This window comes from Empidonax traillii, unplaced genomic scaffold, assembly GCF_003031625.1.
Source record: "Empidonax traillii isolate 1590-97213 ecotype Southwest subspecies unplaced genomic scaffold, ASM303162v1 scaffold58:size1836614, whole genome shotgun sequence".
Lineage (NCBI taxonomy): Eukaryota > Metazoa > Chordata > Aves > Passeriformes > Tyrannidae > Empidonax > Empidonax traillii.
The window spans coordinates 1,237,237-1,289,769 of record NW_020955251.1 but is presented as its reverse complement, the minus strand read 5'-3'; the positions used below and the strand labels follow the sequence as shown (position 1 = coordinate 1,289,769).

The window sequence follows — 52,533 nt, the reverse complement described above, 5'->3', positions numbered from 1 at the left end:
CCCTGCTCCCGACCCCGGTATCCCTCACCCTGCCCCAGGGGCCTCGTAATTCCAACCTCAGCCTCCACATCCCGAGTTCCCTGCAACAAATATGGGGCCTCTGTGCACCCATGCCCAGGGTCTCCCCACACCCAGCCCTGGGGTGCCCCGTTGGTGCTGGTGGGGTTGCAGTGCCTCGAGCCCCAGCGCAGGCAGGGCCAGCAACGCTTTCATCTAAACCCCTGCTTGTAGTTTCATTATTCTGTCGGTTCTCTCCCCCAGACATATTAGGTAACAAGCCTCTTAAAATTTTCATTGCTGTACTTGAGAAGTGGTAAGTATGAACATGGACCTTTGGTAGGCATTTTACTTAAAAAAGCAACATGGTTAAGGCATGGATGTCATTAACTGGCAATTTCATACGCATTAAGTGCTAAAACAAAAGAACCAAAATAGGATCCATATGTTCCAGGTAAACCTGCTAAAAGTCTTTCAAATGGGAAACCATAAATATATAATCTCCCTCAAACTCTCCGTGAAACTGCTGGGAATGAAATACTCCACTAGCAGAAAGACTATTGATTATTTCTGAAGTCTGAACTGTTATGCTCATCCAAAACTAAGGGATTAATGTTCTATTTCTCAGCTATTTCTCTAGTTCTCAGTAAGACCCCATCCCACACTTCTTCATCCTCCTCTTACACCCCTTCCCTTTGTGCCTTCGGGGCTGGACACAGCAGGACCACGGTGGGAGGGCTGCATTCTGCATCTCTGCTGCTCCCTGAGTGTGCCGGCGGCTGCATCACTCCCGTGGATCCTTCCCGGCTCTGATTCCTCTGCCGGGGAGCTACACTAAGGCTTGGTTCCACCAGAATTGCCACAGGATGGCGAAACTTGGTGCAGGTTCCCTTCTTTCTTTTCCAGCTTTCCCCCTGTGTGCTGTGGGTGCTGGGATAACCATGCCATGCTTCGTTCTTTTTAATTCCTGAGCCACGCCTCGCTCCTGTGACGTGCAGGGAGCTTCTTGGTCAGGTGTTTGAATTCCTTGAACAGCAGTACAGGACAAATAGTGGAAGGACCTCACTCTCCCTCAGGTGTTGTGTAGTGCCCAAATTACAGTCTTTCTGTCCCCAGAATGGTGGTTCAGGTCTGGCCAGAGTTAAATACCCCCCGCACATTACTCTGGGAATCACTCAACAACTGTGATACAGATTTTTCATTTTTCACTAATACTACTCATGCAACCAGAATGACATCAATAGTGGATTGGGGTTGCCCCACATTAGAAGAGGAGGCTTTGTGTTTTTTGGGACTTTTTGCACAATTTTTCTTGCCTTGAGGGTTGCGTAATGTCTCCTCCAAACAGTCCTCTGCAAGCGCAGTGGACCCAGAAGGTATTTACTGTCTTCTTCTCCCTACTCTGAGGACTGAAATATTTTAATTTAACTGAAGTCCTGGGTCAAAATGGAAGCACCTGCATGGAAATGGGATCACCTACAACATGTAGGAGGTCAGAGTGGTCTTTCTCTGATCACAAGCTACTATAAAAATTTGGCTTTCGGCTTCCTTTAGGAAAAGAAACAGGTTTTTGCTGAGTTAGTCTAACTGAGTCTGGTCTCTAAAATAAGCAGATGAGAATAATAATACCCTTTCCCTCTAGTAAAATCCAGCAGAGCCAGTGGCTTGCAATGAATTGTGTAGCTGCAAGGATTAGTTCCATTTTAATGCTTGCAGAAAGGACATTTGCAGGCAGACCACAATTTCCTCTAATTAATCCATTATTTTAAATTATTATTCACAGGACTTCTGTTAATGTTCTTGGCCAGTGGTAGCTTTGGGCAGGTGGTACTCATGTCTGAGGAAGGAGCACAGATAGACAATGCAGAAGCCTCTAATTCAGCTGCCTCCTCTCTTCCCGCTCAGAGGAGATGGGGACGAAGAATTCCTGTTCCCATCCAGCTCTGCTTGGCTGTGGGTACCATTTCCATAAATAATGATTTAAAAAAAAAGAAAAAAGCAGCATGGATTTTAACGTGGGGCAGGGGAGCAATCTGAATTTAGAACAACATCTCAAGGCATTGGGCAGAGTGTCCATCTCTCGGTATCCCTGGATGCCCTTTCTGGAAAGTACGTGGAAGCCAAGCACAAGCTGCCTCCAGCGCTAATTTCTGCAGTGTAATAGCAGCTGGCAAAGCACAGGGGTCTGCATAGACGATCTAATGATTCTTTCTGGACTTCAACATGATGAATCTATAAAGCATGTATTGCTGTAGCAGCTAGGTGCAATTTTAGAAATGTTAATGAGTAATTACATAAAGGTTGTCCACAGTCATCGATGTTAATCACCGTTCTTTTGCCAGGGATAATTAAGATGACACTTCAGCAGCGTCAGCCAGTGGTTCCCGCTGTCTCTGCTGTCTCCTTCTCCCCTCCCAGCTCCTGCTGTGGCTCTCACCCTCCTTCAGGGATCTCTTGACTCCCTTTATTCCTCCCACGCCCTTAGCCCCCAGCTTTTCCTAACTGGCCTAACTGACCACAGCCTGAAGATTTTTAAGGTGTTTATGAACATTTCACGTGGTCTTGTGAGGGTGCTGGGAGAAGCAGATTTGGGGGATGTGAGGCAGTGACCTGCTGCCTCTACACCCCTGCTCAGAGCATCACAGCACTCAGCTCCGTTCTGCAGGTAACCTGCTTAGACAACTTGTGTAAGTTATTTCACCTTTCTTCAGACTCCACCTCATGAAATAGCTGGTCTTCTCACTTTTTTTTGCCATGTTGTGCTTCTCAGAAACCCGATGAATGGATCATGGCTAGTATAAACGATCATGGAGGAGATGGAAAAACAGCTGTGTGATTTGTTGTAATAAAACTTATAAATTTTATCCACATTTTCACTCTTCAGCCCATGATCAGATGCCTTTTGGTGTAATGCAGGTTTCAGGTCATGGAAAGCCCATGACGGAGGTTTTAGCAGAGGAGAGATACCCCACCTGTGCCACTGTGGGCAGGTTGGGGGGTGAGTTCACTCAGGCCTCTCCTGCAGAATTCCCAGGTAAATGAGTGGAACTGCCTGTGTGTTGGCTCCCTGTTGGCACACTCACTGTAGACAGTGAGTGTGTGACGTTTTCACCCACAGGGACCACAGACAGTCACACGGACAATGGGAAGGCCAACTCAAGGTATCTGAAGTTTGATCACCCTCAGGGAGCAGGAGCTCTTGGCAGCTTGTACCACAAAAAGGTCTGCTGTGTTGTCTCTGAAGCCGCCCTGAAGGGACACCACTCTTGTAGTAACCCAGAACCTCATGGGTGCCCTTTGCTTTGGGGATGGAAGAAATCGTTTTTGTCAGCTAAGGATGGCAAAATATCTGAGGCCCCCTCTCCTTTATTCCTCCAAATCTTCATCTTTATGAATGATAAATACATACATAGGTTAGATTAAGGGTCAATTTTAATAATAGAGGAAAGTGGGATAATGTTGAAAGGCTTAAATGTGCTCTTCTGCAAAACCTGTTGATTCTGTGCCCCTGACAACTCCACATCAGCCCTGGGTATTCCTGGCTCTTCCCTGGAGGAGCCCATTTCAGGGAAAGTGTTACTCGGCATCGCCGTGAGGGTGTCAAAAACCTGGCCAGGAATAAAGACCTGCTTCCCCAGTCCTTAGCAGTGTGAAGGCTCCTTATTCTCACAAACCTGGTGTGAGGATTCACAGGAATAGGGCAGCCCAGAAGTCTGTGTGGGTCCAGTGTCTCTCTGATTCTCATATTGATTTCATACCACAGGTAGGAAACCTGAACTGATTCAAAACCCACAGCAGCTTCTGAGATGACTTAGTGCCTGCTGCTCAAGCCCTGAAGTGCTGGTGAAGAGCTCCCTAGAGCCTCCCTCAGCACCTTTTATCATCACAGGAACTGTTCAAGAGTCTCAAATGCCATCCCTATCTTTCTGCAGTGCTTCCTCAGCCCTGCCACACAGTACCTGCATAGTCCCCAGTGTAATAAAACTCTTCAAGAGACCAACAGATTTAGTTTTAAACCACTTTGGCAGGGAAATTTGGAAAGTAAACACCATTTAGCCAACATTTTAAGGGTGAACTGAACTACAGAATAAGGAAAAAAAATCCATTCAGAATCCAAGGCTTCTCATGAGGAGGAAAGGTGATTTTGTGAATAAGGTGCAGGCCAAGGAGATACAATCAAGGTGACTTATTTTTCCCCAAGGTGACACCAAACATAGCTTATTGTCTCTATACTAGAAAAACATTGTTCCACCCTGGCTGTAACCAACAGCTGCTCCGCAGTGGCTTCACTGCCTCCAACAACATTCCCTGCTATTTCACACTGGAGCTGTGTGGGCCTGTGCACCCAAGAGAGATTTGAGGGTACTCTTCCTGTCTGAATGGTAAAAGGTCCATAATGGAGTTTTTAATGAAAAATGTGTCACAGTGGGAAACCTCTCTTATGAAAATGAAACAATCATCTCATTGTTACTGACAAAAGATTTTAAAGGAGCTATTAAAAAACGGTCTCTATTTTAATTTTACTCAGGACCTCTCATTGTAGTAACATTAGTTAGGCATTTTTAATTCACTTTGAAGTGAATTCCACTCCCTTCACATGAGGTAGGCTGGTTTTGGTGTGTGAACTGCTTTGTCCTAGGACACAAGTTTTAAGGAATTTTTGGTGCCAGCTGGCTCTCCCTAAGCTTATCCTTGATAGATGCTCATTCATTTCCTTAAAGTGTTATTAGGGAAACCACATGGTATCCGATCTGGAATTGTGCATGCATTTAAATTAGCCGAAGGCTAACTGTAATTAGTTTTAAAGCAAGACTGCAGGTCACACCAGAATTTGGGGATAGCACAGCTGCTTTATATGGACAGCTGTGACGACCATCCCTGCGGGCCTCCTGGTAAACTAAGCTTTACTGCAGGGTGAAGAAAGTTACTCCAGGAGATAAAATCCCAAAAAGTGGCATATGGTAAAAGAGTCATATCTCTACCTACAACTCCTGAAATCAGTCCAACCCAGAAAGTCTTGGGTAAAACATACCCTCAGCTTTTTAAAAGCGACCCTATGGATCAAATTGTCTCCTGAAAACAAAATTGCTTCATCTACTGCAGGAAAAAAAAAAATCACATACTGACTCTCACACACACACACAGCCAGGCACTAAGCTGCAATTACACTCAGTGCAACAAAAATTTGAGTATTGGAGTTACCACTGGCATATTTACTAAGCTGAAATCACTGTCGCGCACAATTGGCACCGCGCTGCTCGCGGGCCGTAACTTCTCACGTCCAGAGTTCACCCGCAGAACAATGGGAATCAAACGATCCCAGATGTGCTCCGAGCACAGTATTGGGTTGCACACCTTCCCCAGCGCCAGGCGGGGCAGACCCGCTGCGTCTGCACCTTCCCAGCACGACTGACATCAACCCGTCATCCCCGGCGAGCAGGACAATGGAAAAACGACAGGCTGAGAGAGCCCTGCAAATACTTGGCCCATTCAGGTGCGGTGTTAAAACCCTGCCAGAAGGACTTGCCTATGATTTATCAGAGTAACACTCCGGCCAAAGCTAAAAACCAGACTTCGCTGCCCCGTCAGTTTTGATACAGAAAACAGAGAGAGTTTAAAACATCGCTGTCCAGCTTCAGAGAAAACACAAATCCAAGCTGCTGTAACGAGCGGATCGTGCTGCTGAAAGGGGGAATTCAAATGTGCTGCTATATAGCTCAAAAATCCAACATCCGGCTTTTAGTTCAAGGCATCTAAAGCAAATGACGCCGTGTTTTCCACTGCCTTGCGAGGAGCAAGGATTACTGTTGCAACCATAGCTTTGGTTTTCCAGCACAGTGTATTTTTACCGATCCAAAGCCCTTTTCCTCTCAGTAAGTAGCAACTACCCTAAGCCTCGTGTACGGAAGAATTTTGGACAGTTTAAGCGGCACCTCTGTTCCTGGAACCACGAGGGAACATTTCTCACAGGGGTTTGGTGTTGGCTGACAGCTCAATACGCTAGAGGAAGAAATCTCAATACGCTAGAGGAAGAAATCTCAATTTTGTGTACATGTGTTATTGAGCACTTATTCCATGGCAGACAAAACAAAACGTGTCCCAGCCGGGTGTAACTTCCCCAGCAGCCTCTGCTGGCAGGCAGTGCTGAGTGTGCAGTCCTGCAGGAAGGGGCCTGCCAGCATTTTCAGCCTTGCTGCTGTTCCAGAGAGACCTTATAGCACTGACAGCCCTGCTGTAAGGAGGAGACATCCAGCAGGGCCAGCTTGGCCAGGACAAGTTTTTTCTCCAGGGTTAAAAGTATTTATAAAAAAAAAATCTTTATATTTTATGTATATAAAAATACATTCAGACATACATGTATACATGTACAACAACGCATAAAATGTATGCTAATATAAAATAATCTCAGCTTTCCTTTTCACGTGTGCTTTATATCCTTTATGTCCTTAGGATGCATTGATGACAGAAGCAACAGCTTGCACAAGTACATCAATCAGCAGCAGACTCTGCCAGGCCTTCCAGCTCTGTCAAGCAGTGGCAGTCTGGCCAGTAGGACCATGGAAAAAAAATGTTAAATACAGCAAGATCCAGGACTCAGGAATTCACATTTATCTTGGAACTGTCAAATTTCCATTGGACAGCTGTTCCCTCATTGAAGCACAGGGGGAGGGCAGGACTTATGCAGAATCACCCACAAAACCAGTCCCTGCACAATGGCTATGGCTGGCAGTCTATTTTGGCTGCTTTCCTTGAAAAGTAAATTTTTTTTTAAATTATGTTTTTACATAAATATGACAAATCTAAAAGCCACAGGCAGGTAAAAACTGTTTTCTTCAGAAAGAAAGGAATTGCTCCGATAACATTAAGTTTGAAAAAAACATACTAGCCTTTGGGCTAAATAATAAGTAATTCAAGTCTCAGTGTAAAAAAAAAGAAAAGCAATTGCAATTTTCAACTGTAAGGTTAAATCCATCCCCTCTAATTGCACAGCAACACCTGCATCCACTGCCTCAGGCAGCTGCAGCAAGTGAATAGACTCAGACCCATAAAACTCCTGGCAATCCTGCCACTGCAGCAGAGCATGGTCAGCTCTGATCACCCAGCACAGCACTCAGAGCAGGGACAGGCAGCTTGGCAGCCTTGATTTAAGGAAGATGATTTGAGATTTATCTCGAGGAGCACAGTCACCTCAACCTCCCTGCTAAGAGCAACGTGTTTCCATTTAGGTGTTTTTAAACCACAACCATGTTGACACGCTGAGTTTACCTAAACTCCTACAGAAAAGGTAATTAATTAGGAGGTTGCTGCAGTCTAGGGGGAGCAATTTTTACTCACCAAGTTCCATGTGTTCCACAGCAGCCAGTTTCTAGAGACTGGCACAGATTTTGTCCTGAGTCCATACTTCAAAACTTAAATACAAGGTTTGGTGTGGTTGGTTGTAAGGCAGCTGTTTACTCACATTGCCTGAAGTTGTGACTTACGTAGCCATCAAAATAGTGTCGATTCTGCTGCTGCCCACGTTTCTGTTAATTGGTATGAATTTCAGAAGTATCATAACTTTTTTAATTCTTCTGCCTGATGCATTTATGATGCAACTGAGGGGAAATGGACAGTTTTGTACTCTTCAAAGCTGCCAATGGTATGAAACAGGAAGGAAAAAAGCATCTTGCTTTGTTCCTTTGATAGTAACTCTCTTCTATGTCAGTTGTTACCTTGCTAGTGCAACCTGTGGTTCTGAAAGTGGGTCTTTCTGCTCCCAGGACACCTTGCTCCCTACAGAGGAAAGGTGAGAAAAAACAGCTCCCTGGCTCCTGCGGTAAGCACTACTCCACCTGAAAACATTACTCACACACCTGAGCAAGCACAGGATTCTACATTCAGCAATTGGATTAAAAAATAATTTTTCCCAACAGGGACAGATCAATTGTTATCAAATGCAATTAGGAGGTACCACAGGTGGCCTATTGAACACCAGAGGCCAGCCTGGCTACAGAAACAGGGCCAACAGCTCCAACATAAGTAGATCATGTAGATGCACATTGCAGACAATAAAGTACTTTCCTCTCTCCACCCAAATTTAAGGTCATTCCCTTCCTGCCAGGCCAGCTAGAGTAAAGCTAATACAAAAAGCAAAGCATTTAGGAAAATGGCAGTTTAATGTGTAGTGGTAAGGTGACAAAAGAAACAAACCATTAACAGCGTGTTACAGAGAGAAATGTACACCATTTATTTTAAAATCTGATTGGAACACGTAAGCAAATTCTTAATGAAGGTGTTCTCTTATTAAATACTCATACTGATGATATTCTTTCTCTTTTCTACAAGTGATTAGGCAATTCCAATTCTAAAGCTGTGAAAAACAGGCTAAAAAAACCAGCAATAAAACTATGCTGTGATCTCTAAACCCAACATAATTGGGCAAAGTCAGATCTTCAAGTCGCTTTACTACAGCTTTGAATCCAACTGAAGATCTTTTTCCTGACCCATGGTCAGGGAAATAATTCACAGAATTAGCAAGTAACTTCTAACACTTTAGGACAAAAGTTGATTTCTTCCCAAACCGACTCACCAGTACTTGTGCCATCTAGTGGCTCCTTTCCTCAGGTAAGTGCCATGATTCATTATTAAAAGACTTTAGATAAGGCTGCTTCTTTATTATTTATGGTGCCATTATTTTACAATTTCAAAAGGTTAGAATATGCAATGCAGAACACTGCTGCTAACTGAGAGTATCATAGAAGAGAAATTCATCCTCTTCTCCAGATACCAACTACCAACACGAAGCACTTGTACCCAAAAGGGACAGGACAAAAATATATTTTCTCTTTCTTCAAAAAAGGCCTTGTATCCCCTTCAATTAAACCTCTCACTAGTGTGTAGAGCAAGTAACTATTTACATAAAAAAAATGAATCCTTTAGAGTAAAATGGCCCTCCTCATTCTCAGTTATTTGGGTCTGAAGTATTTTTCTGTATGTTTTAACAGAAAAACAGAACTATAGCCTCAATTTGGGTTCTTTTGCCTCCAAAGCCTTGGTTGCTAGTTCAACTCTTTCTTTTAACAAGCTAGCTTCTTCAGCACTCTTTTGGGCCTGTGCGTGTTTCAATAAGAAGTGGGTAAGGAAGAGTTTCAAGCTCTCTCGTAGCATTCCCAGTTTGGGGTTGTCAGATACCCTGTAAAGATACAGATCAAAAGTATTATTTACTCTTCTATTGTTTTAGAAGTTTCTTAATTTTCTTTATCTTCTTCAAATAGAGACATAGAAAAACCCCAACCTATAAAAGGAGCTTTATTGAGGAGGCTTTCAAATTAGCAAGTCTGGTTTGGCAAACAGCCCGAACACTCAACATGCAACTGGCCCTCAACAATAAAATGGAATGTTGTAGCCTTAGACTTGCTTTATGTAAACAATTACATTACAGCAAAAAATGAGGCACTGTGTGTGTTGAGGCACAGTGAAGCTTGAGGCACAAGCTTCCTTGTGTTAAAACATTACCACCTAATTTCTTCTCACTTCATGTGACATTGCAAGTCTTGCCCACTTAAGTCCTAAGCATTTTCAAGGATGGAGATTTTCCAGCCTCTCCAAGCAACCCATATCAAAAATAAGATTTTTCAGACAGCGTTGATAAAAACCTCCATAAAGAAATCTCCCAAACCTCTCCCTCATTAGCACTACTTAATTTTTCCTTTTTAAGATACCTCCTAGCAATGACTGCTGGCAGAGTGAATCCCACTGCACACAGATGGTACAGCAATAAGGGAAACTGGTAGTTACAGAGCTCTGCTCATGAAAATCCTGTGACCAACACAATACACTGAATACCTGAAAGCTTTAGTTTGTGTAACACCTCTTATGCTGCATCTCTGTCAGAGCCTGTGCCAACACACAAGTGATGTGCCTCCCACACCCACCCAGGAGAGCTGACTTTTTAAGAGATGGAGGACTGGTGTGTGGAAAAGGCACCGTGTAATTCCAAACAAAATAAGCAAACTTCTTATCTTCCTAATTACTCCACAGCAAGGGTTCTCTGGAGATCTCTCTGATCACTTACCTCATAAAAATGTCAGTAAGTTCTTCAGCATCTGCTTTGATTAACAGTGTGCTTAATACTTGTCGCAAGAAACGGACTTTGGGTTTGTCTAGTTCACTGAATTCAATTACCTGGTAGGCAAAGGGAGAGAATTCGATGAATTCACGTATTTCAAACAGCTTGTCTTCTCTTCTAAATGCACAGCTTCTAACACACCAACTGGCCTCTGTATATACTGAGTCCTGAGTTTGGCACAGAAGAATTAACTGAGAATGCTGCCTCCAAAAGCCAATCGATAAGGAAAGCAGAAAACCTTCTAAGGAATACAAGTCTACTGGTACCAGAACACCAGATGTAATCTAACAACTAGTTAAATACTTCGTAAGTACCTATGACAATCCATTTAATTGCCTGTTTAATACATTTAAACTATTCTTCTAACAAAATTCTATGGACTTCCCATTCTGAAATCCAAATGCTCAGTAGATTTCCTTTCTTGTCTAATAAAAATCAACATCAGCTAAAGATCATAGCACAAAATCCACTGCTAAAGCCTGTTAACGAAGGGGCCTCGGTTTCAACTCGGGATACTCTAAAGAAAATAATCTTAAAACTGTAGATTTGCTGTATGCCTGGGTCACCACAGGTTCTCCTTTCCCCAAATGACAGCATTACAAATTTTGTCTTAGCATGATCAGCTGAAGTACCATCTAGGTAAGAGAGAAAACACATCTTCCATGGAACTAGGAAATGGAAGGAAAACACAGAAGGATTTGGAAAGAGACACACCAACCTTGAGAACTGAAAGTGGCAGTGACTTTGTCCTTATTAAGTGAGCCAACAGTGAAACCAAGTTGGAGATGGCAGCAGCTGACAGGTTTTCTAAGTCTCTGATTTTATCCCAAATACTGAACTGAAATGTCACCTAGGGGTCAAAGGTAAAAAAAAAAAAGAAAAAAAAAATCCTACAAATCAAGCAGCTGTTTAAATGAGTAACAACATAACAAACCTTTTGACCTTCTTTATGAGCCTTCTGTTAATTAACAGAAATGCTTGATCAGACTGTTCCAAGTCTTTTAAAATGCATGAAACAGAAGAAAGCAAACCTTCTGCAGTAGTCATTTTATTCCCTACTCATATCTGACCATGAGTATGCCTTCCTGAATGCACAGCTAGACCTGCAGAATTTTTCCCTGGGATCAAGATCCTAACAGGCATGCACCCATCCTCAGGTATTTAATAACAGTCTTCCTAACCACAGTTATGACACTAAACCAAAGAAGGAACAGATTTTTCTTTACCTGAAATCGTCTTTCGTATCCACAAAACTTGTTAGCCAAAAATGCATAGAAGGGGTTAAATGTCTTCTCCTGTAAGCAGCAGTGCAAGACAACATGAACTATTTCTCTCTCCTGCTGATCTTTCAGTCCAAGCCTAAAATTTAGCATGAGAATGAGAATCATTTAGTAAGGAAAAAAATTACTGATGCAAAGAGCTACACTCAACATCTGAGAGCAATACTTTAAAAAAACCCCTTCAAACATCACATTATTTTTTCTTGTTACAGAGTTCTTAGGAAGCCTTTAAAATACTGAATGGACTCAAAAATTTAGGACTCTGGGCTAAACCAATATCCTGGTATGGCAATGTGGAAATGCTACAATATTAGGGGTGTTAAGGGAGTGCCTGCAAGAGCAAGGTCTCAATAGACAGAAGTGGAATGATGCAAATGTAATCACTCTTGGGAGTTTGGGGGAAGGAAAGATAGCCCATTCCCTGTTTGTAGCTCTCCATGAACTAAAACAGTTGTGCCTCTGAGCACAGCAGCAGGACTGCAGCAAATGCTGCTGCACAGATACCTCTACAAAGGTTAAACAGTGAAACAAGAACTGTAGCCCTGTTGCTGTTATCTCACACTTGTACCCATGGCCATGGGAGGAAAAACAGCCTTTGGATTCACTGTAAGCCCATCTGCAGAAGCACGTCCAGGGCGCTTCACTTCCGTGGTACTTAGTAGGGATAAGAAAACATTCTAAGATGTTCTTCCTACTTAGCTGGTGACATGAATTTTTTTAATCTGTATGTCAGTTCCATTATACTTGAAATCCATTTCTGTTTGATAGCAGCCTAAGAGGATGCAGTCAGTGATTTCAAAGCACCTTCAAAAAAAGCCTGAAGAAAATAGTATCTATGAGTACTTATGTTGGCTGCCTCTGTATGAAGGCCAAGCACTGAACAACCTTCCAGTCTAAAGGAGGGCTGAGACACTTTGGCAGGGAATGGTAACTAACTTGCAATGCACCTGGCCTGTGAATAATGTGATTTAACTTCCAGGGCTGCCAAATGCTTGGCAGCATTAAACCCAATTAAAATGAAAAATACTTCGTATTATAATCTGAAAAATATCAAACAAAATTCTTCTCCTTGCTTCAAGCTCAAGTTTCACATGGCATTAGTACAACTCAAGCACACTTTCTAACCAGGCTTGACTCCGCTGGAACTTGCCCTGCTGTCTGTAGAGTATTTTGTCATTGCTTGATGCTACTATCCCTCGTTTGTATACACCTCCAGACATCTGCATTACATCACAGACACACCAGATTAACAGATCAAAATACTGCTGGCTTAGCCAAAACTCCACAGAATTTAAGGTTTTACAATAGGAAAATCTGGGATGATTTCTAGGCTGATTGCTAATGAGCAGTGAAAACTTAGAAGTCTCCTTCTCCAAAAGAGACCAGCACTGTGAGTGCTGTGCCTGTGATATGACTCACCTGCTCCCTCATCAGCCAAGTTCCATCTGATTTTAATACAGAGCAACTAAAAGTTTTTTTTACAAATATACAGGTTTTCAGCCACTGGACATGCATGACTTGTGAAGTTACACTGGTAACTAATCTGGTAAACTCTCTTTTTCCTTCTTTATCATCACTTCTATCATAACTTGCTTATTTAGGAAATACTCATGTTGCCAGATAGTTGTAACACGTAACAACACTTGGTATTCAATTTTCTTCTTACCTTCACTTCTTCATAGAACTAGCAGTACTGTATCTTTTCAGACCTAGCATTCCTAAGTATTCAAATTTTATGAGTTTGGACTATCTTTCACTGCTGAGCTTTACCATAAACCTGTACAGATTTCAGAAACCCAGTAATATCTGATAAAGAATGTGCAATCGCCTCACCAATTAAATCATTCATGACTTACTGTATTCCCATGGACCTGTATGTTTTGATTGCTTTAAGGATTTCTCATAATTAATTGGATAACTGCCTCTGAAGTAGGTTATTTATTGCCAGCAGAGGCCTGCCTCTAAGTAGGTTAGTTGTAAACAGCTGAAGCCCAAACTATCATTGCCTTCAGATCAAAATTAGCAACTCTCAAACCCACCTTTTCAAAGGCAGCTCAAATTATTTTAGTAAATATAATCACTTTCCTAGATACTTGCTATCCTGAATTACACATGCCACTCCTACAGGATATGTGAGCCTCTTAAAAAGTGCTAATATTTTCTGAGATGCAAAGTTTCTCACATTTTTTATCTCTACAAAATGACTTTTAAAACTGCCTCTCCACCAAATTGAAGCAGCATTCACTTCCTCTCCTGAGTGAAACTGTGGATTGTGAAGGAGGTGTGGCCTTTCAAGCCGATGAAGTGGATCGAATCTCTGTCTTCTCTTTTGTCTCCAGTGATTTCCCAACCCACCTCTGCAATCACAAGCTGAGCCACTTCAGGGAACTGTTCTGGCTTCAAACTAATTACTTTCACTTACAGTAAGGAGGAGAAGGACTACCAAAACTATAGCAGCCTGGATTTTAAATAGTTTAAATTATCCTTTAGCCACACCTCAACTCTGCCAGCAGACCTAGCAGGAGGTCAGTCAACAAGAACAGTTAAAGTACTTCTTTACATGCTCTTCCTCAGAAGACTGACATCAAACATATGAATGTAAATTCCCATACACCCTGGAACACATGTTCACATTGAAATTAATTCCTTCACTGACAGCTCTGTGTACTTTCCATTATACTCTGCCAGATGTGGGCAGATTAGAGAATCCCCCTCTCTGAGTTTGCTGTACAAAATCCATACCACCACACACCAGGCAAACTGCAGAGGGTTTTTCTGCCAAACCTGTATGTATTCAGATTTGTGTACTAGTTTAAATAGTACAGATGAGAGTCAAACCCAATTTGCAAATTGAGCTACTGGTTCTTGGCAAGAGCTGCAGCAGCAGCAGCTAATTTCTTTTAATTGAACAGGCCATATTAAGATATTGGAATGACTCCATCACAGTCTTAAATCCAAGCTGTGTTTTGCAGAAGTGGCATTTAATCAAATATTAGTTGACTTTATTACAAAGTCTGTTTTGGTTTGGTAAGCAAATTAAATAATTGCATGCTATGCTGGTAAAACAATTCCCTTGAATTACAAGGCTATGACAGAAAAGTTCAGACCTGATCTCTCCCTTCCCACTTACTTAATCTTCTAATATTATTATACTTAATATTCTTATATTCTTTATTCTAATTCTGAAAAACACAAAGAATAGGTTAGTTTGAGCTTCTCCCTGATCACATCTTGTTCTAAAGGACTGTTTGCCAAGTGGTAAGGAAACTGGTCTCAATGTGAAATGTGACCCTGGAGCAAAGCCAAAGCTAATAAATTCTGCAAGAGAGAAAGTGGAGGTGCTAGAACACTACCAGGTCATGCAAGTATGGGCAGAGACCTACCAGATGGCTTAACAAGGTGGCAAGAAGTCAGGGAAGTGGCAGTAGTACAGAAACCACAGAAATGCAGCTCCAAGACCAAGAGATATTCTGCAGGGTCTTTTTGGTCTGTCTCTGTAAGGGAAAAAGCCTGCAACAGCCTTCCATCCACTGGACTGGGACACAGCTCCAGTGCAAAAAGATACAGGCTCCTTAAGCCAAAAGATGCTGTAAATCACAGTTATAGCCATGAGTCACAAGAACAGGGGCTACACCTCTCCTCTGACTGCCAGTCAGTTCTGCCTGCCCACATTAGTCCTTACACTGGGGTTTCCTTACACCCTTCTCCTGCCATTTTACCCTACATGGATCCCTAGCTATTCACTTCTTTTAACTGTATTATCAACTAAATGCTCTCAAGCCCATTTAATGCTATTTTTCCAACCCATTTAATGCTATTTTTAGTTCTGGGCTGTCTTCTGTGCTGGTCTGTACTTACTTGAGCAGCTTTTCAAAGGCATCCATGAAGTCTTCACTTGTCATCAAGACACAAAAAATACTTCTCCTGATATCAGTGTTCATTCTCTGCTTCCGAGCAAGCTCCATTATCTTTGAGCTCACCTGAAAATAAAGTTATACGCTATTTTAGCTATGAATTATGCTTGATTTAAGACAGCTATTTCTGTGCAGCCTTGAATAATACCACTAATGAAGCTCTCCAGTAAACTATGAATCAGCAACCCAAAGGTCCTGAGCTTTTGTCCAGTGGCACAGGCATCATCAGGAGCTTTTTCAAATATGGAAATACATTTTAATCTATTTTAATTGTGCCGATCATTTTTTAAGATGTGCTGCTCTGATATAAGTCACCATGACCATCTTACTGCATTACATTTAGAATCAGCTTGGATACATGCCACAGACAGACAACACTACTAGCAAATCCACTTCTAAACTAAGTCTCTTCTTTCACTTTTGCAATTCCACAGGACAAGAAACAGCAAGCTACACCAAAATATTTGTAGTAACAGCTTTTGTGAAGTGCATCGGTACATTTTAAAAAACATAACAGCAGAATTTACAGTCTTACAATTGTCCGCGAACATTTCTTTGGTGGGCTCTGAAATGAACTTATTCACCTGTGGGAAGAATCTTCAAAAGATCACAAACACTTGAGACTGGATTTACCTTTCCTAAATGCAGTTTTTGCTGAGTCTTGCTGTTTGTGTCACTGATCATTGGTGCTCCACTCCAGGATGAGCCTACGATCCACCACCGCCCAACCTGATCGGCACTGAGCAGAGATTCCAGGGAGACACGGAGCTCGGTGTCTTTTCCTGAACCACTGCTGCGAACCTTGAACAACAAAATACAAACAAAAACCAACACAAAAGCTTTTATTTGAAACTTTTTTTTTTTTTAAGAAAACAACCAATATTTTAATGACTTAAAATTACTTTTAAATAAATACTTTTAACAGGTAAGTTAATCTACATAAAGGTCTTCCCACGTTTCCTGCCCAACCTTTGTTTCAGTCAGCAGCCTGAAAAGGATTTACAAGCTTCCCATGTGCTGCAACTTTTAAAATTCAAAACGTTGTAGAAATCTACATTTAGAAGCTCTTGAAATTTTTTTGTTTTAAAAAAGAGATAATAAATTAAAAGGTAGCCATCTTCCAATCACAAAATTTTACTAGAATTCATACAATGCTGATACTGAATATGATTTGCAGCATCTTACAATCTGGTCACAGTTTTCCTTTGGAACACTTGGGATTAAATAAAATGACACAACAAACTGCCTTTAGTTCTGCACAGTTCAAATAACAAAAACGTTAAGCTCTGCCAACAAAATAAGAACCTTCAGTAAAAGAGTCTAGAAGTGTATCAGGAGGACTGCGAAAATTTAAGAGAGGAAATTCTACAAACTAGGTTACCTAGATTGTTTTTCTCTGGCCTATTATCCTAATATGCACATCCAACACTTATAAATTACTTTCATCCTTTTTTACTTTGTTGTTCTAGACAAACTGCCCTCTGTCACAAAAAAACAAACCAAAACAAACCAAAAAACCAAAAACCAAGAACATCCAGGTTTTCTGAAGCGTCAGACTTCCAAAATAATTCTGGTGAAGTGTGCATCCAAAACCAGAATTTGTCATATTGACTCTTCTTCTACACAATCACTGAACATTTCACAATCTTTTTCATAAACCTTTTACAGAACTTTGAGGCAAAGTCTCTGGCTAAGTATTTATGCCCTTTCTCAAACTGTTCTGCAGAAGGCTGGACCAGGAGATAGCAGCTAATGATATAAGAAGTGATTTTTGTCCACCAGTTTCAGACTGTTAAATGAATTAAGAATACTACAGTCCATCAAGCCAACATACAATACAGATAATTACTCCTGGATTAAGGATAACTGGGCTACATAGGCCAAGAAAGTTCTCACCAGTGTTCTTTGCAACTTGCGGAGTCTTTCAACTGGCTCTGGATCGTAACCAGGGATCTTCCGCATGTCGTTATTCCTCAGTGCCAACATGGTCTCCAGCATAAAACGAATCTATCGGGAAAAGAAATGTTTCTGTGGATTATGGGATGTGGGTTTAATAAATACAGTAGAATGTAGAAGAAAACATTTCTGTAAATTAAATAAGGTATCCAGGTACTTATTAAAGTCTATTGAGAAGATAAAATCCTTAAAAACACACACATACCCTAGTCTGATCCTGGAATTTCTTCTCTGCTGTGCTTGCTTTCCTCTGGGCTTCGGCAATCAGTTCCTTCAAAGCCAATGCGTCATCTTTTCTTAAGGAAAAGCCCACGTTTTTCAGAAGAAACAAAATCAGCTCAATCTCTTTTTCAGTGAAAGTGCTAACAAGCTTTTTCAGAATATCAAAGATCAGCAGGCAATGAACCACATGGAAGTTATAGAGATGAGCAATCAAGGCGAGCAGATTTTCACATTCTTTCCCTTCAGCATCACTTTTACAGAGTTCATCAAATTTCTTCACCACAGCTTCCAAAAAGTGAGCACCGACCTAGCAACAATTCCATTAAGGGAGAAAAAAAAAAGTCCAGCAGTTAACTGTAAGTAGATTTTACAGACATCTGTAAAACATTCATTTTTGAGTCACTGCCACTGTTAATTTAAAAAAAATATTGTTGCTCCTTTCAACCATTATGGATGTTCCACATTTGCATGCACAAACATCTAAGTGGTGTGATGCTTTCATAAAAGTTTACATTATTTACACTCATATATGAAATCCAGGTGTCTTTTAAAGCCTGCACAAGAAAAACATGTTATAAGCTTATGGTACACATACATCAGCATTTGTTTACATAATTTTCATGGACACATATAAGCAACTTTACAGCTGTCGGACTAGCATGCTGCTACTGCTAGTCATTCATCTAATAAAAGCTGTATGTCAAAGCCCAAATGCATCACTGAGCTCAGCATTCCCGAACAAAATCCTTAACAGGATAAAAAAAATATTATAGTGAAACAAACCCTAAAATACCAAGTTTTCACAGCTGAGGTTGATTTTAAACTGGGGATAATTCTTAGCCATTTGTCAGTGATACAGTTTAGAAAAGAAATTTTGCAATCTCTGTATTTCTGAAGAGAGTGCGGATGCTCAAGACCGGAATTAGAAAGCATTCCAAAATATTGCTGCTAAACAAGACTCTGCCCATTACTATGGTGCTAAAATGTGCTGAGTTTTTTAATGAAAACCAGAAGTCCCAGCAGCAGCACTGACTTGCATTACAATTCTTGACTAGCTTAGGTTTTTAACTATTCAATGACTACACAGATGTATAAACACAGCTACTGGAATCTCAACTTCTGCACTGCTCAACTAATCTTCAAACTAGCTGTATTATCACACTTTCATGTGATGCATACTCTACATTTATTTTACAGAAAAAACAATGGGGTTTTATAGTAAACTCAAAGGTGTTGTGTAACCAAGTCAGTGGTAGAGAATAGACTGGATATCATCTACCTATTTCTGACACCTATTAGTATATCTGTATCTACACCTCATTACCAGGTGTTTTGCAAAGTTTCAACTTCTGAAAAGATTTTGATTCTGTTCTTAATACATCTTTGTAGTATTATATTGTATTTCCAGTCAGAACTGCCATTCAAGCAGAAGAGTGACAAAATAAAAGTTTAGTATCAAGGCTGCACGGAGAAAGCTGCTGCAATTGCATCCATCTATTTATTTAATACTTAATTTATTTGATATTTAATACAGTTTCAGAGCCATATGACACTATATGACAAACTGAAGAACTTGCATCCATACACCTTTTGCATTGAGATGTAGGGAAAAAAAGCATAATTTGATGGAAACGTGGTGCTGAAACCCCTCAGTTCCCTGACAGATATTTCATTGAAATTAGCTAAAGTCTTTGACATCAGTAGCTTCAGCATCTCCCTAACAGTAAGCAAAGGAGATTTTATCTCAATCATTCATCAGGCTTAAAAACATAGAAGAAAATCTCCCCCAAAATTACCATGTTTTTTGAAGTTCTTTATGTTCTGGAGTCATTATTATACCAACTTAATTCCACTGATGATTTGGGATAGAAAAGAATTTTCTTCCACCAACGTAAAAGTGCTTCTGTAACTGTAACACTTTTATTATCTGGATACACATAATTCAAAATCAATACCCTCACATACCCAAGAGAACAGAAATGGATTAGTGTAATTAAAGGGGGGGAGAACTTAAAAATTTTTGGTTCCTGGATGCAGAAAAATTTTGATGAAAAAATGGTGTTTTTAAAGCTGACCAGTGGTAACTCATGGAGGAAATAAAATCAGATAAAGCAACAGATTTGGACCCTTTCACTTGTGGACAACTTGCAAATAAGCTACAATTACTGATGAAACTCAACTAAAGATGCTTTTTAGTGACACACAACGAAAAACTGCATGGTAATAAAACACCAAGAAAACACTCTACAATATGTATTATTAAACAAAATTAATCCCAGACACAAGAATTACCTCAATTCCTACATTGTGATGAAGAATGCTAACCAAAAGGACATGCTCCATCACCAACCTCATGGGCATGGCAACCGCAGTGACACAGGCGTTCATCAGAATTTCTGTCAGAGTGTCGTTCATGTCCTTTCTGCTGTTGGCCATGTAGAGCTCTTCCATCTGTCCACTAATGGAGGACAAGTTTGGTTCACTCAACCTATGGAGAAACAAAATCCAGTGTTCACTTTCTCTTCTCTTTACACAGTTCCACAGTTTTGAGTTTACCCAACAAACAATGATTCTTTTTAGAGAAACTAGAGTGGCTTACAAAAAGATTGAAGATGGAAAAGATGACTGGAAGGGACCTTTTGTTTCTTTCTGTGCTCCCTAAACTAAAAAAGCAATACATTTAATTCTGGTGAAGCTTTTTAAAAAATATTTACATGTAAAAACACACTAGCAGCAGTATTTATAAAGCACTATTGATGTGCTTATTGTCCCACTGCACAGATTTATTAGGAAAACAGACTGTGCTTAGCAGTTGCAGCTGTAGCACATCACATCTTTGAAGAAATTAAATATGCAAATAATTCCTACTTTAATATATAAGGTATATCAAATTTCAAATGACTGAACAAACTTTAGCCTCCATTTTGCAGATAACAGATAAAAAAAGTCATTAGATTTCTTATTTTAAAAATACTCTAAAATTAAAATGAACGTTAATTATTTTTTCTGTTCTAAAGCACTTTAAGTTAGGAAGTGTTGCTCCATCTCAGTCACAGTGCTGGAGAAATTTAATAATTTAAAAAAAGAAAACAGTGGCTTTTTTTGGAGGAAGTTAAAGCTCACACTGAGAGGTTTTTATAAGCACACTCCAACTGACAGTGAATTATACCTACCACTTGCAGGTGACTGCTGTGTGGAATTCTGCCCAATCTTAAATTTATTTTCTAGATTTTTCCACGTCTATAATGACTAACTTTGAAGAATTTATATCAACACAGATAATTATTCTTAACAATAGCAGACATGATTGCCAACTTAAAATCAGCTTGTGGAGAGAAAAGTCACATCTTTGTCACTTGGCTTTGACTGATGAGCACTGTCACACTGAACCAGAAAGATTAATAACTTTCCTTATTACATTACCTATTAATGAGGCCATTCACCATTTTCTTCAGTCTTCCCAATTCTTCTCTTTTCTTGTCATCTAGTGTCTCCCGAGCTCTCCTTGCTTGAGGGGGAACATACTTTGTAGCACTGTGTTTATGACTCTTACCAGGAAAAGAGGAAAATAAGATACCAGATGAGACCAGTATCTTAAGTACTTGAACACCAACATACAGTTCTATTTAAGATTAATACAGCAAACTTAAAGATACATCTTACTATCTAATAACCAATGCCCAAGGAACAAAATGCAGAAAAGAAGCAGGCAAGAAGTTACCCTTTATGACCAACTTGACAGTGGCAAAGCCCCTCTTCCCTATACATGAAATTCTCTTTAAGTTATGGTTACTAAAACCTGACATCCTAGGTCTTGGTTTTACCCAGGTTTTATCAGTGACAGTTTAGGTTAGTGACATGAGGGCTGTGTGACCTACTCTCCTTCACTCATGCTACAAGAAGTAACACAGGCAGGGCCTCTGAGATCATTTAGAAGTAAATCTTTGGTCTGTAACACATGCTAATTTTAACACAAGCTGTCTCTGCCCACAGCAGCAGTGCTTAAGCATATCCTCACCCTCTAAAGCCAGGGTAGTTCCAGATCCCACGAGCCTTAGGTATTACCTGCCACCATCCTGACTTGGGGTGGTGTCTATCAGCTCTCCGTGTCTATCAGCTGTCCCTAGGTCCTGGCAGACCTCTCAAGTCAACACTGTTGTTGGGCCAGACGCGGTTTTGAACCAGGACAACACTTCACGTGGCCCACGACTTGACAGCAAACACCTGCGTTTTACAGAGCCCACATAACTCTGTTCTGTATTCTGGTCACCGAGCGTGCTTTGAGCAGCAGGTTTGTGTTATCAGAGGCGAACATCCCACCTCTCCTACCTCATCCTCCTCTTCTTCCTCATCCTCCTCTTCTTCCTCATCCTCCTCTTCTTCCTCATCCGGGGGCTCGCTGGCCTCTGGCTCCTCGCCGTCCTCAGGGGATGAGGGCGAGGTCTCGTTCTCCCACTGTCCTTCCTCGTCATCTCCCTCGGAGGGGTCTGAGTCGTCTTCCTGATCCTCCTCCTCATCATCCTCCTCCAGCTCCCGCGGCCTTGGCTTGGTTTCCTTCTCCTTCTCCTTCCCCTCCTCCTCCTCCTCGTCGCTGCTCTCGCAGAGCCGGCTGAGCCCGGCCCGGGTGCCCAGGGCTCCCAGCACGTATCCCAGCCCGTCCCGCAGGAAACTCTGCGGCACTCGCTCCGCCGCGGGCCCCTCCTGCTTCCTGCGCCGCTTCCCGAGCCCCAGCTGCCGCTCCAGCCGACGGATTTCCTTCTCCTCCTCCTCGTTGGCCTCCAGCAGGGCCCGCTTCCGCGCCGAGGCGGCGGCGGCGGCAGAGGGGGCCGAAAGGGCTGCCGATGTCGGTGCCGACACCGGGCCCGGCCGCTGCTTCCCTGCGGCGGGCGAGGCCGGGGCTGCGGGGCGGGCCGGCTTGGCTGGAGCATGTTTAGCCGGACCGGGCTTGGCCGAAGCAGGTTTAGCAGCAGCCGGCTTGGCAGGAGCGGGCTTGCCCGGGTCGGCGGGAGCCTCCACCAGCTCCCCGCGCTGGAGTCGTCGCCGTCGGCTCCGCTTGAGCCTGCGCTTCTCCTTCCTGGCCTCCCGGCGGCTTTTGCGGCTCTGCCTCTCCGAGTCCCTCAGCAGGGGCAGCGGCGGCTGGTCGCCGGCCGCCTGCACGAAGTCGTGCACCGCCTGCCGCAGCCGGTCCAGCTTGCCGCCGCGGCGGGTGCGGGCAGCCCCCGGCCGCCTCATCCCCTTCGCGCCGCCCGGGGCCACGCCGCGCCTGGGCGCCGCCATCTTGGGGCAGGGCCGCCCCGCCTCTTCCGCCGCGCCGCCATGGCGGGCACAGCGCCCCCTGCTGGGCCGCGCCTCAGGCGGCCCCAGCTCTGAGGGGGCGGGACCCTGGAGACCCCACACCAGCAGAGAGCCCCCTTTTTGTGCGTGTATATTTGTATTTAAGAATCCCAGAGTCAGTTAGGTTGGAAAAGACTTTCGAGATCATCGAGTCCAACATATAACCAAACATGACCACGTCAACTATACTGTGACACTGAGTGCCATGTCCAGTCTTTCCTCAAACGCCTCCAGGGACGGTGATTTCACCACCATCCTGGGCAGCCCGTTCCAATGTCTAATCTCCCTTTCTGTGAAGAAATTCTTCCTAATGTTTAACCTGAGACTGTGTCCTCATATCCTGTTACTGGTTGCCTGGGGGAAGAGCCCGACCCTCACCTGGCTACACCCTCCTGACAGGCAGTTGTTGGAGAGCGATGAAGTCACTCCAAGCCTCCTTTCCTCCAGGCTAAACACCCACACTCCCTCAGCTGCTCCTCACAGGACTTGTGCTCCAGACCCTTCCCCAGCTCCATTGCCCTTCCCTGGACATGCTCCAGAAAGAAAACGTAAGGCTTCTCTATCTTCTTACACCAGGGAGAGGAACCATTTGTCTCTCACAGGGCTGGCTGCGGTCACAAGGCCCCCACTGGCCACGAAGCTCTTGCTGACGCTGCTCGAGGTGCTGAGACACACTGGAATCTGGGCCTCTCCTCCACCTGCCCAGACCCACATTTTAAACCCCTTCCAGCCCTGCCATGCTCAGGTGTCTCTTCCTGAGCACGCCAGAGACAATGTCTGTGTCCTGTCTCTGTGGAAGTGCTGGCTGCTCTTGGGACGTTTCCATCCACAGCAGGGTGCAGGACAAGCATCCCTGCCACAGGGATGTGTCCTCCCCGCTCTGCACAGACAGCGACAACTTGTCTGTCATCTATGTGATCAGGAGGAATTAAATGTCCCACGGCAGTTTGCTGCTGTCAGCAGGAAAACCAATTGGTTGGTCTTATTTTTAGTCTCTTTGCTGCGCTCCAGGGTTATGCAGCCTGCTGGGTGTGTTCTGGTTCCAGTCCTGTCTGGCAGATGCCCGGAGTTTCCCGAAACAATGAATTTCCCCCAGTTTCATCAAAAAATGGGCATAAGAAAGAATTTCTTGGCTGAACAAAGTGCCTCCAGATGAGCTTAGACCACAGCAGACACCAGAAAAACATAACTGAAAGCCAGCACACATGACCCACTTTCAGAAAAAGGTTTGGTCTTGAATCTCCTGTAGGGACCAAATCCATAGGAAGTCAGGCTTCATTTTGTTTGTTGTCGTTGCACTCCTGACCTCTCTTGGACAATGAAGTACTGCACGGGACTTACATTTTACCTGAAAATTTAATATGGCTTTATTACTCTGAAGATTAGTTTTGCCTTTCTATGCATTTTTCCATATTCTCTGATTACATCATATGTCCTAGATGACCCATGTCTCAGAAATCTAGCTTTCTCAAGGGTGATGCATAATGAATCTTTCACCCTCAGTGACAAGATACGTTGCATTGATTTGTCAAGGCATTCCCTTTGCTCCATTTTAAACTATATATTATGCTGTAATTTATTGCTGGGCCACTCTTTATTCATGCACAGATGGCTCACATGCATTTTGCATCCTATTTATAGATTTATTGATAACAGTAATCCAGCAGCATGCCAGAATGCAAGACAAATACAGCTGAATATAATATGAGAAAATACTAGGGGCTTTTAAAACTTCGAGATTTGCATCTTCTTTCTGTCCCATCATATAATTTGTCATTCAGGGCAACAGAGCTTTCCATTAATAGGAAATTTCATGTATCTTCAAAGAGAGAAAATGCCAATATTTGCCTTCTTCGGTGCTTCATGTCACAAAGCAAAATATGAAAACCATGTATTTTGCTGAGCCCTATAATTTGAGTGAAAATGGGCATGTTACTTTTGCAAAAAAATACACAAGTAGAATTATTATTACTTGCTAATAGACTAATCTGCATTCAAATCTAATGGTGCCATATAAAAAAATTACAACAAGTATTTCAGAGACTATACTATAATATCATAGTTTATTATTTCATGTTTACCAATTTGGCTTCAAGTACCTGGTAAATATAGTCTTCTTAGGATCTAAAATGTGAATAAATTAAAAACTCCTGCCAATGACTCTTCCAACTTTCCTGTGTTGTCTAAATATCAGAAAAGGGAGGAAATACAGTTTCCATTTTACAGATTTCACATTTAGGTCTCTGCATCATATGGGCATCACTTACCAAATAGGAATTCTGAATCAAGGGAACCTTTTGTAATTGTTCTTTGTTTTGACAGTGATCCTGCAGCAAAGAGCAAGCCACAAGGGCAGGTTTCACATTTACAATGAAATTGAGCATAATGGCACAATTCACTGGAAATGAGAGTTCGTATAGAATTGTCGCTTCCTGCTGAGATAATCTTTGTTAACAGATTTCCTTTCCTATTAAATTATATTCATGGATTATTATTTCTCACCCCTCAGCAGAATGAACAGAATACAATTTCTTTAGCTGTCTGTCTGCTATTGTCTCCTGGTCACCTCCCACATGCCATGAAAATGTGATTTAGTGACTACATAATACGTATAGGTAGATTCTGGCTCTTCTGTAATTTGCAGCTATCGAGAATATTTATCACCACAGGAAATATCAAAGCAGCACCAGAAAGACTTTTAGACTGAGCTCATAAAGGCTGTTCTTTGTTCCTATCAGTGGAGAAAATAGCCTGATTCATGTAAGAATATGGCTTTAAATCCAAAGACTTTTTTGACTCTGCAGACTAAAAATTTCATGCCAGAATGAATTTATTCCAAACGGTGAGAGCCTCAGAACAGTGCAAGTTGCTTGAAGACTCTGCTGTGAGTCTCTAGCACAGCATGTACTTGAGGTGCTGCTTCCCTCCATGTCATACTGCCACCATGGGGATCAGCAGAACTGAAATTTGGTCTGCTGGGAAAGATAGTCTGTGGAAGGATACTTTTTCTCCGGAAAACATTTTCCAGAGTCTCAAGGTAGGATAAAGTTGTTGGCTCTCAGATGTGCTTCGGTCCTATTTCAGAAGATATTGGTAGATGGGGAAAGTGATTTCCTTGCTGTTTTAAAGATACATCCCTGTTGATCAGAATCCTGGTGGAGTTTTTTTGTTTTGGGGTGGTTTGTTTCTGCCCCCACCCCCCCACCTCCCTTTCCCCAGGGTCTGTGTGCTAAGCAACTGCTGAAGTCTTGGTCTTTAAACAGCTCAAGCCACACATGATGAAAACTAACTATACAAAGATTCTAGAAAAATATCTGTTCTGGGACTTTCTCCCACAGTTTCCACCATCTTTGTACCTGACCTTGGGCTGCTCATTTATTTTCTCCATACTGCTTTTGTAACAACAAAATGAGTTATCTTCCATCATTCTGAGACTCAGTTATATCCTCCTGTATCTCCAGGTTTGTCTGCTGAAAAGTTGCCACCCACAGCACCTCCCCTTGAGGGTCTTATTACTGCCCCTTTTCTGGGGCTGCCCCAATAGATTTGCTGACCAAAAGCTGCTGAGTTTTTAATGTAATTGTTCTCTTTTAGTCCCCAAAATCAATGTTCTTTCAGTCCATGCTCACTGCTGACACTCATTACGAGAGATCTACGTTTGTTTAAACTAATTTAGGCTGTTTGATTGAGAAAAATTAGGAAGTAACCATATGAATATCTCAAAAGGGTATGTTTGTAGCTCCCCCCGCTCCATTCCAAAAAAAAGAAGTAGCTGAAAGTGGAAACCTCAGATGGCAAAACTCGAGTAGGGAGAAGATGTGTTCACCGATTTTAATCATTAATATCTTTTAGTTCATTGGAAGGAAGGAGTGGGTACTAAAGGTTATTATTTAGATAAATGATCCAAAAGACAAGCATAAAAAAGACAGATATGCTGAGTGAAAGCAGAAACCCATTTCCCCAATCCATTAGCATTTTTAGTTTTAAACTATAAGGAGATTATCTAATACGTGACACAAGGATGACTGAAAAAATGGAATCACATTGCTTTATTGTTATTAAAAGGAAGAGGCAGGTTGCAACTAAAATGAGCTGTTAAATTATTGTTTTGTGCACATCACAGTTTAAAAAAAAAACACAATTGTAAATCAGAATAGCCCCATTGATCAAAGTCTCATGTTACAGCACTTCGCATTTCCTACATGAAATTTATATAATCAAAGCTTCTGTGCCAAGAAATGTCTCTGGGAGACTTAACTGTGTGCTAAGCACTGACCTTATCTAAGGAACACTTGTATTGTATTGCCATTTATAAGGCAGTTTTCATCAAAAAAGCTGTAAACACGTACCAAGGGACATTTCCTTTTCTCTCTGTTCTTTCTCCTTTGTTCTTAGTTGCTTTGCTTTAATATACCAGTTGTAATCCTATTCCCTGAAGATCATTTGTTATTATCTGTTTCTCTGATTCTGACAAGGCAACTTTTGAAAAAAGAATACTTGGATGTAGGAGTGACACTCGAGAGTAAATACTTGTGAATGGTTGAATTCAACAAAATGCTTAAAATAAACAGCTACTGTTACCTTGCTAGAATCATCTTTTACCTGCCCATTTATCTACAAAAGTGAAAACACTGGCAAGAGTAAGTGCTGTGCCACTGACACAGGAGCAGTTGCAGCAGTAGTAGGGTGCAGCGTTACTGTTCATCCCACTGCTAACACTGTCTTTTTTACACAGAATTTAAGGTGATTGTTCTCAGGGACAATTTCCAGCAGGTTTTTCAGTTCAGTGAGGTGCTCTTACCTGCTAACAAAGTCTTACTGCTTAAAAAAAAGTAAAAGTTTTTCCTGACGGCTTTGTTAAACATACAAAATATGATTAATATGTGTCTGAGTCAAAGAGAATGAAGTATTTGTAGGTCTTTCCAGGATGACAGCAAGCTTTGGATCTGGTAACTTGTACTGAAACTATGATATCAGTTTGTACTTATTGCCATTCTACATCTTAATCTCACTTCCTCTAATGCATTATATTGTTCCATGTAATACAGTATTAATTTCAGACACAGTTCCTGTCTAGGAACTCTACTTACCTGACCACAAGCGGAGTGCAGCAGTGGAGTGTGCCTGCCCCATTCTAGTTACAGACCATTCTCTCAGATACTTTTAAATAGCCGCTCTGATTTAAGCCTGACAGACAAGACAGAGTTCTTCTTCCTTAGTTTGGGCACATTTATGGCAGAGCCAGTCACCTTGCTCTCTGTTTGTAGCCAAATGGAGAGAAATAATGATTTACAGGGGAAAAAAACCCCTCATCTGGGACATCAGAATGCCTTAGACTCCCTAACTCAGTGGTTAAACAGCAGCCTTGCGTGACTGACTTAGCTGCAGGCGATTGCCCTGGGGATACCTGGTTAGTCGACTCATGTGCAAAGGATAAGACAGCAAAACAAAACCATGCATACGTGACTTTAAGTAACCCCATGTTTACACAGCTTCTGCCTGGCGCATATCTGACACCAGATCCCACCCTAATCTACTCCTACGCCTGCTGACATCCCTTCTAAGCAACTGCCATCTTTCCAACCTGCAGTTTCGCAGCTACTTTAGGTCAGTCTCACCCTGCCATGCATTTGTCCAGTAATGCGTTTTCTCATCCTTCATCATATTGGCATCAGGATTCATGGTACAGTCCACTAAATCCAAGATTTTATCAGAATAAACCTGAGGAGTTTTTTAATTGGACTGGGTTAATTTTGTGATTCAGCTTCACAAAGAGTGGGAAAGGGAAAAGAATTGCTCCTTTCAGTAGCAGTACAGGCTAAGATCACCCTAAATCAGTTAAGAAACCACACCATTAGCAGATTACAGAAATTACTGTGTCAAGGTAGCCTGCTGGAAGGACAATTATTTTGCATGCTGCTTTAAAGTAGAATTCATTATTCAACGACTACAGCTGGTCCTTCTGTTGCCCAATGTGTAAGCACTTGCACCTGTGCCCAATATGAAATAGGTTTTGAAACACAGGTGAAAACAGGAACAATTACCAAAACCCTTTTAGTGTAATTACATTGTTTGTAATTAAACAATTTGTCTTTTTTGCTGTCCTGAATCATTTCCTAAAAAAAAAAAAAAAGCATGCTAAAAAGTAAGTTGACATTAAAAACAAAGCTCTACACAACTGTGTGTGCCTGCCTAGGGAGCTGGTTGGTTTTGTACAGCTTGAATTTTCCTTTTCTCTGAAAATTTCTTCCTTGCTTGCTGGTGGCAATGGTAAAGTGTCTATTTATAGAACAACCCACATTTGTCTGGATGCTTTCCCCGAGTGGCAGTGTTAAGCTTACTGCATCCCATTCCTGTACATAATCACAGGAAAACACACACTTAAATTGAGCTACATGGAAGTGTCATTTAGATTTTTATGATTACAGAAATCAGCTGAGGAGACAGTTTTATTCTTCATCTTATAATTGTTGTAAATTCTTAACTGCAGGTGCCATATTTTCCTTAACTGTTTAAATAAATCCTCACAATGTGGGGCCTAATGGGGGACTCCTGCAGCACCAAAATGAAAAGGAAATAACAAGTAGAATAAACAACTGTGCCCTTGCTTCTAAGCCATGTCAAGATATTGGTTTAAATTCCAGGCTCTTTAATTAGTCCTGCATGTGAGTGGTTCCACTTCTAAGACCTGTTACCCATGTCAATGTGTTACTGCCTTGGTGAGCTCTGCAGATGAAAGAGGAAGCTTGAAAGGAAGAAAATCATACTGGCAATTTGACCATATCTATATATATATATTTCTTTTCCTGGTAGAGAAGGTAATTAATGTGTAGTAATACATGGCAATAGTGATGATGATACCAGTCTACAGATGAGCTGCCGATTTGCAGGACTCATTTCCTTCTCCGGCATTCACAGAAGTAAACCAGTGCAGGCTATGTGATCCTAATGCTGCATTTTTTTTTGGTAAATTGATCGTGGCTTCTTTCTGTTTCAGTATTGAAAGAAACTTGATCTACACAGGACCAAAGATCAGATGTAATTGAGTTTCATCCCTGCTGTAGTAGCATCCTCTTTGTAGCCTTGGGCAAGTCACCCATTATTTTTTTAAAGCTTCAATTTTTGTTATGCAAAATAATTACAAAGATGTTGTGGCAGTTAACCTGAGCCACATTAGTGGTGGGAGAACTGCTTAAATGTTCTTGATAAAGGATGGTGAAGAGGAAGTTGTGCCAGGCAAGAAATGTTACTAGAGATATATCTGAGTAACAAAATTCAGATCCTGAACCTATCTTGCGTGTTTCCTTAAAGATGAAAGAGTGTTGGGTGGATGTTGGCAAAAGAGCACCAGGATATGGGGTTCAATATAACACTGACTATTTTTTAATTCACAGGAGTAAGCAGTTGGCCTGTTATGTTAGAGATTTGGAATTTCACAGTCTTTCATAACTTTCACATGCCCAATTTCAATTGTTTTTTCCCATCAGCAGAAAGGTCATTCTCATTAGGAGACAAATAACGCAAATTGGATGCATTCAATTTGCATATTTGAATATGGAAATGACAACACTTCTCATTTTTCTTCCCAAGGACTGACCTCTGAGTCAAACAAAATTTATTCTACCCTAAGCTGAAAGTGAACTTCTATACAGTAAAGATGGCTGAGTGTCACAGGGCATCTGACATATTTTATCTAATTGGGATTCCGGATATTTGATGGCAGACAGAATACCTGTGGCTGGATTTCACAAGAATGAAAAATTAGAAGTCAGCCTAGATTCCAGTTTTTGTATAGAAACAGAGGTGATTAAGTGAAATTATTAGACTTGTTCAAGGCCAACATCAAAAACTGTTTTAAAGACTCGTGGTTAAGATTGATGTTACCAGCAACTCCTTGATGCAGACTGGGAATGTAGCCATGGAACAATCCCAACCTCCAGCAATAAGGAAGCAGATTCAAGGTCACTTGCAAGCTGAGATGCTTTATATAGTACATCTCAATTCTTGCTTACATTCTGGACTGACCAGAGGTTCTTATAGTACCAAGGATTGTCCTTTTATTAGGTAATCACTATGAGTGATTATCAGATGAGGAAAACCTTGCCATCATTATCAGTGATGGACAATACACCATTATTCTGCAATAGAATTTAAAAATATCACCACACTTTATTCTTTAGTAACTAGGTGGAATAAGGGTGTGATCCAGTATTACTCTCCAGTTCCTTCAAAAATAATTACGTGCTAAAAATTGCAATACATCAAAAATTTAATTACACTAAAAGTGCTTACTAATGTTTTGTTATTACTCTGTTTAATCTTGGCATCTGCATGCCATCCATTAATTTACTTCAGTAAAAACTATAGGTCACATTGTGAAGTTCTTATTATATTTCTATGTAGTCAAAACTCCCATTTTTTTTCCAGAGTGTAGCGTAAGTGAAGACATTGATTTGGAGTACATGACTTTGTGCAAGCAATAACACATTTAACAGGGGAAGATAACGAAGATAATGCTTCAGTTTATGTATGTTTCAGATTTGTCTGTAATAATGTTTTCAGTTTGTAACACTTTAATTTATTTTGTTCTTCTGTTTAATTCAAGCAGCATTTAAATATTTCCTCCATTTTAAAATAAACAGTTTGTTTGGGGCACAAACTCTAATGTTCCTTTTAAGAAAATAAAATATAAACTGCATAATAAAAGGATAAACTGAAGAGGCCCTCCAATTGTAATTAAACTATATTTTTCTTTCTTTCATATACTACACACACAAACTCATATGAAAGAATAATATAAGCTGCTACCTCTTTGTAGAGGCAACAATACTATTTGCAGAAGACTTAATAGACAGTGATTTTGTAAAAAAAAAAAAAAAAAAAAAAAAAAAAAAAAAAAAAAAAAAAAAAAAAAAAAAAAAAAAGAAAAAAGAGAGAAAAGGTAATACCCATAATTCGTTTAAAATTAATTCAGGGTACAAATCAGTATATATTCTGTCTCTTATAAAGAAATTCTATAGAGGACACTATGTAATGTCTTCTGTACAAGCTTATTTTAGTACTATGTCAGGGTAACTATATTTTAAGTATAGATAAAAGTAAGCACACACATATAAATAGGTATATAAATACACAAACACACACTATGGATAAATATTCATATGATATACAAATTCATTTAATGATTTGAAAATGTACACTTTAAAATCTATTGTATGAGTGAACCCCTAAACAAATTCTGCAAAAAAAGTGCAATAAACTTGTCCTGCTAACATTGTGCATAGGTATTTCTTATTCCATAACACAGGGCAGGAAGAACTATCTGAAAATTATGGTCTATAGTTATTTCCTGACTCATGAAACCTTTATGAGGATTGTGTGTGCGCAGAGCAAAAGGACAATATAGTTTCTCACATTTTCTGTTACTCTCAGTTCTGCAAATGGCATTGGCCAAGCAGAAGAACAAATTTGTGATCACTTTGTGTGTATTATGTAGCTCACAAGGTTTTCTCTCTGTAATAGTGATGGCTGGAACAGCTCCCTCTGCTCAGTTATGCTACTCCTTCTGCTATTTGAACAGAGAATGAACTGACTCAGAGAATTCATTCTGATTCAATTTCTCATTTTTGCCAGGTTATTTTCCCCAGGTCTGTCTGCTCTTGCACTGCTGTGTCAGTACTGCTGAGGGGTAGCTGGAACAAATGGAACAAGAACAGAGCTGGACAGGATCAGTGCTACAGCCTGAGAGGTGCTTGCTCGAGTTCTTTCACGAAGTGCTCAGGTGAAATCCTCACCTAGGTTTTTCAGAGGCTCTGTGGAGATTATTAGCCTGCAGCAATACAAAAATCAATTCGATGTAGGGAACTTGGAGTTGCCCGCTATCTGCTGCAGGATTACTTCGCAAGTGCCAAACTATGTGATAAATTTTAGAATTTAAAAGACAAAACAGCTTTTGGTTCAGATATTCTGTAAGGTGCTTTAGGCCACAGAGAAGGAATCTGAGGCTTCCTTCAGAGCTGTTTGAGGAAAGGTAATGTTCCCTCACACCTGGTGTGACTCAGAGAAAATACGAAGTCTAGAAGGATGTAGCAGCAGATCCTGCTGTGGAGTGATGGAGCTGAATATGGGAGCCAGTGGTGGGGATGCAAGACAGAGGAAGGGAAGAAGTATGGCTGGCATTTCAACCATAAAAGATTGTATTTCACTAGGATGCTGCCAGTGTTTTGCTGTGGGGTGAAGAGAATTTGGGTAGAGGATGAGCTCAGGGCAGTGCTATCCCTGCCACTACAGCAGAAAATCCAGGTGTCTGCCATAGCCTATAGTGTTACTTAGGACAAGGGCAATTCTCAATAATGAATTCCCTCACAGGTTTGCTAGCAGCCTGAACGCATTCCAAACTGAATGTGACTTTGGTAACAGTTGAGTAGGGAGAAGACCTGTCTGAGAAAGGCTGGTTGTTTTCTTACTTCGTTGATAATATCCAGGTGTTACTACACAGTGAGACAACGAATTGGTCTGAAATTATATCCTCATTATGCTAATTCTGAGGGCATGTGAATATAAATGGAGCAAAGCACGCTGTGGGCTAGGATTTAAAGATGATGATGGTATCAGGTCAGTGTGAGCCCAGGGTAATGGCTCTTGGATACCCCTAGGGATGAGAGGACACAGTGTGGTGCAGGGAGGTGAGCTGTCAGACTGCAGGAATAATGTTCAGCGCACACGTGGCTACATAAATAGCCAAACTCTGTCATATGCTGTTCAGCACTACTGGTACTTCAAAGAGAACTACATCCTGTGCAATACTTCAGCAGTGACTACAAACTGCAGTTATTTCCTATGGTTTGTTGTTTTTACTATTCGGGATGAAGTGTCACCCTTGTATCCAGGTTTTCTCATGTGCTTTATAATAACTTTTCATCTACTCCTTCAGTGTATGTTTAGTATTGGCAAATTAACAACAGTGCAAAAGATATTTTTTCTGTAAAAGCAAATAAATTTTGAGGTATCAACATACAGGATGTAAAACAGGATTAATATATCCTATGAAACCTTGTTAACTTTGTACTGTCTATACAGTTTAAACAAGTGATTACTCACAGAATAAGATGATTTAGAAACAAAAAAAATCTGTCTCAAAGAGGTGACATCTTTATAACCACAGCAGTACTGAAAATAGAAAAACTAGATTCTGTTAGGTTATCAGTAAAGCAATTTGTAGGGCATGTGCTTAATAGAAGAATGAATGAAGGAATGGTGTACCTGCTTTCACATTGGAGAAATTCCTTGTCTCTGTGCTTCTCTAAAAACTCTGCAGCCTTCTATCCTCCTGTGAGGAGCCAGGATACTGTGGTGATCTAAGCTCATAGTCAGCTCCGAACTCATCACGTAATGGTCTGCAGGAACCTTATGCCTTTTTTTTCTTTAGAAGGTGAGACCACCGTTCTGGAAAGGCCTGATTACAGCAGCCATATCAACATAGAATATGCGAAAAATAGGGGGAAATTGTCTAGAGGTAATAAGGCTGCCAGACACCCATAGCAAGGCTGAAGGTATGATTATCTCCTTCAGCCGGGGAGAAGCACTCCTCTGACCTGTGGTAGTTATTACAGGTTGAGCCATGCATGACCACACCTTTGATGAGAAATGGGGTCAGTGATCGTTACCAAACACTCATGGAAATGAAAGTATGCCTATTGACACTTTCAACCTTATGTGGATAAGGCTGGGAATTGTCCCACTCCTCTCCTATCAGCCACTAGCAGCTTGTAGGAGAGCAGGGTGCACCTGGTGAGGAAAAGAGGACACCTTATGTTCAACAAGTTCAAGATGCAACTTGAAAACCTGTAATGTGGGCAGACTTTTCTCTCTGAACTCCTCTGCTGAAAGACCAGGAGATCTGTGCCTTTTCTATATGTAGGATTCAACTGACAGTGAGAGGGCTTGGGAGGACTTAATTCAGGCCATGGATGAGATTTACTGAGGGAACGGCAAACAGACAAGCCAGGGAATAGAGGCATTGTCATGAAGATTTTTTAGCCATGCTTGCACACCTCTGTCTGGAAAATAGGAAAACCTGAGACAGAGTAAGATGGTGGCACTGTGTATACACTGGCATATGCTAAACCCACATCAGGGGGGAATTGACAGGGCCTGCTTTTATAGTTGGCTTATCCTAGGTTCAGGTGCCTCCATGAATTCTCAAGTCTAGGAAGAGCCTCAAATATCAGGCTTTTAAGAGACTTTCAGGTATCAATGCTATTTGGCAAGACTGTCTTCTTTCAGGCAAAAAATGGGGCAGAGAGTGTAGCTGAAACATTTCTAACATAGCTGGTGGCACCCCCAGCTTTCTGAAATCAGGGAAAGCAGATATGACATCATAGCAGCTGATTCATGCCCACCTCCCCTACTCTTAAACTGTATACTGGGCTTTTTTTTTTTTTTTTTTTTTTTTTTTTTTTTTTTTTTTTTTTTTTTTTTTTTTATGGAAATGTAGACTGGCACGTCCCTCATTTACAATCACAGTACCTATAGAGATGTACACACAGGAAGCTCCAGGATAACTTTGGAACCCTGGTGGATGCTAAACTTTAGCCAGAGGCAGATCACAACCCTGAAGGCTTCTGCAACTACCCCATGCCCAGAGCAATTCCTGTTCCCCAGCGCGTTCAGTGGGGACCAGACAGGGTGAGGAGATTTTTAGTTGGATGTGGCTAATCTCTTGTCACCTGCCCAGAGGTCAGTAAGTAGATGTGGCATAGGTGCAGGGTCCCAGTGGAGCTGGTCAGGGACCTATTGGGACATTCAGGGCCCTGACAGCCTGCTCCAGTGAACAGGCAAAGTACAGTGTCTGCTTGTACTTAGTCTGAATGTACTTTGGGATGTGCCAGGTGTCCCAAAGCATACAGGAGGATAAAACTACATCTTTCAATGTCTGATAAGTGTCTGCCTTGTTTGAGCTGGCTTCAGGAAAAAGGACTGACTTTTATGAGATAGTTTCTCTTGTAGTTTTTTCAGTCTCCTTTTTAAGTGTGGCCTGGCTTCAAGACGCAGTCCTTGGCCACAACCTCTCTATGCAAGTCAGGATTGATAGAAATGAAGAAAGTGGATGACAGAGAAGTGTGTAGACATTAGTCTCTAGACAAACCTTGGATCTGGAGGTTTTGTAGGACAGCTTTTTCTGTATGTTGTGTAGATTGACCTTTCCTCTTGCCCAGGTCAAGGGCTACAACTCAATAAAAAGGGAAAAAACCCCAAACAGGCACAGTGTGATAGGGACTGTCAAAGAGTGCCTTACAGAAGGGAATGAGGTAGTCAGGGGAAGTTCAGACTGGATGTTAGGAAAAGGGTCTTCACTGAGAGGGTGGTTGGTCACTGGAACGGGGTCCCCAGGGCAGTGGGGATGGCACCAAGCCTGTCAGAGTTCAGGGAGCATCTGGACACTGCTCTTAGTCATACGGTTTATTTTCAAGTATTCCTGCAGGGAGCAGGGAGTTGGACGTGATGATCCTTATTCTGTGATTCTGTGAGACACATCATATGCAAAATATGGTCCAATATCACACACGTGTCTTGTAGCATAGACATGGATTGAGTATTCATTATGGAGTATCTCTGCAATTGCAATCACTGGCAGAGTGGGTATAATTTGAGTTTAATGTATGGTGTACAGGACCTAAAATTGGGAAGAAAATATTTTAAAGAGTTGGATGACTCACACCCTATTCCTTGTTCTACCCTCCCACCTTTGAGTTAGTATGAAATCTCTGGAGTCCTCCATTCAAATACTTAAATATACCCAAATATTTAAAGTCAGTAGAGATGACTTTTGCTTTTATATGAGGGCTAGAGGACTATACATCATCCCAAGGACTGAGAAGCCTGCCATTTTTTTTTTTTTGTGTTACTTAGAGATGTAATTACTGTAATGTAATATCTACTTGAGAAAGGAAATTAAACTCTCAAGAACAAATTAGCTAATTTCGCATTACGGGCATGATTTTTGTTAAAAGGCCTGCTAGACCTGAGTCCAGTTTCCGAAAATAAGTATTGTCTTATGTTATAAAATAATCTGTTCTCATGGCGTCAGCGTTTTCTGATAGACCAGTGGTGAAATGGATGTGTGCCATGTTCCGTGGATCAAATACAAGTCACTGGAGCTCTGTGAGGAGTGTAAACTTTGATGGGATAACTGCATAAAATTCTCCTAGTCAGGAGATCAGACCTGACAGCTATAGTGGCCGTTTTTGGCCTACCAGCCTTTGGTGGCTTTTACAATGGCAATAGTCTTATCTGGTAACGAGAAACTTCAGGATGGCAGTGGGCAGGTGCTATTTTATGTCTGACTGTTGCAGGAAAGAATACCTGCTGAAATTTATTTGCCATGTCCTTGAACAACATTGAATTCTCCAGATTAGGTGGTGCCTGTGGTGCAAACCTATTCATTTTGCTAATGAGACAGAGGAGGAAGATAAAGATTTAAAAAATGCTTGGCATCATATTTTATTAGTCACCCAATATAATTATTGACAGGGATCGAGGATATTAAGATCCAGAAAAAGACTACTTATTATCTTAACACTCTTGAGATGCATTAAACACATTTGAATTTAATTAGAAAGGAGTATCCATGATTTAGGAATAAATCTTGCACCTATTAATTTTAGAAATTAAGATGATTAATTTCCTTTAAAATTTCTAGCATTTTGGATAAAAGTCCTTCATAAAAGGTGCATGGCTTACTTTCAAAGACTAAATTTATGCAATGTGATTTTGTCACCTGGACTGAAAAATGGTTGTAGTTTAATAATGGATAGATTTTTGAAACGCCTTCCATGTGGTATTTAACAGTACAGTCATAGTAGTCATGATGAGTCAGGTACTGAATTTAAGAGAGGAAAAAAAAATTGTATAACAACTACCAAAAATGGGACTTTTTGTTGGGTAAGGATTTCATATTGCAACTTATCTTCTCCAAAACCTGTAAAATTCCATTCCTCGAAACTACATAACTAAAAAAAGTAGCTTGAGGATAGTTCAGACTGAGCACAGATGGTCCAGCAGATTAATGACTTAATTTTATTTTAAAGGACAATGAGTACAGCCATGTTAAGTAGTCGGGAACTGATAATATGGGTGGATATTTGCAGCTTCATCATTTATAATACAGCTAATGCATGGTCACATCTTTTACAATCAATAGGAGATTGGCAGAGTAGGATGTCTAATGAAAGATGTTGGCCCGCCCACAAATCAAAGGAGAATATTCCAAAAGGACAGAGAAACAGTGGAAGGTAAAGGATCAGCAATGTTTGCAGAGAAAGCACAGACACAGTGATGGGTGAGATTGTGTAGCCTGTGTGGTGTGTTGTGTAGATGTGACAGTGTCAAATACTCAACAAACCGAAGTGGAGCAGGGCCTGGAGTCATTTAAAATGGTACCATGTGGGCACTTCAAGAGTGGTAACTAAACTGAGACTGAAGAGAAAGCACAGGAGTGAAGAAAGCATCTGTTCTGGAAGAACAGGAACATCACTTGTGACACCTTGGTTTCAGAGGCATCTGCTGGTTTTATTATTCAGCTAGTGGTAAAACAACATTAAAGCTTCTAATGATTATTTGCTAACACAAATAATATTGACTTCATGCTCAGATAACTCTTTTGGATCCCATTATGATGTTACCATGGAACCAACTTGTGATATTGGCAAGCTCATGTTCCATAAGGGCAAACATAACACTTGCAACCAGTAAAATAATTATGATATGTGCTTAGTACATGAGGAAGTTTCCAAAGATGAGAAAAAAATATAAGAAAAACTGATTTTGCTTAAGAAACCCAAATCAGAGATAGCAATTACATTTTTTTAAAGGATGTATTTATTCTGGTCAGCAAACCACTGCTAATGCTACTGGCAGATGACACAAAAACATTGGCAAATACCAGAAATAAGAGTGGTAAATTACAAAGATGAGCTAATCATATAGAGCAATCTGAAATGTTTGTGAAGCAGAAAACAAAGGAATCTTGAATTAAGTCAAATTTCTATGGATGCACTGGGAACAAGGGGTTGAGGTCCTATCTACAGAACCAGGGCTGTATCTGGAGAAAAGTGATTCAGAATAGAAATTGCAGGTTGGTGCTGGTTGATGTGAATGAAATTCAGAAGTAGCCACTCTTTTCTATGTCAAGGAAATGATTGCTGTAGCATTTGGAATAAAATGTCCCTAAAACTGGCTTTACCCTGTGTAAGCAAATAAGTGGACATGGCAATCAAAACCACAAGGAAGCCTTTTACCTACAGCCAGACCCCTGATAGCAGAAGGACACAAGTAGACACAAGTGTCTTCAACTGCACTTTCCATTTGCTTCTGGGAAGTAACCATGTTTTTCATCTCTGAATCTGTGTTCTGTTTTCCCTTATAATAATTAAAATGGTCTGTAAAAAAAAAATATAGAGAGCATAAAATAAGGGGGTGATTGTACTCTGTTCATAGAATTGCTGAAGCTGACCCTGAAGTAGTTCTTTTGTCTGCTTTTTAATAAGTGTATTAAAAGTTTGGAGAGCATTCAGGCATGAAAGAAAAAGAATTGAGTTCATGGGTGAGAAAAATCTTTAAAGAGTAAATTTACTAAGAGTAGGTCTTTTTAACTGACTGTAAAGGAGATTTTGAGGTGAATTGTGATTAGCAGGAATTAAATATTGAACACACCATAAAGAGAAGTAGTGAGTTTTCACTCTTTTCATCTATCCATTCTAGCTGAACACCTTTCAGGGGCTGATTGAATCTAACACTAATTTCTGGGCTCGAAACAGACACAGACTGGTGAAAGGGAGGCTTTTGTGTTTATGTGTTTGAATTGCTTTTTTTTGTTGGTTTGGTTTTTGAGTCCTCAACTCTGTAACAATATTGACCCTGGCGGTAGTTTAGGAGTTTTACCAATAATATCTACTTGAAGAATCAGCCAAATCAGCCATGGCTTCACAGATGGAGCAGATGTCCTGAATATTCCCTTTTATCTCATTCCTAATGTGGGGGATTTTGTTGTTGCTGTTGTTTTGATTTGAGTGCTTTGAGCGCTCACAGTAGGGCATGAAAGACACTTAAAGGTGAATGGAAGCAAAATGAGCCTTCAGTCACTTCATGCTACCTAGACGGGGAACTGAAACTGTTCTAGCTGCATGACCTGACTCATGCTTCCTTTCCTTGGCAACACTGAACTCCTGCAGAGTTTATGCCTCTGCCTGTAATAAACTCTGCAGGTTTTCTTTCTCTAGGCTCCTACCAGTGAAGCAAACTTAAGCACTAGAAGGGGGCTTATTCATCACTGAATCCTATTTTATTTCAAATGTTAATTTCAAAAGCTTGTTCAATTACTTTGATTGTGCTTTTTTCTTCTCTACTGGGGGAGTTTATAGTCGTCAATATATTTATGACTATGTATATAAAATCCAGCACATACCTATGTGAGGCTATACTGAACTCATTTATATACATTTTTTTGTGCCAACATTGTAATTTTGAATTTAAATTTATTTCCCTTGGCTGTTTCAAAAAAAGTGCAAAGTACATATATTATGCCATAATACATTTAGCTGGGGAGTTATTGTTGCTGAGTTGACAGAATGAAGATACAGACTGGAAGTATTTAGAACAAAAAACCCCAAACATACTATTTTGTTCTAGAAAAAGCAAAGAAATAGAAAGAAGAAGTCATGAATAGAAATGAAATGTCAGTTAGCAATATTTCAAGTTGAATCCAAGACTGATTGAGCTGGATTTCTCAAGCTATTCTGCAATTCTTGCTATGCTTTAGCTCACCAAATATAAGACACTGAAATAATCACCCAATAAATAACCCTAATTTATAATAAATAATTATGATTTATCATTAATTGTAATAAATAATTATGATAGCATAACATTTCTTTTATATCATGATCAAGTTCTTTTAACTTTTGCATCTTTCTTTTTGTCTTTCATGACTGGCTTTTGAGTATGTAAACTGCTGGGTATCATCTGTGGTATGTGTTTACCCTAAGTTCTCTTTAAAACAATTCTTGGCAACATACTAAGTTGGGCTTTGGGCTTCAATCTGGCCAGTTCTTAGCCAATATTTTGAATAGAAGCATGTAAGTATCATAATAACTGAGAGAATAACTTCCTATTTTCTATTTAGTCCAAGCTGCACTTGGCTCAATGATGGCTTGAAAAGAAGGCATCACCTATTCAATTGCTGTGAGATGGATTTAGGTTTTAAGGTGTGCTGCCAAATTCACATTTACAGCTAAAGAGAGTGATTTAAAATCCATTGGCAATTTCTTGTAAGGGAACCTTACTAGTGAAACAGTTCCAACCTTAGAAACTTCCATTTTGAGACAATTCAATTGAATTTTATTAGCTTGAATATCCCAACTTATTTTTTTTAGAGAGTCTCAGAGGTAACACTGCACATAAAACACTCCTTGGGGAATCAGGGTACCAGACACTTACTGGGTAATCCTGAAGCTGAAAAATGTATTTAAAACTGGCTGAAAAGGAATAAACTAGCAAAATCTTTGGGGTTACTGAGGTCCTGGGAATGGCTGAGGAGTCCCTCCAGTACTGTCTTGTTTTGTCTGAAATATTGATGAAAAACATCTAGAGATCTTTTAAACACTCTCTGGTGCAAGGTACTTGATTTGTAAGGTTTCCTTCTGCTAAGCTTCAAAATACTACTCTCATCAGAAATCAATGGATGCATCAGTCAACCTCCCCACTGGTTTGCAAGCGCTGCTTACTCTGGACTGAACTTCCTTTGATATAAATGGATTTTGCTGCGGTGGCTACCATGACCTTCCTTTGTGATGCAGACACCTCAGAACTGAGCAATAACTTATGCCCAAGAAAGGGCTGAAGCTATTTCCGCCCCTTCCCTGCCTTTTCTGTGAATACAAATGTGTATCATGTTTCTGATGATTCATCTCTTAGAAATGGAAGAACTTGCCAGTCCACAGAATAAGACAAATTATGTTCCGTGTCTCCTCCTCAGGTTTATTTCAAATTCAGTAGATTAAAAGGAAAATGTACAGCCCAAGTGGAAGTGGAGGGTTCAGTTCTTCCAAATCTTAGTTTTAATTTCTGTAACAGCTACAAAATATAGCTAATTTTTTTACAGTCTTCCTGTGTTTAATATCTTTGCAGATAAAGTTAAAAATGAATGAAATTCTTGGTGCCTAGATACAACTCTCAGAGCTCCTTAATGAAATAAACTTAGTTTCAGATTCCATGAGCTGTTCCAGGGCAGTGAGTGAATTGTTTCCCAGGTAGCTCAGGGGCTGAATCTCACCTCAGGCCTAGATTCCTAACCAACAAGCAGTGGGCATTGGTATGTGCTGGCAGAGGCTCCCTAAGAGCCTACAGAGTCCTTGCCTTGAGTTCTTTCCCTGACTCCTAACTATGGCTTTTATTGCCTCTTCTTCCCTAGGCTGCTTTGCTCTTCCATCTCTTTTTGTGGGTCATCCTTGTGCATGGATCAACTTGCTTGCTTGCCTGTGGCCTGAACCTCAGGCACGCTACTCCTTTGTTCTGGTATTAGTTTGTATGATTTAACCTATTGATAGCTGGCCAAATATCTGGTTGTTCTCATTTTCCCTATTTAGTTGGACCTTCTGGTCTCCCCAGTTCTTAGATCTGTTTTGTTCTGGCTACAGCACTTCTGTCTTTATCATAAATCCACTGAAGGCCTAACACCAGATTCCTTACACGGTGATTATAATGCCATTGTAATTTATTATGTGTATCTTTTATACAAGATGATGAAAGCTGGGAACCTCTCTATACCAATATTTCTATAGGCAGCTCTGAGAGAATTTGGTTTCCCTGGCGTTGATTCTTGCATACCAGCGTGATGGTTATGACTTGGCTCCTTGCTAAATGCCCAAAGCCCAGTAGCAGCCTCCCCACCCTTCCCCCTTCCTTCTTCCCCCAGGGCAAAGGAAAAAAAACTATGCAAATTGAAGAATTTGAAAATTAAGTTAGTTATATAAAAAATATATTTTATGTATATTACAGTTAAGATGCTATGTACACAGCACAGGGAATCCAAACACCCCCCGAAGAGATAGGGAAAGGGGGAAAAGGGACAAAAGGAAACAAAAAGGGACACCGAATACATACGCACAATCAAACCTGAAAATTAGTAAAATAACTAGTAAAACAAATCTCACCACGTCCCTTAGAAAGCAGGATTGGGAGACACTGCCAGCACTCTCCAAGCCTCCACGTGGCAGGTCAGTGGATGCTGCAGGCCTCAACCTTAGATAAGTGAGACCAACGCAGGGACCCATTGTTCCCGAACTTCGCCGGAAGAGAAGAAGAGCAAAGGCCTCTCCTCCCTTCTTATTTATACCAGGATTTACGTAAAAATCGTATGGAATACTGGGAACACTGCCCCTTTCTTAGTTACAACCTGATCACCAAGGAAGGCTTGGATTAAAACCACCACAACCAGACAGCTGTCTGCTCTTGCCAGCTGTGTTTGTTGTTAAAGATATTGCATCTACTTATAAACCTTGCCTGCAGTTACACTGTTCACTCTGGACCAGCTCCTGAGCAGACAATAGCACTAGCTGCTCTCACAAGCTCAGGCCTCATGTCAAATTCCTCTTGGCAGCTACGGATGGTTTCCCAGCTTTCAACATTTGAAGAAGAAAAGGAGATTGAAGATAAGTGGGAATAGATGAATAAACCCCCCAGATGAGTAACAATATTGTCTATCAGATGGGATCCTTTGCTGTGCTGGGAATAGGTGTAAAATAGGACAGCTTTTCCCAAGAAGCAGCTCAAAGACTGTGGTCCCTGTTCCTTCATCTCTGCTTTTGATTGTCTTCTCCTGTTGCTGTAACCTCGATGAATACCTAAAGTTTCCCTCCTTAAGCAGTGGGCTTCAGGAGGAGAGAGAGTGGGGGTATTTCTGGCCTCACACCCACAGTGTGATTCTGCCTGCAAATATCTTGTCTGTATCTTCATAAATATCAAAGGAACAAGGGTGCAACTGTGGCCAGACTGAAGCTCTAGGAAGTTCTGCATCCATTCAGAACTACAAGAAATACTTCTGCTAACTCCAAAATTTCCTAAATACCTCATCATCTGTTTTAACCAAGAAGATAGGCCAGAGCATGAGGAGTGAATATAAACAGAATTATAATTGACATTGACATCATGGATAACGTATATCAATAGATGTAACAGGCAGATAATGATAATCTTTATTTTTGAAACTTCTATAGAATAATGTTATGTATTTGGATAGAGGGAAGTGTTCTAATTGCTAAACCGCAATCTATATTTTGTAGTGTGTCCTAGATTAATAGTCTTTTGTGTGTATTTAGACAATTGAGCTGCTTGCAAACTCAGAAGCAAAGATTGTCGACGTGAGTAGAGGGAACAGGGAAAACAGGGAGATTGTGCCTTTGCACCACAGCACTCGAGCAAACAACACCACAGCAGAGATCACCCAAAGGCAAAAAGCCGGTCTGGGGAAATGGAAATGGGACACTTTGTTGTAACTCTTGTCCCGTCTCCCATCTCCCTTGTTCCCTGCTCCCAGGACACTCAGGGACTCCTCCTGTTCCTGCCCTGCACAGCCACAAGCAGGTGACCTGTTTCGATAGGATGAGAGGACATAGTCTTAAAGTCTGCGCCAGCAGGAATTTCTTCTCAAAAAGGGTGATTAGACATTTGAAAGGGCTGCCCTGGGAGGTGACGGAGTCACCGTTCCCAGAGGTGTTTAAAGACAGACTGGACGTGGCACTCAGTGCCATGGTCTGGTTGACATGGTGACATGTTCGGTCACAGGTTGGACCCGATGATCTCAGAGGTCTTTTCCAGCCCAACTGACTCCATGATTCCGTGGAACTCGCCCTTGTCGATAACACCAGGAACAACCCCCCCAAAAAAACCCGCTCCCCAAAAAAACCCGCTTCCCAAACCCCACTCCTTCGCGTCCCGGCTCGCTCTGGCCCCGCCCTCCAAGGCTCCGCCCCCGCCTTCCCTTGGCCCCGCCTCCGAGCGTTCACCCAATTCCCTTCAGGCTAAACCACGCCCCTTGCCACATGACCACGCCCCCACCCCTTAATCCCGCCCCCTCGGGGCCGGGGGCGGGGCTGCGGCGCGCGCGGGGTCGCTGCGCCGTGACGCAGCAGGAGGAGCTGAGGCGGCACTGCCCGCCCTTCCTCCTCCTCCTCCTCCTCCTCCTCCTCCTCCTCCTCCTCCTCCTCCGTGCCCGCCCGACCGGGACGCACCGGCGCAGCCGGAGCCGCTCCGCCGCCGCCGGGGCCCGGGGGAATAGCCGGGCTGCCGCTGGCCATGGTGGCCCGCCCGCCGCCGGCGGGGCAGGAGCAGGCGCGGCGGCGGCGGCCGCCATTGCGCGCGGGGGCCGCGGGACTATGAAGGATGGAAGCGGACGAGGTGACGATCCGGGAGCAGAACTTCCACAGCCAAGTGCGGGAGTACACGGTAGGACCCTGCGCCGGGCTCCCTGGCTGGGCGATCCCTGCCCGCCTGCCTCCTCCCCGCCCTGTCACTGCGGGACCCCCCGTGCCCACCGCCCCCCAGCCCTGAGCCCGGGCAGCCGGGGGGGTGTCCCGCTCTCCCCCGCTGTCCTTGCCTGCCCCAGTGCCCGGAGGGACGTGGGGGCCCGTCCCGGGTGGGCAGCGCTGTGCATGCTCCTCCCTCCGGGCCGGCTGGAGGATATCAGGGCTGACCGACCCCCTGGAGGGTTTTCCTCTCCCCAAGCTTTCAGCGAAAAGGGAGAATGCTGTGTATCCATGCAGGGCATCGGTGTGCTCCTTCGGAGTGCTCTCGGAACAGATACCAGTGCAGCAACCCCGTGAACAGTGTTCAGCCTCGGGAAAAGAAGACAGAGGGGAGCTCATTAATCTGTATAAATATCTAAAGGGGGTTGCCAAGGGGATGGATCAGGCTCTGCTTGGTATTGCCGAGCAATACGACGAGAGACAACAGGAAGTTCCACCTGAACATGAGGAAGAACTTCTTTACTGTGCGGTGACCGTGCACTGGGACACATTGCCCAGTGGAGATATTCAAGCAACTGTCTGGATGCAATCCTGTGCTATGTGCTCTAGGATGACCCTGCTTGAGCAGGGAGGGTTGGACCAGATGACTTACTGTGATCCCTTCCAACCTGACCCATTCTGTGAACACCTCAGCCCTCAGGTGCAGCCTTGTTCCCATCAGGTGCACGTGGGATTTTGTATTACCACTTGTGATGCTGGGATCCTCCTGCCTCGTTGAGCTGTTTACAGTGCCTGTGTGTAATGTTCACGTTCTCCCTGACCCCTCATGCCCAGTGCTCTCCCAGTGGAGCCATACGGAGCAGGCAGGTGCAGCCCTGCATCCTGCATGCAGACGGAGAGAGCAGTTGTGGTTTCCTCTCTGACTGCCTCGTAATTGTTTTCAGGGCTATTCAAAAGCTGGTGGAGGTGTTTTGATGGGGTTCTCGTCTCTCCTGCTTCAATTCCAGGAAGGAAATACATGCTGCTCGCAGCAGACATGCAGCGTTGTCTCCTGTGCACATGCCGGATCACGTTCTCTTTGTGGTCACTGTTGTCTAAGAAAGAAGGCATTTCTTGAATTAAAATATGATTTCATAATTTACCTTTAAGTATTTTTCAGCTATTGGGAGACTCTAAAATCCCACTGTTAACTGATTTATGTAGGCCTACAGCTCAGTCATTTGGTAACAGAGACTTGCTTGGATCCCCGGAGTGTTAATTCCTTCTCTGTATTTTACGAATCGATGTTAAGACCTTCTTTTTTCTGGTGAAGTGTTCTCTTTCTGGGATGTTTTTTTCTGAAGAGTTCAAAACAAGCCCGTATGAGGAGAACTGTTTCTTTAGGAGATTTTTTGGACTTTATCCTTTTTGGGAGGGGATGTAGCGTATGTCCTGGAAGCTCTGACGAATGTAGGGGCATGAAAAGTAAAATACTGTCTTGTAAAGAAGGCTTTAAGCATTATATTAATCAGCTCTGTGGTATGAAAACATGGATGTATGCACAAATCACTTGTCTTTTCCCTTGTGTCTGTTTTTCCATTTGTATTTGTGTGCTAATTATCTCCTACTTATTTCCAGCACAGTCTTGTTCTGATAAATCTTATGCTATGTATGGTGCTTTTCTATCTGGTAGGATGCACAGATTTTGAGTCTGAAGGAACTGTGTGCAGCCTCTCTGGGTACTGTTACAAGTAGTGAAGATCTATTAAACTTGTAAAGAACTATCTCATCTATACTGCAACTGCTTTTCTAAAGTTTCTTCAGCCCATTTACAGCAGTTGGTAACTCTTCCCAGTGATGTAAGAAATCATATAAGATGTCAGTAACTTGTATTTTAGAGGTGCAGTGTTGTTTTGTTTGGACTGTGGAGGCGGAATATTCTTTCTCTTGGAACTTTACTTTGATCTTAACATGGATCACAAACCACCTTTGTTATTGTTTAATCAGTGGGAATAATAATAATAATAACCATTTTGCCTTTAAGTCATGCATTGCTACAGTTGTGATCTAGTCTTTAATTTATGTTGGAAGACCACAGGATTTTAGGAGTGCATAAAGTGCTGCCACCCCTAGCTGAGTGTGCAGCCTCATAGCTGCAGGAGCACGTTACAGGTATGAGTGCATACTCATGTTCCTTACACGCACAATTATGTTAACATCCTCTCCTACCCATTCCTGTCCTTGCTGCTCATGAAGTTACGTGGTTAAGATAATTTCTTAAAATAAGCAAATAGCTGTTGTGTGGGTAGGGGGAATAATCCTTAGCCCCTCAGCTGGAGGAGGGAACAGACTCCACTCTGACATATGCAGAAAACCTTGATTCCAGCTGCAGGTGGGCTGGGGGCAGTGCAGCAGTTAATAGAAGGATTTTATGTTACAAGGGGTAGTAGCTTTAAATTGGAACATGGTAAGTTTAGAATAGTTGTTAGGCAGAAATACTGTATTGTCAGGGTGGTGAGACTCTGAAACAGGTTGCCCTGAGAAATTTTGGATGCCCCATCCCTGGAAGTGTTCAAGGCCGGGTTGGATGGGCTTTGAGCAACCTGGTCTAGTGGAAGGTGTCCTTGCCCATGGCAGGGCATTGGAACTAGTTGACCTTTAAGGTTCCTTCCAACCCAAACTGTTCTATGATTCTATGTTTGTTGTTTAATGTTACAGTGGAGGAAACCTGTATATGCCTGTAAGGAGCAAGACAAATTTATGTAATCTGGTAGTAGTGTCTTTGGAGAGCTAGCTGTGTGGCACAGTCTTTCCTTGAAGCTAAAATGATACATTCATGAGAGAAGAGAAATCAAAGTAAGCTGATGTAGTTGAAAAGAAATCCTTTTCCCTTTTCTCTTAAAAATTTTCTTTGAACGCATACAGGATTTTTAGATTGTGCTTTCTGATGGAGTCCTAAGGGCACACTAAACTTAGCTTCACTGTACTGCCTCATTTCTGTTTCATCTATTCTCTGAACTGGCAAGCTACAAAGTTTTCCATAAAGTTGTGTAACGTAAAAAAATTCAAGGCTTGTTATCCTTCTGCTGGTGGTGCCTGTCTCTTTCTGCAGGTGCCAACTTCTGCTAATTCCACCTTCAAAAGACAAATATTTCTGACACATGTTTATAGATGGAGCAAGGGTAGGGAAAGATTTTTTAAAAAAATAAATCCTTCATCTGCTTTTGAGGTGACTCAGTGGTTTAAAGCTTAATTTAACTCAGGCCCGTTTGCTCTTGACCTCATTTGGAGTGTCTGTATGGTACCTGTTTTTTTCAGGAGGGGGCCTGTTTGCACTAAAATCATCTGCCCTGTATTTTGTTGCTTCATGAGGATGATCTTTACTATGAGAAGGTGGTAAACTCCCTACTCTAGTTTCAGCTTAACTCTTCTGTGTGAATCTTCTATATAAATCTGCTATGTAGAGAATTTGTTGCTCCAAACAGTTGTTGAAAATACCCAGACTCTCAGACTTGTATGAACTCTAAAATTCAGATGCAGTGAAGTGTAGATTGTGACCAAGTGTAAGAGACGTGGCACAAACACAAGTTTGCTCAAAGTCAGTGAGAGCCTTGACTTAACAAAGCCAGAGCCATACTCAGTTCTGGCTAAAGCAGGCATCTTTCTGAAAAGCAACTGTAGTTGATGGCAAAATATGGAAGAGGGTTTATGTTCTGTACTTGATCAGCATTTGTGTGAAAGAGTTGTAAGGGCCAGACAATGTTCTGTGCTGGTCTGATGTGATCTGTTACTTTGTACACTTCATTTGCCCTTCCTGGTCCTTTAGATTAATTTTATAATTTGCTGAGATCTTGCACATCCGTGGAAGGTATTTGGGCTTTTAGGGACTTGTTTTTCCCTTGTGTCTTGTTATCATGTCTGTTTATAAAGTGTTCCATTTTCTGCTGGTGTTGTTGTGAACTGTTTATTTCAAATGTAAATTGAGTAAGTGCAATGGTTCAGTCTCTTTCTGGTCCCCTGGGTTTCCTTTTTAGAATATTCTTACATTTCTTTTTTTCCAGGTTGAGTCCTCTATTCTGCAGCATGAATTTGGATTTTTAAAATTTAGCTCTACTTTTTTAATTGTTATTTTTCCACTTACAAAGTGTAGAAAGTTTGTAAAAATATACATGTACACTTAGTTACGAGATTTCCTTGGCAAAGTACATACATTTGTACTTGCATTTGTAGTGTGGGAAAAACTATGGAAGGACGCAATTTTGTGACTACGGAATTATTACTTAGAAAGCTGAAGAATATGTATAGTATATTTGGAAAGCAGTTTGTTGTATTAAATATATCATGAAAAAAATCAGTCCTGTAGAGTAAGTTTGAATACAGAAGTGCTGTTATAACTCTAAGTGCTTCATGCCTGTTCAGGCAGATGTTGAAAGTGGTATAATATGTAGTTTTGTATTAAACGTGAGATGCTTCATTTGAAGGGCTAAATGTTTTCAGGCTTCAGATACTAAATATTCTGAGAAACTTAGTTTCTCTATTTCTTAATGCAATTTCCTCTGCTAGAAGGCCTTTTTTTTTTTTTTTTTTTTGCCATACAACTTCTAAATATTTATTATCTTTTTAAGGTGACAAGATTGTTGTTTTATGTGCGCAAATCTGAATCTAAAAATAATTTCTAGCAGTTTAGAAAGGCCTTTTTAGGTAGGTGCAACTGTCTCATGTCTTTCAGTTTGTATGTTTGTTTGTTTGCAATTTCACACTAATACCATTGGCTTTGTTTTGTTCACTGATTTCTTTACCTACTTTTTCTCCTCTTGTCCTGTTTTGGTGTAGATGGTGTCCAGGATTCTTCTATGAACTAGTGCAGTGTGGTTACTGCTGGCATTTGTCCCTTATCAGGCTGTAAAATGAGAAAGCACTGTAGTCCTGTTGGGAGTATGCTCTTGTTCCTGACCGGTTCTGCCTCCTTAAAAAATTGTGATCTTCATAGACCCTTTTTCATGCCAGAAGTGATGGTATTCTGAAAGTGGGCCAGGAAGAAAATGCTGATTAGAAGGGTGGGTGATTTTTAAGAACAAACTTACTACAGATACTGCAGTTTTTTTTAATCCAAGCACTGAAAACTTAAAGACTAGTTTATACCTTGAATGACTTCTTGTATTCAAAAATAAAGTTTTCCTAGGTTTCTCAGTATTGCTTCCTTTTATTTTTTCTCAAATATTTTGGTAAAGATTTGTAACTGAATAAAGGATTATTTGTGGTAGTGGCATGAGATATAAAGCTGAAAGATTGGTGTGCATTGAACATAATTAAGTACATAAAATGTTGGCATAATTCTGTCATCTTAAAAATATACCTTTGCTTGTAAACATGGGTGCTGTCCTGAACTTTAAGAAGTGATGAGTCATCTTCTGGCTGCTGGTCCTGAAGATCAGCACTGTGGATCCATCTGGAATCAATAGGCATCTCCAAATACTTGGCATAGACAAGTGGAGAGGGATACTTATTCCCAAAACAGAAACAGCTTTTGGAGAGTCCACTGTTTCTATTTACATAAAATAAGCGTGAAAGGCTGAGTATACAAAGTTGCAATTAGTTATGGTTCAAAATAATTCCCTTTGAGTTCCTGGTGTATTTCTTTGGGGTAGCAGTGGACCAGAAGGGCGACACAGTTCATGGAAGGTACAGACATCTGTTTAAGAAAAATTTATGTTAAGGTGTAATTAGATTTGAGAAAATCTAGTGAAAAGTGAAAGAACTGGCAGCAAACAAAACCAGCTGTTCATTGTAGGACCACAAACAAGCATATCCATCTTGGGTTTTGTTTGGGTAGCTGGGCATGGAGTAGAGGGACTGGATAAGATGCAGGATGTAACTGGGAGACCAGAGGGCTGTAATAACACCTCGCTCTTTGCTGTGATGGGGATGCTGAGTGTTACTGAGTTTATTAGCAGAAGACCCTCTGGAAAGAATTGTTTTCAGAAATGTTGAGGAGGGTTGAGGGGTGGGTGAGGAGGAGAGCAGAACAGCAGTGGAGGGGGTGGTAATGTCAGAGTGGACAGAGAATTGAAGAATGTTGCCAGTGAGATAAGAAAGTCAGAATTCCATTCTTGTGACATAGATGGAAATTTGGGTTAAGGAAGACTATCTAAAAAAACTACTCCGTTCACCATAAGCTTACTATTTTTATTTGAAAGTTAAGCGAGTGATTTTTTCATTTTAAACTGAAGTGCTTTCTCCTTTCCTGTCTTTCGCACCCTCTGATTTAATTTGGTATTTATTCTCATTTAGCAGGGTAGTAGTAACTCGTGTTGAGAAAGTCTTCTGCCTCACTCTCTACTCCCTTCGTGTTCCCCCTCTTACCTTGAAAACTGCAGACTCTTTCCTGTAAGTGTGTGCTGGCAAATGACTTTTTGGGAACATTCATATGCAAGAATTTACATAACTTATAACACAGGAAGAGGAGAGAATTCAGAAGTCGTGACTGTAGTTTGTTTTTATGCATATAATGACTGACAGCCTTGGTTGTTGCATTAGTCCAAAAGGTGAGGATACAGCCAGGTAGAGATTAACTGGAATGAGCAACTGTCTCCAGCCCCCAGATTAGGCATTCATGTGACAAGGGAAATTGCTTCATACTTTCAGCAGCTTTGATCTGTGCTCTTTGGGGCCCAGTTGACTCTCTTAAAGGTGGTTTCAAAACTCAGGTTGATGTTTCATCAGCTTGGTGTTGAATATGTATGGTAGTGTTGCTCAGCTGCTTCCCACGCTGAGGTTTCTAGTTTCTTGATTAATTGGATACGTTAAAAGTTGCTTCTAACTACCAGCAGCATGGTTGCAAAAGAGAGCCCCGTGCTTTGTACTGTCTTAATATTTGAACACTTCAATAATTTTTGAAAATTTGAAAGATATTCTGCAGATCTATGTTTTAGTTCCTCTGTTTCCAAGTCACGTGTGCTCCACAGCAGGTATTATGTGTGTCGATGGCATTGAAGTTTGCATGGGGCTGAGTGTAATATAATAATAATGGCCAGTCTTTGTGAACGAAGAACCGGGGAAGGTCTTTACACCTTCCAGCCTGCGCATTGGATTTTTTAGGTGAGACACAGTGTGCGCGGAACTGAGCCCACCCTTTAATCCTGAGGTTCATCTGCCGGGGCCAAGCGAGCTTGGACGGTGGCAGCGAGGTCCTCAGGACGTAGATGGATTGCCTTACAGGGCTA

The 52,533-nt window shown here is 41.5% G+C and overlaps 2 protein-coding genes and 1 long non-coding RNA gene across 4 annotated transcripts in view; 2 read left to right on the top strand and 1 right to left on the bottom strand.

The window, feature by feature from the left end:
• Positions 1-8,208: 8,208 nt before the first annotated feature.
• Positions 8,209-23,525, bottom strand: NOM1 (nucleolar protein with MIF4G domain 1). Its single transcript, XM_027879804.1, has 13 exons — positions 23,412-23,525; positions 22,458-22,859; positions 21,807-22,391; positions 20,901-21,025; positions 19,770-19,965; positions 17,461-17,784; positions 17,196-17,306; positions 15,933-16,100; positions 15,244-15,365; positions 11,332-11,464; positions 10,824-10,955; positions 10,052-10,161; positions 8,209-9,169 (listed from the first exon to the last, which is right to left on the bottom strand). Exons 1-13 carry the CDS (start codon positions 23,523-23,525, stop codon positions 8,992-8,994), a joined length of 2,700 nt encoding a protein of 899 aa, XP_027735605.1. The 3' UTR covers positions 8,209-8,991.
• An 8,924-nt stretch (positions 23,526-32,449) lies between these two features.
• LOC114055537 lies at positions 32,450-39,283 on the top strand. Its single transcript, XR_003570757.1, has 3 exons — positions 32,450-32,559; positions 34,240-34,363; positions 38,014-39,283. It is a non-coding gene; the product is annotated as an uncharacterized LOC114055537 (long non-coding RNA).
• Positions 39,284-45,111: 5,828 nt separating this feature from the next.
• Positions 45,112-52,533, top strand: part of LMBR1 (limb development membrane protein 1) — a 64,397-nt gene continuing 56,975 nt past the window's right edge. The window contains exon 1 of one of the 2 annotated variants that reach the window (XM_027879792.1): positions 45,112-45,311. In XM_027879792.1, coding sequence (XP_027735593.1) covers positions 45,249-45,311 — 63 coding nt within the window. In that variant the 5' untranslated portion in view covers positions 45,112-45,248. The remainder of the gene's footprint in view (positions 45,312-52,533) is intronic. The other variant, XM_027879793.1, reaches the window with a different exon arrangement.

Excerpts from the sequence above, each read along its gene's own strand:
- NOM1 (XM_027879804.1), bottom strand. The coding sequence starts at position 23,525 with ATGTGGGTCTGGGCAGGTGGAGGAGAGGCCCAGATTCCAGTGTGTCTC. Across the intron at positions 22,392-22,457 it reads ACCCGGGCAAGCCCGCTCCT|CCGGCCCGCCCCGCAGCCCC; the intron begins GCCAAGCCGGCT and ends GCTCCAGCCAAG. Across the intron at positions 15,366-15,932 it reads AAAAACTGCATTTAGGAAAG|GTGAGCTCAAAGATAATGGA; the intron begins GTAAATCCAGTC and ends CTTTATTTTCAG.